Genomic DNA, 72,089 nt, shown 5'->3' on the forward strand with positions numbered 1-72,089 from the left:
TAGTTCATAAGGCTTTAAGGAAATGTGTCCTTTCTTCAGGTTACAAATGGCAGTTGTTGCGTGCTTTTAATTGACCGATAAACCTGAACAATGCTTAATGAGATCAACTATGATGAATGACTTATGAAGAACATTGTGTTTAAAGATGAGGCCACGTTCCATGTACATGGTCCTGTTCATTGCTATAACTTCAGACTATGGGTTTCTGAAAATCCTTCTGCCTGCAATGAGTACATCTAAAAATAAGGCGAAAGTGTGGTGTGGCCTGCTGCATTATATAGTTATAGGTCCATGTTCTTTTTGGAGCAGACTATGATGTCAAACAACTACCTTCACATGTTGCAGTTGTATGCAGTGCCGCAGTTCCTGGATGGGAAGGGGTGGTTTTAAGTCATGGCCACCACAATCCCCATCCCTAATGCCATTAGATTTTTACTTTTGGGTTTATTTGAAACAATGTGTGTACAGAGAACATATCAAGATATAAATCATTTAAAATGGAGAATCACAGACTCTGTTACATCAAATATCCTAATACTTACGTGGGAAGAACTGGAATTCATTTACATCTGTGTAGGGCAACAAATGAAAGCCACATTGAACTATGCTGAACAGGTATGCACACTTGGAGAGTATCTCTTTCATTACCAACTTTTTTTAACATTTCTGTATTCTTTCATTGCTTTCCTGTGACCAATTAAAACTGCACCTTGACTTCATGGACACACTGTAGCATATAAAAACTTCTGTCAGAAACAAAATATTGAAGATCTGCATTATAGTTGTCACCCATGATTGATAACACCAGCAGGTGATCACTACCAACTAATTATGGGTTCAGCATACCACAAGGAGAATACAACAGAACTGCATGGCACCTTTTTGGGAGTTGAGAGGGTTGTGTCAATCTGGACAAAATGCAACCATCTCCTCAAGAACAATGTGGCCTCCAAGTATCCATTATGAACAACAGGCAAATATCCTAGCATCATAGTGTGCAAAGAAGGTGGACAAGAAAGCAACTGGTATGGAACTGGGATTAATGGCTTTGGGTTCTCTTCACTGGTAGGTGCAGGATTTGTACAATGCCTGATGATGATCATCATGGAAGAGAGTGAAGGCAGCTAGGTATCATTGCCTCAGGCATTGGGGAAGTGGGTCAGTCATGTTTTGGGCTAGTATCATATCAATGTCAGACTCTTCTCAGCACTACTGATGCTAATATAAGAGTTTTTTATTATTGGGACAGAATTCTCCAGCCTATTGTCCAGCTCTACAGCCAACGCTTTGTGGATGGTCTGGTCATCCAAGAGGAGCATGTTGTGCCATAATTGTGAATACTTCCCTCCAGGAAGCAGAAATAGCCAGCAGTATCTGCAGACATGAATTTGATTTTGGGAATGCTCAGGACCAGTTGAAACTTGTAGTGGGTTGTCAGAGGAACCCTCTTTGCACACCTGAACACCATAGAAAGAATGAGACAAACCTGAACAGCAACATCTTGCCCACTTTGTAGACAGTATGCAACAAGAAGATCCAACCTTGTTACAATACATGGGATGCAGCACCGGAGTATTGAATATTGCCCAGCTGCAGAATCTGATTTTTCAGATTTGCCCTTTCAAACAACCTACCTTTGTTTGGTATGATGTTTTGTTTTTAAATCAATGTAAATCAACATTTTCCTAAAGTTTCATAATTTCTTTAAGCTTGACAGCTTCTTTATTCCTTAATTTTCTTGAATATAATTCCACCACATTTGCAGTCATCAGATGGTGCAGATCATTTGTGAGCAGTTTATTTTTATTTGTATGATTGGATGAATGCAGCTGTGTACAGAGGAGAGGTCAATGCACAAGGAACATTGCTAACCTATAATATGCACATGGATATCATCATAAAGAATTGCAGAGATGCACTATGACAAGCTATCTGGTATGTACTCCTCAGAGTACAACAGTGAATTGAAACAGATGACAGACTCATTGATTTTTTAGGTGTTAAAGTTTATAATTTACTGTTGTAAATTTATTTTGGATAGCTGAAAATATATTGTGGACTAGTAAATTTAGTTTGGATTGCTGTAGCCAGACAAACAAATAACAATAGCTGTCATACAAAAATAAAATAAATCTATTTTATAATAACAACAAACTTTTGTAAACTTTTTTTTGGGAACAAATAGAAATAAAGGAAGTATTTGCATGAACTTGCCTATCGCACCAGCTGGAAGACTGAGCTTTCATCCTGAGACTACCTGTACTGAAATTAATGATGATTTCTGTTACATTAACGTATTCGAGAACTTACAGCTTGTTTCTTTGTATTGCACTTACTTCAGATCAAGATATTTCTTGTTTTGTGGATTATGATCAGTAATTGCAGTGATTTGTAGATGATTAACAGTCTGCTCAACAAAAGCCCTGTTTGCATTCATGTGACTGAATGAACTTCTATCACCCTCACTCATATTATATCTGCTTGCAGCATCTGGAACACACAAATTAAATATCACAAGACAGTAAAAATTGTGTATGGGTAGATTGGCATCAAACTAAAATTATTACAACTTACATAAAATAATTGTGGGGTTTGAAAAAATGAGACAGAGAGGAAAAGAGAGAAGGAGAATGAGAAGGGTGGGGAACTGGAAAGTGAGGGGAGTGACAAGAGATGAAAGGGAGCAGGAAAGGGATGAGGTTTCAAATGGCACTGTTTCTGATCTGCTAGAGAAATCTCACAGTTTTAATAGACAAATGTCAGAAAATCTATTTCCATAAGTGTTACACAATAAACAGCAGTACAATAATACCCAAAAGATTCAGTTATCTCAAAATTTTTTTTAAAAAAATGTGGAATTTATTCAGAAAGTTTTGGAATCCCATCTTCAACCATGAATTATATTTTTATCTGCAGGGTGCAGGTGATTCCTTCATAGGCAGCTGATTTAGAAATTAAGGTACTGAACTGAACATCAGAACTCCAGAAGCAATTCAATTATCAACAACCATCTCAATGGTGAAGGTCTTACACCTAACAAGAAAGAATTAGTAGTTCAGATATGTCATAATTTGAATTGTGATTTAATATGCACTCAGGAAACTCACAGAACATTATTAACAGACATTAAGTTTGGGCTGTCGATGACTATAGCCTAACTTCTAGGTTACGGATTATTAGTAATATTCTGTCATCAGTCATAAATTTTATTTTGAAATTGCTGTAGTTCATGTGCTCCTTCCATGTAAGATGTTCACCTACTATAATACCCCTCTGGTTCTGTATCCACTTGTCTTGATTTATAATTTAGCAGGAACTCCATCAAAATTGTCTTGTCCTTATTTTGTGCCAATTTGTTTTTAGTGAGATATGCTGTGATGAGGCTAATGTTCTCTGCATATGGAAGATGGCAGCTAGTGTAAAAATTCGATATGTGTCTCCAAGAAAAAGTGAATTTTACTGTGAAAAAGAAAAATTGTGATAGTTGTAAGGATGAAATTACAAAGTTCAACGAACATGTGTCTAGTTTACAATTTATTATCAGTTCTTTGAAGATGGATATCAAGAAACTTCAAGAAGAAAAAAGTGAATGGAACATGACAAAATCTCGCCATGAAACTATGAATATGTCAGAGAATTGGACAGAAGTGAACTACAAAAGACGCAAACAAATAATACAAGATACAGAAAATGGTGAAAGAAACATAAATGTAGTGAATGAAAATTACTTTCAAGCTCTTTCGACTACGGATTGTGACAGTGTTGTTAACAGTTTGAGTGTACCATTTGGAAAACCAAATGACTTTGTGAATGAGGTAAAACATGGAATATTTCAGCAGCAGATAGTAAAAGACCATATGCGAATGTACTCTCAAAAAATCTTCCACCGTTAAGCTGTTCTACTGAGACAATATCAACGTGTGTTAACAAAAAAAAGACATAATAAATAGTGCCAAACAAAACTTCGCTTACCGCAAATGTAGGCAGAAAACAAGTAATCTCGGAAACGCAAGTACCTGTTAAATTGATCTGTATGCTGACAGCCAAGGACGAAATATAACCACTGAATTTTGGTGTACAAGCAGGCAGAATTTTAATTTTAATTGTACAATAAAACCAGGAGCAAAATGCAGTGCTGCTACGTCAGTGAGTCAAGAAAAAATTTCCTTATTGAGCAAAAAGGACTTTTACAACTTCCTGGCAGGGTCAAATGATGTCATTAGGAATGAAAAAACAATCTCTTAATCTCGCTAAAAAAAAAACTGTATGAGCCTAGATGAACAAATGTTATTGTTTTATCAGTGCCACACCATTATGACTTGATAGAATGGTCATTTGTAAATAAAGAAATTGAAACTGCAAATAAAGAGATGCAAAAGAGACATAACATTTGTGAACATCAGCAATTTAGGGAAAATATTTCACACAACACACGTTTCTCATCTAAATGTACTTGGAAAAAACATAATAGTGACAAAAATTTTAGAACTAGTAAATAAAATCTCAAATGTGCAGTGTGATGATAGAAAAGTCATACCTCCCATGGATAGGAAGTGTGTGTTACCTGGAGACTCAAATGTGAAATCTGCTGTCAGTGAAGCTACACCTCTCCAAGACAAATGTGAACTTTTATTAATGCAAGTGAACACCTCAAATGTTAACAATTCACAGAAAGGCACGGTAGTTGTGGAACAACACACACCAGAAATAAGTGAAACAGCAGCAGCACCATCAGAAGCAGCAACAACAGTAGCAGAACCAACAACAACTGGAGCAGCAACACAGCAATGCTGAAGGAGGAGCCAAAGGAAAAATACATCAGTGTCATTCAGTGATAACTTTTTATGGTTTCAAGCCAAGAAGAAAATAAAAATGTGAAAAACCAGCCTGCTAACTCACAGATAAGTCACAGCAACATCTTATTTTTGAACATTCAGGGTCTTGAAAGTAAAGTTGAAATTCTGGAGGAGTCATTGCCACAGAATAAGTGTTCTTTCTTATGTCTATCTGAACATTGGCTTAAACCAGAACAAATACAATACTATGTACCAGAAGGTTATAAAAAAGGAAACTGTTTTTGCAGATCTCAGTAGCGTAATGGTTGTAATATTATCTATGTTTCAAATGAAATAGAGTGTAGAGCACTAGATCTTAGTTGAACATGTGTGGAGAAACACTTTGAAATTACTGGGATCATATGTGATATAGTGAACTTATCATAGTTTGTATATACCATTCCCCTGACTCAGATGATAAAACGTTTTTAGATAATTTAGATAGTGTACTCTGCTACATAAGGAAGTGGAAACAATATGTAACTGTAATTGGGGGGAGACTTTAATTCAAGCTTTGATGTAACACGCAACAAACCCAGCATAAATAAATTACTGAATATGTTAAGGCAGCACAACTTCCATCATGTAAGTTCAGAACTAATAAGACTAAAAGTGTGCTTGGATAATGCTTTTGACAACTGTGCTTACAATATGTCCTCCACCAAGGTAAAGGAATTTGTTTTCTCAGACCACTCCATGTTAACAGCAGAGTTAAGACATTTTATAACAGGGGATGAGAGAAGGCTGCACAAAAGTTAACAAAATCTAATACCTTAACATTAACAAAAAACTATCTCAGAAAACTAACACACCAACTGAGCATAACTAACTGGTACAAATTATTTCAAAACTGTGATTCCAGTGCCCAAACAGTTTATGAAACATTCCACAATTACTTAATAGGTACTTTAAAAGCCCATCTTGTTCAAAAGAAATATCATAAAACAAGAAAGGGTACATTGTGGTACACCAAAGAAATGGAGAATATAATAAATAAGCTACTGCTGTTGAAGCACCTTGGCAAAGTAAATAATTCTAATGAAATTAAGGATCTTGATAAAACCACTAAGAAACTGTATAAGAAAGAGGTACAATTGGTGAAACAAAGATACAATACAAATCTCATAAAAAGTAGTGAAAACCAATGCAAAACAGCCTGTTTAGTAATTAATACTGTCAAAGGTGAAGTCACAAACTTTGACAAGACAGTCCCAAGACCAGAAGATACACTCAACAAATATTTTGTAAGCTGTGCTGATGATATCAAAAAGGAGATCAGTAAACCCAATGTAACATATATAGATTATCTCAAGAGTGCAAAACTAAATCATAATAGGGCCAGATCATCATTGAAACATTTTAAAGAGGTACGCCAACATGAAGTTCTTAAAATAGTCAAAGAAATGAAAAATTCATACAGTACAGATATTTTTAATATGTCAAATAATCTATTGAAAGAAATCATACATTACATTGCAGCACCATTATCATATTCTATAAACCTGTATCTCATAGAAGAGGTTTCTCCTGATCCTCTCAAACTATCCAAAGTGACTCCAGTCTTTAAGAAGGGTATCAAATCAGATCCTGCAAACTACAGACCAATTTCACTAATTCCAGTACTAGGTAAAGTCTTTGAAGTCATAATATATCATCAGATGTATGAGTACCTAGCACTAAATGATATGTTAAGTGCATCACAGTTTGCTTACAGAAAAGTAAGGTCAGCTATACATGCCATAAAGCTCTTAGTCAGAGACATTTTAGCAGCATTCGAGGACCATGCTCAAACACAGATAACCTTACGTGATCTGAGCAAAGCCTTTGACTGTGTTGACCTCTCACTTTTGCTCTCTAAACTTGAGTAATATGGAATATGTGATAAGAGTTTAAAACTCATCAAATCATACCTCAATAAAAGGAAATAGGTGGTGAGTTCAGGAAGTCATCTGTCAAACACGCTCGAGGTTCAACACGGAGTGCCACAGGGATCTAAATTGGGACCATTTCTCTTCATTGCACACATAAATGACTTACCAGGAAATATAGATGTAAAGACGCATATGTATGTGGATGATACAACTTTTCTATCTGTAAACATTGTATTGATAACCTTGTAAGTGGTATGAAAATGGCAAAAGAAAATGCAACATCATGGTTTAATAGAAATGGTCTGCTATTAAATGAGGAAAAGGCCCAGAATATGTAGTTCAGTCTATCAAAGACTACAAAAATAGAAAAACAAAAGGAAAAGGTTTTAGGTATCATACTTGACAGCAATCTAACATGGAACTCTCTTGTTGATCACATAGTGGTTAGATTGTCAAGAGTTATATATTTGTTGAAGAAACTGATGTGTGACATTTGAGTATGTATGGACAGCATACTTCGCCTTTTTTCAATCTGTTTTAAGGTATGGCTTACTACTCAGGGGAAACAGCAGAAAAATAAATGAAATTATGGTAATCCAGAAGAAAGCAATCAGAGTAATGGCTATGGTAGATAATAAGGCACATTGTAAACCATTGTTCATTAAATATAGATTTTAACAGTTATTAATTTATATATTCTTGACAGCATTAACTACATACTTGCTGAACAACCTAATTTAAGTGTAACAAATCAAAGGCATGACTACTACAAGAACCTGTACTTCTCTGCTATTGTCACAAAAGAGATTAGCTAAAACTAACATTAGTCATAAGTATATGGCAATTAAAATATATAACAAATTGTCTAAGAATGCGTCAATCTAGCCTGACAAATTATTTAAAGAAAATGTATATAACTTCTTGTTAACTAATCCATTCTATTCATTAAAAGAATTTTTAGAAATGCCCAATATCAACTTAAATATGTAAAAATTTATTTTGTAAAATTAATAGGTTAAGTGAACTGATGAAGTCTATTGCATGTAATAATGCTGAATGAACAATGATGGATCTGAATCTGAATCAATATATTTGAGATCTATAATTCCGTTTTCAAGGACTATATAGATATGCTAGTGGCTACATCTGCTTCAGTTTTTCCTCTATGTTTACTTACATAACTTTCAACTTCTGAATTGTTTATTTTTATTTTACCAAATTGAGGAGAAAATCTCAGAGTTCATGTAACATGCCATTACATGAAATTACAGTTTGTTCGTATGGTAAAAATGGCAGCATTAAGTCTTTCAACAAGATCCTGAATGTGGGCTTCCCACAACTGTTTACTATCTATCCGAATGCCACAAAATTTGAACTGTTCAGTTTCACTGATCATATGCCCATTCTGTGAAATTAAAACGTTGGGTTTTATTGAACTGTGTGTTACAAAATGTGAAAACTGACTCTTACTGTGATTTAGTTATAACTGATTTTCCACTAGCCATGAACTTATGTCAAGAACTTCACAATTTGAAACAATGCTAATGTTGCACACAACATCCTTTACTACCAAGGTAGTATCATCAGCAGACAGAAATATTGTAGAATCACCTGTAATACTAGAGGGCATATCATTTACATAAATAAGGAACAGGACTGGTTCCAGTACTGATCCCTGGGGTAGCCCCAGCACTGATGGGAGGTAATGGTGAAAAACTTCCACATTTTGAAACTGTTTCAAAATTTTGATTACAGCACTACATTAGTATTCAGTACTAAACTGTATTAAACATATTGAAATGTAAGTAAAAAGGTGAAGTTTTTAACCAGTGCTGAAAATAAAAGCCTTGTGATTCAATGCAGGTGAAAAGTTGAAGTGGATGTAGCCCCCATCATATCTATCCAGTCTTCAAAAATGCAGTTGCAGCACCAGAATACCTTGGGCAGCAATTATGAAATAAATTTTTTTACCAATAACATGTAATAGGACACCCTCCTCTAATATTACCTTTTTTTGTATAGAAATAGCCAATATCATGTCTACTTTAAATTCTTGTATAGGTGACAATTGTCTCAGCTGTTTAACTAAATGAATTTCATTTGATTTTGCATATGATGTGTTATAATTCAAACTCAAATGTATAAAAAGATATTAATTTGTTAAAATTAGCTAAAATTACTTTTATTTTAGAAATATCTGAAATTAAGAATTATCTAGCACACTTAAAATTCACATCATTAATTGCACAACCTAATGCTAGGTATTATATTTTTTTCTGGATTCATTTGCAAATAATGATATAACTTCGTGATGATTCTTCTTTTGTCAAAAAAATTTGTAAACTCTTTTGTTTTGTAAACTGTTTGTGAATATAGTTAGTTACACACAATGTAAGTAGTAGTGGGCATACTTCTGATGGAAACAGACATGTTTTTAAATTTGTCAATAAAATATAATTTTTGGTTTTATGGAAATGGAGATTGTGAAGTCACTGTGACACAGAAGAATGGATAAAATAAAAAAGTCATAGCAACAGAAAGTACTTAATCAATTATTCAGAAAACTGGATCCCACTAAGCTAGAAAAAAAAAAAAAAATTACGTCCTCAAGAATCCACCCCCAGATGTGAGAATTGCAGCTCACAACAAGAGAAAATGAAGATAAGTAAAAAGTTTTTCTTTTGTATATCTTACACCTCTCGAAGCTTTTGAAAACAATGAAGAGACTAAGAAGAAACTTAATGGTGATGTGTGGGAGGATAAGATTACAAACAGAGTATTAATAGTTCATAATCCCTAAACTCCAGTGATCTGAATCTTTGTCATCCTAAAATCAAAGGGATGAGTCTAGTGATTTAACATCCACACTGACAATAGGGCAGTGCCATCTTCATCAGGTTCTCTCCATGGGAACCTCAGTAGAAGACGACTATAAATTTTCACAGTAGAGCTCAATTATTGTTCTATAAAATCAGTTTGTAAGTTTCTTGGTACTGAATTTAGAATAGTGAAACATAGTAAACATAGTAACATGTCAAGTTTGTGGTTGGTCACTTCAATAGACATAATTCTATGTGGCACTACTGAAATACTGGCAAAACTGGAGAAGCTGTGGAAGAATGGGCAGATTCTTATGACAGCCTACAACATGATAAAAATCTTCCATTGTCATTCAACAGTGCAAGATGGAGGCTTGGTCCTAACCTAGATTTCATCTCTGTGAGTGAACAAATACGTCAATTATAAATGAAAACAGTGAGACAGTCAATATTTCATATACAAGACCTTTCTGTTGCATGACAGGTGTATTCTGAAATCGAACCACTGACAGTTCCTTTTTGAAGAAGGTATAATATTAAGAAAGCCAACTGGGAGAAATGCACCTCCATGCTGGATGAGAGCTTCTTTAGTACTGATTCTTTCCAGAATAATAAGATGACTCATTAAACACGATAACGCACTCTTTCTGTATATCAATGGCATGAGGTTACAGATTACTACACAAAGGGGTGATTTCAGAAACTCAAGATCATTTGAGAAACTATCTTGATCTCTTTGACAATGATCCTTTTAGAGAAGAGATTTGCTTTCCAGAGAAGATCTGTTAATAGTGTTATCAAAGAACAACAAACATGCTTTGAGTAAACCAGTGGACGAGGTAGATCTGAACAAGAGTAGCCACAAAGCATCTGAGTTTCTTAAGTGTCTGAGTTGTGATTCAACAACTATGTAGGTACATGCAAATGCATCGAAAGAGGCAACAATGGTTCAACTACAGAAGAGGAATGCAGTAACTCCAGCTCACTTAAGTGATTTTTTTCTGATGGGTGCCATGAAAAGGACAAAATGTTAAGTACAGGAGGAGTAAATACCTCAGTCAATACATTAATAATTACACTTCAGAACATTCAATCAATCAAAAACAAACTCTTAAACTTACAAGCAGCTATAGAAAGTAGTGGTATAAGACCTACTGTTCACTGTGTAACTGAACATCAGCTAAAAAACAGTGAAATAATGTGTATAAACTTAGACAATTATAAGTTAGTACAGTATCATACTTTTGCAGAAAGAATTTAAAAAATGGTGGTAGCTGCATATTTGTTAGAGATTGCATCTCCTGCCCTGTAACTGCAATTCCATTGGAAAGGTATGCAACTGAAAAACATTTTGAGTGTAGAGGTATAAGAATTGAACTGCAAAATGTAACCTATGTAACCTATGCAATAATGTCTTTATACAGAGCTCCCAGTGGTGATTTCAGAGGGTTCATAAAAAAAACCCTTGATAAGCTGCTATCACAATTTTGGAAGAGCAAGTTAATTTTATGTCGAGACTTGAATATTGACTCCCTATCTGAATCAAAATATAAAACGTAACTAGAGAGCTTACTTATAATGCATGGTTTACATAACACAATTCAAAACTATATGAGAATAGGTATGAACACTCAAACTGCCATTGATTACATAATTACAAATGTTCAGTCTGGCAGATATAATTGCCTTATAGAAGACATGAATTCATCTGATCACAACTCACACACAGTACCGGTAATAATGAAAGAAGTAGGCAAAATAGATCCACTCAGCTTTATCCCTTACAGAGCTATGAGAAGTTCTAACATAAAGACCTAAAGATAAAACTACAAAAAGTGGCCATAAATGTACATATCTTAGTGTTAATGACAAATATAACAGTTTCCTAGATATCTATTTAAAAATCATTGAAGAGTGTTTGCCAACCAAAACTAAACGAACAAAGAAAATGCAAGGAAATCTGCCATGGCTATCAAAAAGTCTATTAGTATCCTGTAAAAAAGTTGAAACTTCTTCATGCAATTTGGAAAGCTCCAGATAGGTCTATTCATTTTGTTGAATATTATAGAGCCTAGAAAAAGATTTACAATAAAACTTTAATAGCTGCAAAAAAAACTGTATAATGGAAATGTTATTACACAAGATCCAAACAAAGTCAGAATCACTTGGAAGATAATAAACAGAGAAACAGGAAAGTCATCAGGAAATAACAATAAAAGCTTAAGCCTAAGAATCAATAATGTTGTAACAGAAGATCCAATAATCATTAGCAACACTTTCAACTAATATTTTACCAGCATCCACCAACAACTTACACAGGGTAACAATGGTGGTTCTCTGCAAGCCCAAAAACTAATTGAGAATAAGTCACCCAGTAACTCATGTTACCTGTATCTGGCAACTGAACAAGAGATAAGAAAAATAATAGAAAATAAAAAAAAGCATCCACAGATATAAATGGCAAGTCAAATAAAATTTTGAAGCTAACTACTAGGGAAATTGCTAAACCCCTCTGTCACTTAGTCAATTCATATCTCGAAAAAGGAATCTTCCCAGATAGAATGAAGACTGCCAGAGTACTACCACTATTCAAAAAAAGGTCATCACATGTGCCCAGATAATTACAGACCAGTTAGCCTCCTTCCCATTTTGTCAAAGATCCTAGGAAGAATAATATTTGTTAGGTGAATGGCATTTTTTGATAAAACTATCACAAATGGTAGACAGTTTGGGTTCCAGAAGGAAAAATCTACAGTGTCAGCTGCATTTGAACTTATGTATATAATCTCTGTAGGCCTAGATCAAGGCCAAATCCCAGTTGGTGTCTTTTGTGACTTATCTAAAGCTTTTGATCTTGTCAATCACCACATATTAATAATGAAGCTACACCACTATGGAACTAGAGGAACTGCTCTTGATATCATAAAGTAATTTCTCTAGAACAGAAAACAAGCAGTGGAAGTGTCACACAATCAAGGGAAACAGCTATCAGAACTGCAAGATATAAAACATGGGGTGCCACAGGGTAGTATTCTAGGAACCATTCTTTTCCTCATATATGTAAATGATTTACCTTGTAATGTAAACAGTGAATTGATACTCTTTGCAGATGACATGACAAGCATAACTGTGAGACCAAGCTTACAGGAGGCCATAAGTAAAAGTAGTCAAACAGTTGAAATGATCACCCACTTTGATGTGAATAGGTTAATTCACTGTTATGAGAAAACTAAAGCAATCCTATTTAGGAACAACAAAAGAAAAACAAGTGAACTAACAAATTGGCAAGAGCTAGATGTAAGAGTAGTTGAAAGCGCTAAATTTTTAGGGATCACCGTGGACAGTTGTTTAGGATGGAAACATCATATTTCCAATATAAGCAACAAACTTAGCAGTGCTGTTTTTGCTCTGAGACAAATTAAGTGACTAATAACTGAAGATGATTTGCGCATGGTGTATTTTTCATACTTCAATGCTATAATGAGCTGTGGTATAAAAATCTGGACCCATTTGATTGAGGCAATTAAAATATTTAAATTACACAAGAGAGCAATGACAATAATATGAAACAAAAGAACTCTTTAAAAAAAATATAAGATTCTAACCTACTACAGCTTGTATATATATATATATATATATATATATATATATATATATATATATATATATATATATATGTGTGGATGGATATGTGTGTGTGTGCGAGTGTATACCTGTCCTTTTTTCCCCCTAAGGTAAGTCTTTCCGCTCCCGGGATTGGAATGACTCCTTACCCTCTCCCTTAAAACCCACATCCTTTCGTCTTTCCCTCTCCTTCCCTCTTTCCTGATGAGGCAACAGTTTGTTGCGAAAGCTTGAATTTTGTGTGTATATTTGTGTTTGTTTGTGTGTCTATCGACCTGCCAGCGCTTTTGTTTGGTAAGTCTCATCATCTTTCTTTTTATATATATATATATATATATATATATATATATATATATATATATATATATATATATATATATATAAAATTCTGCTCCTTCCTTGGGATCATAAAGATAAATTCAACCAAAATGAAGATGTACACCACCACCACCACACTAGAAACACAAAGAAATTAAGAATTCAGCAGCGTAACACAACTAAATATGAGAGAAGCAGTGGTTACATGGCAGTAAAGTTGTACAACTCTTGACCACCTCACATCACTAATGCCAAATCAAAGGATAAGTTTAAGGAGTCGGTCAAACAACTGCTATTAGAAACCCTTTTATAATCAATCATAGAATTTGTTTCAAATGAAAATAACTGAAGCAAACAGGCATAGTACACTAAAAGAAAAATGTACACAGGTATAGAGAAAAAGAAAAAATAAAATGTGTTAGCTTCTTAAGAGCATTGTTTTGTGTACAGATTTTATTTTTCTACAGTATTATTGCTGTTAATTTTTTTTTATAAATGTAACAAAACGGGATCTAGAATATTTACGTGCTATGTGACTGTGTTATACCATAAATATAAAATGATGGACCCATAGCATAGAATTATGCAATTAAATGTTCTGTAATTTAGGTACATAGATTATGTATGCCTCATAAAATCTGTTCAATTTACAGTATCTAAAATTTTATAACTATGATGTTAATTTTCGGAAATGTTGTGGCTAAAATTTAGTAGTTATCTTAGCAAAACTATAATTAGGATCAGTAAAAGTAATGTACTTTATTGGAAAACTGACAACGCAAATATGTACTTTGACTTACTCCATAGATGTATATAACCAGCTCCTAAATAATTAAACAAATAACAGTGGTAAGGCTGGTAAGGTAGCAGATCAAATGCTCTGGTGACCAAGAAAGACTGTGAATTTTTGTGCTTTTCTAAAACAATTTAAAAGCCTGTAATTTCCCAAAACCCTGGAAGAAATCACGTTTGATTTCTATCATAAAACCACAAAATACGACATCTGAGCCAGAAAACTATTGGCCAATACCTTGTTATCCTGCTCAAACTCATGAAGCAAATTTTACAGAATCTTTTGATTCATGTTAGAGAGCCAGTAAAAAAAAAAATAATAAAAAAATAAAAAAATAAAAAATAAAACAGGTTTCAGCCAAGGAAAATGCTTCACATCTCAGGTCCTCAGTCTCACAAAATAATTCACTGAGGGCGGCTTTGAGGTCCAGAAAATTACTAAAGCATTTAATGAAAAGAAGTCTGCTTATGAGATTGTCAGTCATCATGCATTGTCACAGAAGCTCTGGGGGATAGTAAAATATTATGCTTTGACCATACCTGTTCAAAGTTTATTAAAAACAGGAGATACTGTGTGAACTTCTAGAGTCAATGTAGTCATTGGAGATCTTAAAGAAATGCTTTACCATAAGAATGTGTTTTGTCACCAACATTATTTAACATCCATAATGATGGAAGCTGAAGAAATGAATTAAAATTTGTGTCTAGTAAGCAATGAGGCCCAGTTTCAAGTCCTGACCATGGCACAAATTTTAATTCATTTCTTCAGCCTCCATCGTTATCATATTGCAAGATTTCATTCGGCATTAGTGTAGCTTGATAGTTCAAGGTAGTACGATTTCTACTAAAAGTGACAGTGTTGCTCTCACAACAGGTTCAAACAATGTTTACTGCAATGATGCCAGTGAATTTCTAAAAAAATGGTCATTATTTTGCAGTTGCTGTCAACTACAAATGTTATAGTGGCTAATCTACCTATGAGGTTCAATCTGGTGGACTGGTCTTTCGTAAATAGTGAAATTCAGTGAACAAATGAAAAATTAAAATACTTCTGTTTGAAGTTTAAAAATGTAACACTTCTTGACATCAACAATTATGAAAAAGCTAGCTTCACAACACATGGACAACACTTGAATCAATCTGTTAAGAAGAGAGATGCATCAAATATAATCAAGGCTGTTGACAAAATAATGCACAAAAACAGATGAAAAAGCAAACAAGCCATCAACTTAAATGACACATGCAGGGAAACTAGTAAAAGGGGCAACATCCATCATATTTGGCCTAACTTAAGAGAGACTGCTTCACGATACATGGGATGCATCTGAACAAAAAGGGCAAGAAACTTTTGTGTGGGAAAATCAGTGAAATGTTAGAGAGACTGAACAAACATAGTGACAGCATGTCATTACCATTAGCTCCAACAGTTTTAAAGCAAGCATCAGCAGAAGTATTTCCACAAAAAATTCGAAAAGCATCAGAAACAATCACAGCAACAACAACAACAAAAGCAGCAACAGCAGCTACATCAACAGCAGAGCCACCTCTGCTACCAGCAACAGCAACGGAATCACTGATAGCTGGACCAACTCCGCCAAAAGTAGTAAAAGCATCAAGAACAGTTACACTAACAACAACAAATGTAGTAACAGCTCCATCAACTGCAGAGCCAGCCCTAATACCAGCAGGAAAATCAACAGCAAAAGCAACAGAACCATCATTAGCAACAGCAGAACCATCCACAACAGCAGCAGAATCAACTCCAACATTAGCAGAACCAGTACTGTCAACTAAAAAAACTTCAGACAGCAGACGGAAGCCAGTGCCTCCACCCCATCTAAATGATTTTTTAGTGGAAACCAGAAAGAGGAGGAAGCCCACAAGAGAAACAGAGATTTGACCTTATTTAAGTCAGTAAAGCAGAAAAATCTACAACAAGGTATTTACAACTTCAAAATAATCCAGCAGAATGTACAGGGCTTGAGCAAGAAATATGAACAATTAGACGCATTTGTAAATGAAACTATGCCTGATGTGCTTGGTATTAGTGAACACTGGCTATCTGATGCCAAATTAGAAATTTTTAAACCTCTAAACATGGTACTAGCTAATGAGTTTTGCAGATCTACTATCAGAGGTGGGGGTGTATCAATGTATGTAAAGAGCACATTTGATTTTAATTCTGTAAATGTAAGTAAATATTCATTAGAAGGAACAATTGAATTACGTGCAGCACGTATAAAGATACCAAATGATGAAATTTATGTTATATGTTTATATAGACTGCCAGGTGGAAACTTCAAAGTTTTCTTAACAAAGTTTTGTGACATGATAAAGAATGTTTTTATATCACACCAGAACAAGTTAGTAATTATAGGAGATTTCAACATAAATGTATTAGCAGATAAGTTACACACTAGACTATTCAAGAATACTCTGCTTGAATATAATGTAAGATACCTGATAAACACTGCAACCAGGGAGACTGAAACATGCCAGTCTGCGATAGATAACATAATCACTGGTATTCATCTTTACTATCTTACATCTTCTGTTATTATAAGTGCTTTGTCAGACCACCATGCAGTAGAACTAAGTGTGCACATAAAAAAGGTTCCTACAAACAGTTGCTATAGATATATTAGGATGAATACAGACCAAAATATAACTCAGTTGAATAATATGCTAAGGAATGTGGATTGTAACAGTGTTCTAATGACACGTCATAGTTATGGAAAATTCTCAAGTGAACTATTCTACATTCTTAACCAAGCCTGTCCATTAATAAAAAAGAGAATTCAGTCACATGCTGTAACCTGAAACTGGATATCAAGTTCAGTCACTGAGGCTAGAGAAAAACTAAGATGGTATGAGTATGCTATGTTAAATGACTTGAGCAATAAAAAATTAAAAGAAGAGTTCAAAAAGTATCAGAAATACTATGTAGACCTCCTAAATTCTGAAAAACAGAAATATTTTGAAAGTGTCATTCAGAACTCAAATAATATCTCCAAAACATCATGGTCACTAGTAAATAGAGAAATTGGTAAATCTGGGAACCATTCAACTGAAAATCGTTTGCTGATAAACGGCACAATAGAAACTGATCAGAATAAGATAGCAAATCTATTTAACAATTACTTTGCTTCTGTTGGCTCCAGCATAAACAATCAGCTTAAAAATCATAAATACAAATTCAGACGAACACCAGTGTGAGGAAGTATATTTTTGACAACAACTAAAGAAGAAATAATGAAAATAGTGAGTAGCTTAAGGAATTCCCATGCAGCAGGATATGATGGTCTTCGTCTGGACACTGTTAAGAAATATATACACAAAATTGCATCACCTTTATCAACAGTTATCAATTCTCATATGGAAGATGGTCCTTTTCCAGATGAGTTGAAAATTGCCCGAGTTGTGCCTATTTTTAAAAAAGGAAACAGGAATTTAGTAGAAAACTTTCAACCCATTTCTGTTCTTCTAATAATATCCTAAATCTTTGAGAAAGTAATATACATAAGAATCTGGAACTTCTTGGTATGCAAAAAAGTTATTTTTAAGGGGCAGTATGGGTTTGTCAAGGGGTCATCCACCATTACAGCAGCATCCAACTTAATCGAAGGTGTCACTCAAGCAATAGATAATAAAGAACATGTATGTAGCATCTTTCTAGACTTACAAAATGCATTTGACTGTGTTGATACGACCATACTGCTGGACAAACTGTGGAACTATGGCATTCGAGGCACAGCCCCTAATCTGATGAGGTCCTACGTGACAAATAGGAAGCATTTTGTGTCTATTAGCACTACAGAGGGAGCATACAAATCAAACACCACTGACATAAATTTTGGTATTCCACAGGGGTCAATATTAGGACCACTTCTTTTTATTATCTTTGTAAATGATATTCAGTCCATAACAAACCATGCAACAGCTATCTTATATGGAGATGATATCTCGTTAATATGGAGCAATCCAAGCTATTCACAGCTCGAAGTGGAATCCAATACTGCAGCACACTTAATTCTGCAGTATTTTAATGAAAACAAACTAAAATTATACACAAATAAATCTGTCTATATTGAATTTGATCTTGGGAGGCAAAAACCTCATGAAAACCAAATCTTAATGGGTGACGAATACATTAAAAAACAATACTCGACCAAATTTCTTGGCCTGACACTAGATGCAGAGTTAAACTGGTCTGATCATGTGAATGATATCTGCAAAAAGCTATGTACTACCATATATGTCCTAAGAAAACTGACACCTTTTTGTAACGTCACCACTCTGAGGCAAATATATTTTGCACTATTTGAATCCCATCTAAGTTATGGGATAGAGGTATGGGGATCCAGCAGAAAAGGTAATATGAAAAGTGTACTTACCTTACAAAAGAAGGCACTTAGAATTATGGGAAAGAAATGTCCCAGGGAGTCCTGCAGAAATTTGTTTAAAGAATTTAAAATACTAACTGTTCATAACCTGTATGTGCTGAAGATAATCATTATGGTGGTAAACAGTAACAAAATGCCTAATAAAGAAATACACGATCACAACACTAGAGGTAGAGAGAGACCCCACATCATCTCTCATAGACCAACACTTTATGAGAAAAGCCCTCACTATGCAGGCATAAAACTACTGAATTGCTTCCATCCTAATATCTCCAAATTGCCCATTACAAAACTAAAAATGAAATTAAAATTATGGCTCCCAAACAGTCCTGTATATTCAATAGATGAGTTTCTAGATTTAGTACACTTGTATGATGGAAGACCATCTATCTAAAAATATATGTAATCTCAGATCTTAGACTGTGTCACAAACTGTAAATATTTGACTGTCAGATATGAATACTGTGTTACAAACTGTAGATTCCTTAATCTAAATATGGCAATAACAATTTTTTTATGTATAGTCCATATATGTAACTCTGTTCTCTCAACTAAATTTAGAAAAAGTTGTGTAGATAAAAGTGCCAGCCAATAATATGTAACCCTAGTAAGTAAGGCTCTGTCTTATCCAGAAGACTGGAACAAAAAGAAACCTTTTTGTGTAATAGTTGATGTTGGATCAAAATAAATAAATAAATAAACTCTAACAATACAGTAGAAATACTCAGTACACAGGTGGAAGTTCTTTTACAATGTAAACAAATGAGTTTTAAATATGCTTTACCTGATAATGTATTCATCAGTAATTACATTATGCATTTGACCAGTGGAGATCTGTCTGAAGGAATGATCAGGAAGCTTTATGATATGCAAATTATGTTAGAAAGTATAAACAGTCAATAAAGGTAATATGTCCAAATGAACATTAGCTTAAAACTGAAAATATCAGTCTTCTCAACAAACTTTCAGGCTACAAACTGGTCACTAAATTTTGTAGAAGTAATGAGTATGGAGGCTCCTGCATATTAGTCCATTCCTGAGTAAACTATGAATCAGACAGACTTTTAGCCATCTTAATGAAGAACTTACTTTTGAAAGTTGTTGTACAGAACTTAAAGAACATCACATGTTACTCATCAGTATACACCACATCCCTGGATACTGCATAAGTAAACGCAAGTTTTCTGCACGAAAACACATTTCAAGTACTTTCGATCGCCGATAGTGAAAATGCAACATACAGTTCGCATGAACGATGGGAAAAGCAAAAAGGCACTTTGAGGAATAAGGTAAGAGAAGAAAATTTACTGACGCAAACAACTGTGAAGGAGGTCAATATAAATGTGCCGCCCAAAAATTGTGTCAAAGTGTGTAGTAAAACAATACAAAATGATTCACAAATTGTGAACTCCAATAACAGGAAACTGTTTGTGTTTTCAGACAGCCATGGTCGTGGATTTCCGAGTAAACTAAAAGAAACAACTAAAACATTTTCGTGTGGTGTAGTGAAACCGGGTGCCCCACTTAGCGAAATTAAAAAAATGACCGAATCCGCAGAGGCAAAAAATCTGCATGATGAAGACTTCGTTGTACTTATGGGAGGCGCAAAAGATGTCTACAAAAATGAAACAGCGAGTGCAACGCGCGATCTTAAACAGTGTCCGAGGAACCTCACTCACACTAACGTAATACTTGTCAATATTCCGCATCGCTATGATCTTGTAAGATGGTCATGTGTTAACAGGGAAATAGAAAAGCCAACAGTCAGTTTGCAAAAATCTGCAGACATTTTAAAAACGTGAAATGCATTGTTATAAGCAGTATTGGACGTAGATTCCACACGCAACACGGACTTCACCTGAATGGCTTGGGGAAAGAATATCTGACAAGCCTGATAACCAGGGTAATAAAAAACCATCAAAATAAATTCAAAACCAAAATGATAATTGCATTGCCATCGCCTGACTCCATAACGAAAACGCTTCAAAAAAATTCATTAGAAACTTCATCAGCAGCAGCAAAACATGTAAAAATAGACCAAATTTTAACAGAAAGAACAGTGGACATCGATTTCAACAACAAAAGAACTACTGTTCCTCATCAGCCAAGTATTATTTTAGACGTAAATAACAAAAACGAGAAGACTCCAAGTTCACAAGGAAACACAGCAGTAGTGGTAGAACCAACATTTGAAGTGTCAGAAACAGCACCACCATCAACAACAACAATTAGAAGGCTGTTGGACAGAAGAAATGCTGAGCCTCCTTCTCATCTCAACGATTTTTTATGTGTGGGCCCGAAGAAAAAGAAGGGACAACAGTAGGTAGTGTCAGGTGTCTCCTCTCTCCTGTCTCAAGGCAGACTCCAATGGATTCTCAGTCAGGTCACAGCACTAATAGAATAAAAAAGCAAGAGGAAGGCATCTCTTTCTTTCATCAAAACATAAAGGGCCTCTTAAACAAAACCGATCAACTCCTTATTAACATTAGTGAAAAGGACAGTATAAATAATGCTCAGATTTTGTGCTTAACTGAGCACCATGTTACTGATAAATGTGCCTTGCCATCTATAGTAAGTTATACTTTAGTAACATACTACTGCAGGGAAAATAAAGATAAAGGTGGAGTAGCAATTTAAGTTAAGGACAGTGTAGCATACAAAACTATAGATATTAAGAAATATTGTGTGGAACAACAATTTGAGGCATGTGCCACAGAAATAACAACTAAATTCTACCCAATAATAGTGTTGCCTGTCTACAGGGCTCCTTCAGGTGTCATAAAAACTTTTCTGCATTCAATGGAACTCCTTCTGTCATGGTTACTTTCAAAAGCGAAGGATATTGTATTATTAGGTGATTTCAATATAAACTTTTTGACAGAAAATAAGAATAAAATAGACTTTGAGATTGTGATGACCTTACACAATCCGACATCAGTAATCATCTTCCCAACAAGAATTACATCCGAGTGCCAAACTATGATAGACAACATTTTTTTAGATGTAAATAGACATCTGAATTATATTGTCAGGCAGGTTATAAGTGGGCTTTCAGATCATGATGGACAAATTCTCACTATTTATGACGTTAATCTGTTGAAAAAAGAATTTCCTCAATGTAAATTCATAAGAGTAATTAATGAAGAGGCGAAAGGAACTTTCAACCACAGGTTGCAGCAAATGGATTGGTCTTTAGTATATAGCCATGATGATGGTGATACTAAATTTAACTGTTTTATAAATGAATTCTGTGCTCTTTTTGAAGAAATATTTCCCAAAAATTGGGTCATAAACAGTGCTTCCAATTCTGTAAGCAAGCCTTGGATTGCAAAAGGTATAAAACAGTCATGTAAAACCAAAAGGGAAACTTATGCTGCAATACGATTCTGTAAAGATGTAGAAAAATGGGAACACTATAGAATATCCTGTAAAATTTTGAGAAACTAATACAGAAATCAAAAGCCCTTTATTATGAGAAGAAAATAGATAATTCTAATAATAAAATAAAAGCAATTTGGAGCATTGTAAAAAAAGAAACAGGAAGAGATACAACAAGTAAAGAAGATATAAATAATATGAGATATGAAGGTATCCTAGTAGATAACCCCAAAACGGTGGCTGAGATTTTTAATAAACACTTCCTATCAGTAACTCAACAGATTGGTTGCAAGCCCGATGTTGAAATATTTTTGTGTGTGGATAAGGGACATTCTCTGTCATATTTTCAATGCTTCCCTTCAGAAAGGTGTTGTTCCCAGTAGACTTAAGATTGCCATTGTGAAGCCCCTGTACAAAAAGGGTGATAAAGCTGAACTAACTAACTATCGACCTATCTCTTTGCCGACAGCTTTCTCCAAAATTCTAGAAAAGCTAATACATGTAAGAATTACTGATCATCTCATGTAGAACGAAGTTCTCAGCAAGAGCCAGTTTGGCTTTCAAAAGGGCCGTTAAACAGAAGACGCAGTCTACGCACTTGCAAATGAAGTCTTAGAAACTCTTAATGAAAAAATGCTAGCACTTGGTGTCTTCTGTGATTTATCCAAAGCGTTTGACTGTGTTGATCACCAGATTCTCTTGCAAAAAGCAAAATTAGTAGGAATAAGTGGTGTTGCAGGCAATTGGCTACAGTCGTACCTCCAAGACAGAAAACAAAAAGTTGTGTTGAATAGCTTGGGTGGAGTATGTGACACTTCCTCAGATTCTGAATGGAGTTCCATTACATGTGGAGTGCCCCAGGGCTCAATTCTTGGGCCACTATTATTCCTGATTTTTATAAATGATCTACCATCATGTACAAGCCTGCCGTGTAAATTTACATTATTTGCTGATGATACCACAATTTTTATGAGCAGTAGAACAGACAACAATCTTGAGGAACTCATTAATCACATACTCTCAGATATGGTTAATTGGTTCAAGGTGAATGGTCTCTCATTAAATTCCAGTAAGACCAGCTTTATTCAATTCTGTACAAAAACAGAAAAAGAGAGAGAGATAAGTGTGACATGTGGTAATCAACCAATAGTTAGAATGGAAACAACAAAATTTCTTGGAGTGCACATTGACAAGAAAATGAACTGTCTTCACATATTATTGATCTCTGTAAGAGGCTTAGCTCAGCTACCTATGCTTTACGGGTTGTCACTACATGTGTTGAACCTAACACTGCAAAAGTGGCATATTATGGCTATTTTCATTGTCTCATTGAGTACGGAATTATTTTTTGGGGCAACCAGCCATTAGCAAGGAAAGTGTTCATTGCACAGAAGCGAGCTTTAAGAATTATATGTGGATTGCGCCCAAGAGACTCTTGTAGAAATAGTTTTCGTAATCTTAAAATATACACAACTACATGCCAATATATTTTTTCTCTCATGTGTTTTGTTTGTAAAAATATAGATATATTTCAACCAAACAGTAATTATCATGAGCATGACACACGGAGGAAGAATGACATACACAGTGAACACAGAAATTTGAGCTTGGCACAAAAGGGTGTCCACTACACTGGAGCAAAACTCTTCAATGCTCTTCCTCCCAAAATAAAGACAAAGATTCATAACAATAGTGAGTTTGAGAAAACACTAAAAATATTTCTGCTAGAAAAAGATTTTTACAGTCTAGAAAAATTTTTAACTAAATAAATTGTAATATTTTAATATTATATAACACAAGTTGACATAAAGCCACTATGAATTTTATTTAGCCTGAGCTCTGTATCTGTGTGTGCTCCGTATCTGTTTTCTGTAGTGTTTTAATGATTCTAAGAAAATATGTATTTTCTTTTTCTGTATTGCTGCCCAAAGAATTTACTGTATAAATTTTTATATAATTATGTACTCAAATTGCTGTATATGCTATAAGATTATCAGATTGTATTTGTAAAAAACTGACTCGTTCCACGTCCTTGTGTATCCAACACAGTTGGACCTATGGAACACGTAATAAATCAAATCAAATCAAATCACAATAAGGTCTGTGTTCTTACATAAATTTGAAACTCTCTTCCATAACTTAATAGGTAAAAAACTGTGTAAGAAACTAGTTATGTGTGCTGATTTCAACATTGATGTATGAACTAATGACAAATTTGCTTCACAGAATCTGATAGCCATAAATGGACAAAATCTAAATTTTGAGTAATGCACAAGAGTTACAGCAACTACTTCAACATGTATTGATAATATTGTAGGAAGTTATGATTACAATGTCAAAGAAAAATGTATTTTAGATTTAGGAGTGTCAGACTAAGCAGCTCTATTTGTATCATTATTAAAATTAAATTTAGGCAGCACAACAAACAGATATAGGAACTTCACTCAAGAAAATGTGGAAGCATTATTAAAAAACTAAGTCTCATCATATGGTCAGTTAGCAAACACACTTCAACAGATGACAACTACAACAACTTTTCAACAAAATTCATGAGCATATTCAATGAATTCCTCTCTTTTGCAACTGTATGGATTGAGTCTCATAAAAGTAGATCATGTGCAACAAAAGGAATTGGAGTGTCTAGCACTAAGAAGAGGAAACTGCATATTGATGCAAAAGTTAATCAAAATTCAGAATTTCTTATATATGTAAGCACATACAAAAAAAATTGACAAAGTAGTTAAACTAGCAAAGCATACTTCAAACAATACATTTATTTTAAATCCAAAAACCAAATCCAAAACTATATCATCTGTATTAAGAAGTGAAGTTGGCAATGAAATGGAGACAAAATGTCTCTTTACACTAATTATAAATGATGGGACAGTTGCAGATCCCAGTGTCATCTGTGATTCCTTCAACAATCATTAGTTGTAACAAAATTGGCAACTGCTCAACACAAAGTACAATTCCTAGTATGACAGAGAGAAATTCCTAAGTTTTTAAATTTTCACCTGTTAGCATGTTGATGTCACTAAAATCATAATGCCCCTAAAAAATTTAAGCTCAGTAGTTGGGATGAGTTTCCCACTGGAATAATAAAATCAGTACATCATAGAATAGTGTATCCACTCTCCCTCATAATTAATCATCCTTTCCAAGAGGGATGTTTTCCAGATTCATTAAAATATGCTGAAGTTTTGCCAATTCACAAAAATGGTAAACAAGATGATATGAGAAACCATAGGCCTATCTCATTGTTGCCAATTTTTTCAAAAATATTTGAAAGAGCTGCATGTGACCAGATAGAAATTTATAATTCATCTCACAATATCATATTACATTTTCAGTAAGGTTTCAGGAAAGGCTCCAGCACAACCCATGCAATAAATGAATTGGTCACAAAAGTTAGCAGTTGTCTCGATAATAGAATCTGTGTCTCAGGCATCTTTTGTGATCTTATCAAAGCCTTTTGACACTGTAAACAATGAGTGGCTTGTTCAAAAATTGTCTAGCTATGGTTTCAAGGAAACTCTCTTAGGTGGATGTCATCATACATGGCAAACAGCAAACAAAGAGTACTGTACTTGTTAGTAACAGTGGCAAGAAATTACTTTCTGGCTGGAAACATACAATTAAGTGTCCAGCAAGGCTCAATATTAGGGCCACTAGTATTTTTGTATTACACTAATGATATGCCATACCAGGTTGAGTCACATACCATCCTTTGTGCAGATGATTCAACAGCAATAATAGTCTGCTGTAAAATCGATGAAGACTTAATCCACCGTGCTGAGTGGACACTTGAGGAAGTGGAGGCATGGGTAAAAAATATTAATTTGAAATTAAACTTTGCAAAAACAGAAACTGTTCATTTCACAACAAAACAATCAGCACAATGTATGTTAATAAAAAAAATGTGTTGTGGAGTGATAATGTAGAGAGCATTCGTAATCAGCTGATCAGTCTTCTGAATGTCATGAATGTCTTATCCAGTATCACCGATTTAGCAGTTAAAAACCTGTGTATTATCCATATTTTGTTTCATTAGTTAACTATAGCATAATTTTCTGGGGGTCTGAGAAAACTAATCTGCTAAAAACCTTTACACTACAGAAAAGCTCATCTGAGCCATAGTGGGAGCTAAAAGAATAAATACCATAAACTTATCTTTGAAACACTAGATCTAATATCCATTCCAAATATCTATATATATGAGATTCTCATTTTCACAAAGAGAAATCCACAACTTTTTGAGGGCAAAAGCTTCCTGGATCAGTATGATACTAGACGTAGGGCAAGACTCAAACTATATGAAAACCACTACACACTACATGTGGATGGAATTTGTAAATAAAATATGTAAGGAGAAAAGTGACCAAGATCTAAAAAATACTAAAGGAGACCCAGAAAAATATTCTAAAATTAAATTCTACTATAGTGTAGAAGATTTGTTAAATGATGATCTTGTAATTTAGAATCTCTCTAAAAGTAACACTTTATATATCATAATCAGACATTTTTTAAAGAAATGTTAACCATGTAAAGTGATACATATGTATTGTCATCTTAAATTAGTTTATTAGTCTGTATGTTAGTCTTAAAATTGATGAGTCATGTATTGTTTTTGTATGACACATGTTATGTGATAATAAAAATTTGATTTGATTTGATTTGATTTAAGACTGAGAAGAATATATGGCTCCATGTACTTAATCTCATGGAGTGGGCAGTGAGTAGTAGGTGAGAGGGTCACTGGAGCAAACAGAAGTGCTACAACAGGAGAGTCACACACACTGTGGACAAAAGGTGGGTGGGTAACCAATCCAGGTAGTTAACATAATCATGTAGGCTGTATTTGGGAAACTGAGGGCAGGCTGTTACTTTCTCTTTGACACTGGGTCAGACATTAGCACATTGCCAGCCACTAATAAAAAGAAATCAATGACCAGTCTCGCCCAACTCATGGTGACCAACTATTCATCAGCAGTGGCTTATGGAGAGAACAAGTAGAAGTAGATCTCAAATTTAGTAGAAAATGCCAATGGAAGTTTCTGCTAATGGATACAACAAATTCTATATTACGCATGGTTTTAATAAGTCACCATTGGCTCAAGATAGACCTCAGTGCAGTGCAAATTAAGATAGACAAGGAGATCATGACAGGTTCATTAGGATGGACAACTGTAAGCACAATGGGACCAAGTTGAAATTCAGATATACAGGAAGAAGGCCAAATGAGTGAGAGTCAAGTAAAGAATGTGAGACATACTATAGTGCTCCATATTAATACTGTGTCTGGCCAACCAGTATTGCAGCAACTGAAAAGGTTAGCACACAAACTGTTTTGCCATGGCAAAGATGGAATCTGAAATTATGCTGATTTCAGGGGTTACGTGCAGGCCAGAGTGTCCATGGGAGTTGCTGTTGAATCGTGTAATGAAGAAGGATGTCACCAGGAGGCCCTGTAGAGGTTACCGCAAATTAGAGTTATGCACACTTCTGGACTGGAATCCAGTGCTGACTATTAGATATTTCACCAATGTGCTAGTGGAGGCCACAATATTCAGCTTCATAAAGTGCAAAAACGATTATAATCAAATACCTGTGGTGTCAGAAGAAGACATTCCAAAGACCATTGTAATAACTTCATTCAGGTTATTCAAATATTTATGAAAGCTGTTCAGATGAAGAAACACCACACAGAGATGGCAACATTTCATAGATGACATACTGTGGAGGCTAGACTGCTGTTTTGCATATATCTATGATATTTTGGTATTTTCTAGTTATGCATTGGTACATGAGGAACATCTCATAATGGTATTTGAATGGATCAGCAGATATGGCATAATTCTCAACAAGGTAAAATGTAATCTACATTTACATCCATACTCCACAAGCCATCTGATGGTGGCTTCTGCAACAGAAGCAAGTAATGTGTCTTGACCACTCAGTGTCAGCGACCAGCATTTATCCTATGAAAGAGAAGATCAATGCCATAGGAGATGAATCTCACCCAATGGATTATCAGCAGTTAAGAAGGATCCTAGGAGTAATAAACTTCTATCTTCAACATACACAGGCAGCAATCAAGGTGCAAGCACCTCTGACAGCTTACTGGAAGATACATCAGGACAATGATAACTGCTGTGGATGACAGACATCAACAGTCTTCGCTAACAATGGTGGTAGACTCCAGCCAAAAGACAATTGAAGCAGCATTCCATCACTTGGCACAAAACCAGTGGTAGCCATTGCGAAGTTTTCCCTCACAAGCTCACAGAAGTACAGGTCAAATGGAGTACTTATAACTGCAAGCTGCTAGCCATATGAAGCAATAAACATTTCAATTGTATGTGGAAGCAAATCTGTTCATTGGATATATGGATCATAAATCAAAAACTTTTCCATTTAGTATAAACAATGGCACCTGACGATGTTTTTCATGCACTAGTGCCAGGCCACATACTTTGGATTGTGAGCAGCTCAACAAACCACAGTCTACTGATTATTTGCAGAACTCCTCTACATAACTGCAAATGAAGCACGTATGACCAGCCAGGTCAGAGGTTCTGATTTGGTGTCATATCTCTCAAGCCAGAGCCAGATGTTTCATACCTGAGGGGTTTGCAAGATGTTGCATATTATGAATAGCTTGGCCCACACTGGAATGAACATGAATGTAAAACTGATGACTCATAGGTTCAAATGGTCTGCCATTGAGAATGATTGGCACTGGCTGGTGAGGGAGTGTATATCATGCCAGTGATGCAGGATCAGCAGATATGTCCACAACAGGTCAGAGAGTTTCTAAAGACAACAGACCAATTATCAAACATACATTTAGATATCACAGAGCCACTACCCCCTCTGAAAGCTATTCCTACTTACTGACTGCCACTGATGGGCATGCTTGATGGGCCAAAGCAGCACTGATCACAGACATATCAGTGGAAATGTAAGAAAGGACATTTTTATCAACATGGCTAGCACTATTCAGCTGCCAATCACATATAGCCACAGATTGAGATATGCAGTTTGACTCAGCCCTGTTTTATCAGCTATATAATCTGTGAAGATCTTGGATCATTGTACCACCAATTGTAAACTAGCCAGTTAGCTTACTCCCCTTCAGTGCTCCACATTCAGTGTGCACTTGATCATGCTGTTGAATTACCAAGCCCAGATTTTTAAGCACAAGATATTTATCATTATCCTTTAACACAGATCGATACACCAAATTACAAAAAAATTACAGCAACTGTGAAAAACACTATTTTTCAATATGCTTTTGCTGTCTACACACCTCACCTCCATTCCACTACTAAAATATCATCCAAGTGCAGGAAGAGTCAGAAGTTAAAGACCATAAGTAGAGGCTGATACTGGGGGGCAGCTGCTTCCAGTGTTTCACTACCTTCCACTTACTTTTACTTTGGACTATTGCAAATAGGACAGAGTAATTACAATGGAAAGAAACTAAGTCTCCACAGAGTACATGTCTTACTAATGAAAACAAACACTTGTCCTGCCAATGATAACAAAATAATAAAATAATATAAAATTTCCCGCCAATATTTGAAATTTTCTATATACATTAGTCTCTTTCTTATGATTCACCTAATTAATAATTGCACATACCATAAGTGCAGAATATACACATTCACACCCAAATAAGTTAGTCATTAAATGATAATAATGTAACATTTAATAAACATGTTGAAAGTGGTAAATTAAGTCCATTGATAATAGCGCTCTTCTCCCTTAAAAACAATGAAATGGTCTGTCTGGCACCACAAGTCCTTGGTTGCCTCCTCCATGTAACTAGTATTGTGGTGCTTACTTTGTCACCACTGAACTCTAGCCTCATACTCCCTCTATCATTTTAAGAACATGAAGTACAACCAGTGAGAACAAACACTGTCATTAGTATCTGACCTACATACCAGTCCACTGACACAGATGAATGGAAACCTCCCTTGCCCTAACCAGACATTTCTTACACAATATTACTAGTACAAGGTACACATTTTATGCAATAAACTAAACACTTAATAATAATAAACTAAACACTTTATAACCACACAGAGTGTAAAGCCCTGCAAATTAACAAGTAAATAAGTCTCACCAAATGTGTAATACATATAGGCCTAGCCATGTAATCCCTCTCCCAAAATAATTCATGTACAACTTTAATCCCTCCCAATTTAGCAAGAATAAATGTGAACAGCTAATGATTTTCATAACAGGAGAAACAAAATATCTTACAATTTACTAAAGAATATCATTCAGTGGGTTACACAAATGCTATTCTCACTTATCCTACTACAAAGCTTCCTCTTAGATACATATGCATAAAATTATCACACATACCAAAAAATATTTGTTTCATCGCTTTGTAAGTGAAACGTTCTGCTATGGTACACCAACATTCACGAAAATTCTCCAACTTGGACACTTAAGAAAATGGAGTTCTCCACTAACTTGATAACTGATAAAATCTCATAGCCTAACTCTAAATCTCATTGAGCTACATATACTGAAATCATCACCCACTCTGTTAGACAATAAAACATCATCACACAGTTCCAATAAATGTTACCAAATTAAATAACAGAAATATTCTATGTAATCTCCTTTGGCCTTACCACATCAGTACATATTCCATGTGACATACTTACATATATTTCACTTATTAGTTCATTTTATTATATAATTTACTATAAAGTGTGTAGGCATTATTATTGTAATTCTGTAATCTTTCCAAAATATTCCATTGTCAGAAGGATTTTTCAATATTCACTCAAAATAAACCTTCATTATGCAGCATGTTCTATTCAGTCAAATTTGTACTGTGCAAAATTCCTCCTACATAATGAATAACAGTTCACCAGAATATTATTTCCTTTTTCTGCTGAGTCACTTACCAATGAACATTTCCTTCTTTTATCTTATATAAATCTTTTTCAGCACTGAGACACACCTCATCCATACACCAGTTTTTTTAAACTCCAGGATAGACAGATAGTAGAGGAATTACATTGAAAGATGCACAGAATAGGTGTGTAGATGCAATGCAGAAAACTAAAAAAGGAGATAACATTGCAACAGCTTGGGGCCTTGTATTTGCCAGATTAATATACATGAAAGAGCAGAGGACCCCTGAGGTCACTGAATTACCAACTCTTAGTTTTTGTGGCAGCAATACTAATTTCACTTTTCTCTGTAATGTGATTGTAATAATCGTCTGGCACTGCATTAATTCTACCCCTGGGTCTAGTAAAGTCTTCAGGGGTTCATTTCCTATTCCAAATTGAATGACCAGGTGGTCTTCTTTCACTTCATCCATCAAGAACTGACACCCACCTAGCAACTTGGTACTGTCCTCATGCCTCCTACCACAGTCAATGTCCTCCTGCTTATCTTCGCCTTCAATTTCAGACATCATTTGCAGACATTCCAAATTCTCCCTCAAAGTCAGATTACAATGCTGTTTTAGTTGTTCTGTCACTAATAATGATTCACCATCAACATATTCTGTCACTAATTAACACACTGTTCTCATCAAAAACAAATTCCTGTCTAATATTTTCAGCTTTCTCTTCACCCTCACTTCTCTTTACTCTACATCTTCTCCTGATCTTTCTCACAACCTTGTCTCAAATATTCTTACACTCCATCTTCATAGGAAAACAATTTCTACCAACTAGTGTCTTTACACTTCCTGTGTTGCCTTGCATGTCTTGTGCTATCTTTAAAACCCTGATGGTACCCCCTCTCTGCACAGCTTTCACTCATCTGTTCTATTTCATTCGCCTGTATCTCCAAAGACCCCTTCCTTAGAGGAACAATGTTTTCTTTCATCTAAAACTACACCTTTAGTCACCTGATTATCCATATTCTCTGATGACTCTGATTCCTCTTCCTCTGTAGCAACTAAAAGAATTCTCTGTTTCATCTCCACCCCCTTCCAACCAATGTCCTATCCCCCATATGCCTCCCGTCCCCCCTCCCCATTTCCATTCTCTTGTGGTTCTTTCTCCAATCTTGCTCCTGCCTGAGCCCCGGCAGGAGCTAATCCCACTTTCTCAGGCCTGCTTTCCCAAGGTGAGGCTGCCCTTCACTCCTATCTAGGGGTTCAACATTTCTATCCATTCTATTTGGTGACCAGCCCTACCATGATTGTTATCCCATCATTTTGACATATTTTGTCCACCATTTCTAGAATCCACTCCTATTTCATTTACTCCACATTGCCCTCCATCACCTGGTCCATTGAATCTATCAGCCTTTCTTGGCCAATTATTAGGGTAAATTCTCTTAATTATTTCCAGTAAATTAAGAAATTCCTCAACATAATCCCTAGCTGCAGCAACTACCATTTGCCTAACCTGGGCAGGCAATTTATTTTCAAGACATAATATAATCATCTCAGCCTCCAGTTTGTTGTCTAGATATTTAATTTTATTAATACACTGTTGGCAAAAGGTCTTAAAGCCACCCCTCTGATGATTATACATCTCCCCTCCACAGAAATCCCTCGATAAAAATTGCTGCTTTTCTTTCAACCAAAATTCAAACAGTAACTTGGACTGAAATTCTGACACTGAACCACAAAAATTACCCATTTCTGCCACCCATCTGCATATCTCACCATTCAAATGACACTTTCTGTCTGACCAACACCTGGGTAACATTACAAAATCTCCCAAAAATCTACAGGCTTCTGATTTCTCACAGAAACAAATCTACAAAACTATCATGCTTCACAAGCAAGCCCTCTGCATGCAACACTTGCACTACTATTAATTTCCCTATTACCATAAATCTTTAATATACTTTTCAACATTTGTGCACTTATTCTCTGCCTCTGGGACAATTTGTTTATCTCTAGCTTAACCATTTCATGGTTCTCATCACAATAATTCTGTGCAATTGTAACTTGTTCTGTGTAAATTACTTCTCCTTTCCCTTGCTTGGCTAACTCTTCTGTCTTATTATAACAATCATAAGCAATATCATCTCATCTATCTGCTTGGTTACTCTAGCCTCCAGATCACTATTTCTGTTGTCACATTCAGTTCTGATACCCTCAATATCTTTCTTGAGCTTGTCTCTAAGAGAATTCATCTCCATCTTTCTTGAGCTTGTCTCTAAGAGAATTCAACTTCATCTTTATAGACACCTTGAATTTAACTGAATACACAAAGGTTTTCATTTCAGATTTAACTGAGCTTATTTGATGTTTAACTGAGCTTACATCAGTTTTAACTGAGCCTACCTGATTCGTGATATTCTCAAACATATGTGATAACATCTCCCATCTGGGAATCATTTGTATCCCCCCAGCATTTTGAATGTAATCTTGCTGCATTACATCCTGTTGTTCTCTATTGGATACCTGTACACATCCTCTGGCAGTACCATCTCCCTGATACACAAAACTATCATAGTTACCAATATCCTCTACTATCAGTTCTTGTTTAATAACATTCTGTCTTTTGTCTGTCTCATCCAAACAAAGATTTTCGTCTTTCACATTTAAACTGACCAATCTTCACATTCCAGGACTAACTATGTACAGCTACACTGCACTGTTCCTCACCTGTTGTTTACTTTCCACCAACACATAACCCTGCATGTCCCCTCCTGTTTTCCCACCTGCCTCCTTAAAATTCATGTTGTTCTTAACTAATTACCATTAACATCCATGAGTATGATCTGCATTTTCATAAAAGAGAAAGGTTGTCCCTCAGTTTTAAAGAACATAGCACCAGATATAATTTTGTGCTTAGTTTTAGGTATGTAATTGATTTTCTAATTTATTTTGGTTATTCCTAGGTAATACTTGGTGAAATCAGTAATTGTTTTGTAACTTAAATTTTATTGTTGACATATAAACAAATATAAATTCTGTACTAATTATAAACATTTGGAGCAACAAATATGAGTAATCTTGAAGTATTTATTTGTCTCTATTCGAAAACGTGTTAGCAAAGCCAGGCCTTAATTAATTCCAAAGTAATTAACAGTTTTGTTGAAAGTATTGTTTGCATAACAATATATGTTAATTTCACCATTTAAGCAAATAATTTGGCCTAAACCTTGTAGTAGAAGAAACTGTTAAAAGGAAGAAATTTTTTTGATGTATTCAGTTAATTTAATGAGTTAAGTTTTAATTGTTATTTCTGTAAATTTAACTTCAAACAATGTGTCATTTCAGTACCTATTATTGTGAGGACATATAAGGGCTTGATTTTTGGTCAAGTGACAATCAGTCCATGACTGAGTTTGAGACAAGAAATCTGTGTTGGTTAGAACAACAACAATGCATCAATATAACTGTGGAATAAGTGTAACACAATGAGGCTGTGTGTTAAAACAATGACTGTGTCTGTTCCATACATACCTGATTATTTCAAAAGAATTGTGAATTCTGTGGTTATGTTTTTACTGTTCATAGATATTCAACAGTAAACTATTGTAACAGTATGTGGATGTTCACCTTAAAACTATTTATGAGGCTTATCAAAAGTTAAACATTAGTGCACTGGCCATATTAAATTTGTATTTGTGGGTTGTGAAAATTAAAATTAAACAGGTGTGAAATGCAAATGTGCACCTGTTTGTTACATCATTTACAGTAGACAGTACTGCACTTCCGTCCCTTATTTTTTCAGCCAGTACGTTAACACCAAGGACAACAAATGAAATAAAAGCAGGGAAGTCATCACATGTGTTGCCCCAACGTGAGGACTATTGTATGTAGCCGCAATAAACTAGAACAGTGAACTTTACAGCGGTTTACAATGCAGTGGTGCAACAGCCAATCAGCTTGTGGGTTTCATGGCCACAGTATAACAGCAACCAGTCAGCGAGTAGGTTCTATGGAAGCATCCACTGAGTACAGGAGCAGCCAGTCAGCATGCAGTGGACACAGGTGACAGAAATAAACAAGACCCCTCATCGAGAGACGTACAACTTGCAACAACTGTGCGGATGACAAGTCGAAATGGCTAGAGCATCAGAAGAAGAGTAATTGAGAATAAGTATAATTTCATAGCAACAACTGTCCTGTATTAAGTGATGCATAACGGGTGGCCTTAACAAACAAGACAGTGTGGTTGAGGACAAAGCTGTAGATGGTAAGTTTTTAAGTGAACAGAAGGACATAAGTAGGACTGATTCTGTGGATGGTAGTAGCAATAAATCAGACATGAATGTAACTTTGTAGGATGGGGATGAAAGTCCTATTGTGGAGAGCGAAATGGATGAAAACAGAACTGAAGTGGATGAGGCCATTGAGGTTAAGGAGGAGGAATCTAGAAGTGACAGTCAGCAAGAGCAAAAGTGTATGGCAGACATAAAATTGGAAGTGATGTTAATGCAAATTATGAGTAGTTTGAGTAGTATGGAAATTAGTATGAAAGAAGACATTAGTAGTATTAAAACTGACATGACTAGCTTAAAAGATGAACAGAAGAAAGAAATTAAAAAGGTAATTATGGTAGTTAGCTCTAGTCTTTCAGAATTAAATAAGAAGATTAAGGCAGTAGGGAAAGATTGAGATGAAAAGATAAAGAAAGTAGTACGTAACACTAAGGAGAAATTAACATTGATGAGTAGTAAATGTGTAGAAGAGAGAAAGAAACTTTATGATGACTATAGTAGGAGGGTGGAGGCTTCTGAAAAACAGTGTAAAGATGACGCCAAAGCTGTCAGGAAATTTTGTGCTGAAAACATGGTTAAACTTGAGAACCAAATTGATCAGATTAAAAATGATTAGAAATGGAGGTAGAAACCAAGTGTGCAGTAATGATAGAGGAAAAACTGGTAAAAGTAAATAAAAATGTAGATTACAAATTGGCTGAAAGGCAGAAAAATATGGAAGAGGCACAAAATCAGAAGCATAGAGTATGTAGTGTCCCAGATACTACTACATTTGTTAGTTGTAAGAGATTTAATCATTTTGAACCATATGGGGAAGTGCATCCACTGGATTTCATTGGGGGAATTTAATGATTTGCCTGAAATATGGAGTGACAAAGAGAAAATGTCATTTGTGAAATGTTTTTAGAAAGGGAATGCTTATGGATGGGCAGCTCAGGTAGCTGATAATTGTACTTCATGGTAAAGCTTTGAGAAAGCATTTTTATATGAATATTGGTCCAAAGAGAAGCAGCAGAGGATTTTGAGTGAATTTTGGGGAGGAGAGAGATTTGACTCTAGGAAGGGAACTGTGAAAGGTTTCTGTCAGCTTTAGATAAACAAACTGAAATATTTGGACATAGATCAAGGTAGTGAATCAATAATTAGGGGTTTAGAAACTAAGTTGCCCCAGAAAGTTAGAGAATTGCATGTACCTGCCTCTAGGGGTAATATTAGTGATTTCTTGAATTATGTTGATAAAGTGGAGGGAGTGAAGCCCTCGGTGGAAGATTGTAGGAGGAATTTTGATGACATTAATCAATCAGGGAGAGAATTTCAGGTAAATAGAATGAACAGGACTAATCACAATAGAAATTCAAGGAATGGTTGGGTGGAGAACAGCCAGAATGGACATGGAAATGATAGGAGAAATTCAAGTAAAAGAAATAGAGGAGATGACTTTAATTCTGGAAGAAAATGAATTGGTACCATGGTTAAATAATTTCTGTCAGACAAAGAGGTAAGGTAAACTGAAAATGAAAGGTGTCAGCATATGTGGAGGATAATTAACATCTGAAGTAATCAGCTCATTGTGAAATTAGTAGAATTTGATGCAGCAGCAGAGGCAATATGCAGTAAGAACCTTCTTGAACATTAGGTCTTTCTATTAATTGTTGTGTAATACAAGTGTTTGCGTTCAGTGCAATCAGTATATGGAGATAACTGTCTACCTATAGATGTGTCTCGTGGTACATCCTTTTCCTAAAATTAAGGAATTACAACATTAAACATAGTTGCCTATAGTAATGTGCAGAAATAATAAGCAAGATTTGTACGTATATTGCTCTTCAGGCTAAAATATTAAGCAATTTGATGGAATACAGTGAAATAATAGTTTGTCTGAGTGATAATGTTGTCTGATTGGTAGTGAAATTTAAGTTTGCCTCAGCATATGGCTCTGTTACTGTAAAGTGTTGTTTCTGTAGAATCAATTTTGCCTTAGATAAGCAGAGCAGGTGTTTATTTATTAGATAAGGAAATATAAATGAAATAATAAAATAATGAATAATGTTAGGGTCTTAATGGTTAGGGAGCCTGTGTCTGCACTAGGGATATTTTTCAAAAAATGCACTCCACAAGGTAACAAAGGTAAGTAAAATAATGGAGCTGACAGACAGACTTGAGTAATGAAAAAGATAACTGTATACAAACAAATGTGGTGTAACTATATTGATGATATAATTGTGAACTAGGTAACATTGGGTACTGAGTATATTGTGCAGTTCATGACACAGCAGCTGGGAATGAAAGTTTAACAGAAAGAGCAATATTTTAGTGAGGTACAAGTAATATAATCATCATTGGATCTATAGGTTATTTGAAAACTTCTATTCATGTTCTGAGAAATTATGATCTTAAAGTGGTAATACTGGGATGAAGAAACGTAATGTTGCTGATTAACTGATAACTGTGGTGTTAGACTGATGTGAATATTCTGACAAGTCAACTATTTCGTAACATTTTGTGATTGAATGAGAGTAGGGCTCAGAGTGGAGTAAACAGTGGGGCTATAATTTGGTACAACTTCCGTCCCCTTAATTTTGATCTGAATAGTAATTAATTATGTAATGGTGACTCTATTCTTCTTTCATAATGTAATGATTAGTAAATCTATGCTACTGCACATCTTGAGTTTTTACTAGAAGTGATGCACATCTTCAGTTTTTGCTATTTTGCAGAAGGAAAAGAAACCCAAATCTTTAAAATTTAATGAGATTCAGGTAGTTATGACTAAGAATAATGTTTTGTAGTGTAATGTTCACTTGATTTAAATTTTTTTCTAGTCCACACCTTTCGTACTATAGTCAAATCTAGTGCTAATTGTTGTAATGTTATGAGAACTATGTGATGTATCTCTTTATGAAGTGATGACTAATGATTTTAAAGTGAAACACTTTTTCTTAGACTTACGTTAGAAGTAAAAACGTAAGTGCACTAAAGTACGGTGTTTTTTCTTAATTTTTCATGTACTGTGGTGGAAGAGAACCACCTCCACGGGAACTGATAACAATGCATTTCCTTACTAACTGCCACTTGGACCTGCTGAAGGTGTGGACAACTTGGTGAGATGCCCATTGAAAAAAAGGAAAGTGCTTGTGAAAAATACTAAACATTGAGCAAGTGAGATTTTCTGTCTGTAAGTGAACTGAAATGCACACTATAATTTAATTTTTTACAACCCATGAGAATTTATTTTGTTTAGCAAGACAGGACTTGTAGAAAGTGATGTGTATCTCAAAATGTAATCTTTGCTTACCAAAAAAAGGACATCACTTATGATGAAGGTGCCTAATTTTTTGTTAAAAGTATAACTTGTCTATATTTTGTGCAAATGTACATTACACTATATGTAAATATTCTGTATGGGAATTTTCATAAGGCCAGTTCATATAAGTATAAATTTGAAAAACATGTGTACTGTAGTTTCTGATAAGATTTCTTATATAATATTTTTGTGTGTGTAGATTTTAAACCCAATTTCTGGGGTCACTTTCAGGTCTATGAATGGCCCAATTAGCTATTTGCAATATCTATCTGGTCAAGCCAATGAGGGGGTGTTGTCACAAAGCAAGCTTGGATATTTTTACTTCCCCACTTATTTTGCCATCTACCTTCCTTAAAATTAATTTTGTTCTTAACTAATTACCATTAACATACATGAGTATGATCTGCATTTTCATAAAAGAGAAAGGTTGGCCCTCAGTTTTATAGAATATAACACTAGATATAATTTTGTGCTTAATTTTGATTGATTTTCTAACTTATTTTGAATATTCCTAGTTAATATTTTCATTATAGGGTGAAATTAGTAATTGTTTCATTACTTAAATTCTATTGTTGACATATAAACAAATATAAACTCTTTACTAATTAAATAAACATTTGGAGGAACAACTACTAGTAATCTTAAAGTATTTATTTGTCTCTATTCGAAAATGTGTTAGCAAAGCCAGGCCTCAATGAATTCCAAAGTTATTAACAGTTTTGTTTGCATAACAATATATGTTAATTTAATCATTTAAACAAATAATTCGGCCTAAACCTTGTGGCAGAAGAAACTGTTAAAAGGAACAAATTTTTTTGATGTATTCAGTTAATTTAATGAGTTAAGTTTTAATTGTTATTTCTGTAAATTTAACTTCAAACAATGTGTCATTTCAGTACGTATTATTGTGAGGATATATAAGGGCCTGATTTTTGGTCAAGAGATAGTCAGTCCACAACAGAGTTTCAGATGAGAAACCTATGTTGGTTAGAACAACAATAATGCATCAACATAACTGTGAAATAAATGTAACACAATGAGGCCATGTGTTACAACAATGGCAGTGTCTGTTCCATACGTACCTGATTATTCCGAAAGAACTGTGAATTGTGTGGTTATGTTTTTACTGTTCATAGATATTCAACAGTAAACTATTGTAACAGTATGTGGATGTTTGACTGAAAACTATTTATGAGGAATATTGAAAGATAATAGTGCTCTGGCCATATTAAATGTGTATACAGGGGGTTGTGAAAAGTGAAAGTAAAAAGCTGTGAAATGTAAATGTGCACCTGTTGGCTCCATCATTTACAGTAGACTGTACTGCACTTCTGTCCCTTATTTTTTCAGCCTGTACATTGGCACCGAGGACAGCAAATGAAGAAATAAAACAAGCGAACATTGTCACAATGCGCATTAGGCACTCCACAATTGTTGTCAGCATGTGCAGTGACACTCATGACGCTACACAATTGCATCATCATTCACTCATCACTATTTGCATATCTGGGCTGAGTTTCTTATGTTTAAATTCCACAGTTTATTAAACCAAACTTCTTTAATACTGGTTGTGGAACTTACTGTAAACCAGCCAGTTAGTATTGAAGTTAGCTTACTCCCTTGTTGTTGTTGTTGTTGTCTTCAGTCCTGAGACTGGTTTGATGCAGCTCTCCATGCTACTCTATCCTGTGCAAGCTTCTTCATCTCCCAGTACTTACTGCAACCTACATCCTTCTGAATCTGCTTAGTGTATTCATCTCTTAGTCTCCCTCTACGATTTTTACCCTCCACGCTGCTCTCCAGTACTAAATTGGTGATCCCTTGATGCCTCAGATCATGTCCTACCAACCAGTCCATTACTCCCCTTCAAATATAGTTTCACTACTACACATTCACTCCACACTCAATCCTGATATTGAAATATCATGTCCAGATTTTTAATTTGAACTCAGAAATTTATTGATCACTATTCTTTACACATAATTATGCACGAAGCTATACAAACAACAGAGCAACTTTGAAAACCATTACTTTTCAATTGTCCTTACTGTCTACACAACTCAGCTTTATTCTTTCTCTGTTAGAACCTCCATACAACTACTGCCACAAAGTCTAAGTGCAGGAAGCATGGGAAATCAAAGATCATCTTTAAACTTATTGACTACTCACACAGACTTTACAAAACACATAGTATAGTTATTGTAAGCAAAAATCAACATTGAGGGGGCAGCTGCTTGCAGTGTTTCACAGATACCATCCATTGAGTAATGGGGAGGTGACACTGGAGACACCATCAAATCATACCAGGGCATGATGATGAATGCATTTCAAATGTCTGCTCATTATGCAAGCTCTGCCAGAGTTTGGGAGGTCTGTGTGGGAAGTGCCACTAGAAAAGAGATCTGGAAAGTGATTTTCCTATGTTTTGGGGCATGGACCACTTTTATTTTATGTTTTATTTTATGTTTGCTCTTTGGAATTTTGATTGCTCCTTGGTTCTTACTACTTACATTTGTAATTTATTTTCGAGATATAATAAAAAGACATTGTAGAGCAGTAGTGTCTTCTCTCAATCACAGATATTTATACTTACGTATATATACAATTACCTGCATTTATACTGGATTACCTACACAATTATAAAAATTTAGCAATTTTAACATATGTTCACATTTTTTTCATCAAAAAATTCTGTTATATTATAAAATGATTTTCAGCCAATCAGCTGTACAATTTTCTTTGAAATAATTTAAAAGACATGGACCACATTGAGGGTGGTAATTTGTTAAGGATTTTTAGGGAGCTAACTGTGAGTGAGTGAGCTGTTTCTACTAGTCTGTATCTTGGAATATCAATTTTGATTTTTCCTCTGGTATTGTGCTGGTGTACTGTATATTTCCTGTTATATGTTCTTTGATATTTGTTTTAGTGCATATTGATGAGACATATATATATACAGATTTACAATTGTGAGTATTGAGTTTTCTTAACAGAGATTGGCAGTAATGTGTTGGTCTAGCCCTACACCTACACATTTCTCTTATGGCTTCTTTTTATCTTCAATATATCACCTATATGTGTATAGCTTAACTGCTACACTAAGCATCATGATATTGAAATGATATTGGATAAATCAGTAATCTGTTTCGCCAGCACACCCTTAATAATCAGATGGAGTTAAGACATTACAACATACTATCTAACTTTGACACTATCTATCTAATGTCATAATTTTTCAACTGCTGGGTTATTGATTCTGGGCATGTTGTTATATGCTCTTGTGTCTGCTCTATTTGATTTTGTCTGTTTTTATGCTGAAGTATGTTACAGTTTTTATGGTTTTGTTGTGTAACCGGTCTAAGTCATCCCACAAAATTTACTTGTGTGAGAAAATTTTTGTAACTTTGAAACTTTCCCTGATATGTGTGAGGTGGTGCCAGTGCCCTCTATGACACACATGAGCATGTTGACTAGCAGTGTGGTGCTGACAGCAAAGCACTTGTAGGGTTGTTGTCTGCTGCTTTCTGATCTGAAGTGAGTTGTCTTAACCACCAGGGACTTTATACCTCTTTTTGTCTTCTTATTTTTATCTTTTCATTTTAAGTTAATATACTTTTAACTTGTGAGTTTTTCAACTGATCAGTTTGATCTATGTATATGATGGCCTGCTTATTGTGGGTAACAGTATTTTATTTTGAGAAGGTTGAGTCCTCTTTCTTTACTGATGTGTGAGTATTTCATATTGGCTGTCATAGAGCTTAGATTATTAGGGTGAGTATACAGTTTTTATATCATAACTGATATGTTTCTTAACTTGTAGATGTAAACCTGTAGATGTGATTTGATATCACGAAAATGGTTGTGCTGCTATAAATAAAATTTCATATACAGCTGAAAGTCATTTAATTCTAAAACATGAAATAAATGAAAGTAAAACAGTAAGTCTGGAGTTAAAAAGATATTGTGTTAAACAGTACTCACTTACAAAACAAGGCTGTTGACTGTAAAGATTTTTACTACACAGAAAGATGGCATATTATGATATTCACCGAGGAGAGAGCCGGTGGACTTTTACTCATAGGCTCTTTCATCCCAGAATAGTCGAAATCCTTTCAAGTATGGACGCAGTAATCAATCTCAACAGAATCTACAGGTCTGTTATAATGGTGACTTTTTCTAAAACACGCAAATGAACATAAGTAGGGACTGTTAGGTTTGAGAAGAGATATGAATTCAAGAGAAAGGGTTTTTGGGTGGAAACAAGCATTGTATAAATTATGATAGATCACACAGAGCCTCTGATAGATCATAGTAATATTTATGAATTGAGAAACTGAAACGCTGATTGTGGCTTTGTATCGGAGAATCACAGTAGTTCATAATCACACTTGTAGAATGATAGCAGTCCCATCCATCTCAAATATAACAAAAATAATTATATGAGCAGACATGCATATACATGGAGCATAACTTTTTCATTAAGGTTAGTCCTTGAATGCAAAGAGTAATATCTTCTCCTTATCACTAGTTTCAGTCAAGAATGATAAAATTTTATTAAAAGACCTGATGCACTCACAAACCATTCTTACAACAGTGATGCTACATTTATCTAATAGTATGACATGTGCATTATGTCAGATATAATCATTACTTTTTTCATAATTGCAAAAAATGGACACTAGTGTTATTTACCTGATGTTGAATTTTTGAGTGGATATTGAGAGTATGATTCTAAGAAAACTGATTTATGTGGCACCATTAAATTATTCTTGCTGGGTGGATACAGGATATGAACTGGTTTAAATTCACCACTACCTTTTCCACTAGAGTTACTGTTCTGAAAAAATAAAATATCATCTGATAAACTTAACACATATTATAACATAAATAATATATATTATCAATACTCTTATAATGTTATTAATAGTAATACAGAGCAGTTAAAATGTCAGGGAGGGATTTATTTGTCTGATACTTATCTTTAAAAGATATAGTAAACAATAATACAAGTTGTTTAAAACATGTCTTACTTACAATCAAAAGACAAATATTGGAAAAAAAGATGCAGTCACTTTATATCATTTCATATTTATTCTTTTCAGGTCTTAAATATGTAACATGCACCAGATGTGTGCAAGAATAATCTGATACTAACAGGTTCTTTCTACTGCTTATGTACACCACCAAGTATTTGTCCACATTTCAGCAGAGATACAAAATGGTACATAATACAGCAGTGCAGTCATAAGCTGTTCCTTACAATCATTCAGTGACCTTACTTTACTGTAGATGAGATCATTATCAGTTACTAGACTGCAACTGATGTTGACATTTCTGATTAATACTTAACCTATGAGGTGTGGGCCCTTAGACTGTCAGAGAATTTTTTAACATGCCATCCAAGATCAATTATGGCAGAATTCTTCTATACCTCCCATCCTCTCTTTCCTCTCTTCAAATTGCAAACCCAACAATGTTTTGTTGGTGTAGAAACATTTTAATGCATCCTCATGATGTACATACCTGTTTTCTTCAGTATAATGCAAAATGTGTTTACAGGAATGTATCCGACGCACAGGAATGTATCCTACGTCTGATGAAATTTTTATTCAGTGGATGAAGATGTCAGTGATATGGATCAAGAAATTTAGAGGATGAATTTAGAGGAGAGTGATGACAGGGACCTTTCTGTTTCTTCTGACTTACATGAGGCATGATCGGCCATGCAAAAAGAATATTACTATGGTAAGTATGGTTAATTTTCAAAGACACTGAGGCAGAATATTCGCTTGCAGCTTCCTATATTTGTCATGCAGCTATAGCTCACCAGTATCATGTGGGGACTGAAGAAATCAGGAATTTATTAATTGAGGACACAGTGTTGGCACGAATGCTATGTTTCACAGCCCTCAAACTAGAATGTGAATCTGATATGGGAGATGTGGATGTAATTTAACTCAAAGCATTCCTTGGTCTTCTCATCTATACATCAGTATTTAAACAGAACCACGAGGGCACTTCTGCTATTTGGACAACAGATGACTATCAAGATAGAGCTGAATGAGTGGTAGTTGCACTTGATAATAATGATTTGTTTTTAAATCCTACATGGATACAGTTACTTACACAATTTACATGTGGCATATACATAAACATTTCAAAATGTTATCTATGCTGAATGTCACCTGCACTCATTTTTTGTGTTGTTATTTTTAATGTGCTGATTCTTCTGAGATATTTAGTTTTCATGAAAGTGCTGCTAATCAAAAGATATGGATAACTGAACTTTATACTGCAATATGACTTAACAATATCATGTGAGATGCTGCTCATTTATAGACTTAGTGACACCACAAATTATAAATACTGGTGTTCCAATGTTCTAGTAACAAAGTTCAAATGATGTGAAATTAACTAATTTACAAGACAAAAATAAGTCCAGAAGTAGTTACTGTTCCACTACAGATCTTGCACTTATGCTTGTTAGACTCAGCCTTTGTCATTATGTTTTTGTTGACCTAATTTTTACGCACAAGATGGTTACTTAATTAATTAATTAAGCTATTAAATAAAATTTTTAAATAATTTGCCATAATTTTCAGTGTGGCACTTGGTCCTGTAAATATGGTTTTCCCAAGGTTGACACATAAAGTGGTTTCATAATCTTTTCTAATTTCCTAGAGCACCACATATTTCATAAACAAATTATTGGTTAATACTTACAGTCCATTTTGAGCTGCAAAACCTAATTTACCAAACAATGCAAAATCCAGGATGCAATAATGACAGTATCATGGAAAGTATAGATTGCTACTCACCATATAGAGGAGATGTTGAGCTATAGTCTACCTACAACCTCCCACATACCCAACATCTGGCGAAAAAGGAGCAACTGAATCATATTCTCCACCTAGGTTTTGACTACCTCTCGTCATACCCTGAAATTAGGAAATTCATACCCACTATTCTTCCCTACCCTTCCACATGGGTATTCCATCATCTACCAGACCTATATAATATCCTTGTCCATCCTTAGTCCACCCCGCTCCCAACACCTTGTCTCGCTGCTCATATCTCTGCAATAGACCTAGATGAAAGACCTGTCCTGTATTTCTCTCACCACCACCTACTCTAGCCTGGTCACAAGTATCTCCTGTCCCATCAAAGGCTGGGTCTACTGTGAAAGTAGCCATTTGATCTACAAACAGAGCTGCAACCACTGTGCTTTCTACATAGACACGAAAACCAACAATATGTCTTTCCATTATTTTCGATCGCCGATAGTGAAAATGCAACTTACAGTTCGCATGAACGATGGGAAACACAAAAAGGCACTTTGGGGAATAAGGTAAGAGAAGAAAATTTACTGATGCAAACAACTGTGAAGGAGGTCAATATAAATGTGCTGACCAAAAATTGTGTCGAAGTGTGTAGTAAAACAATACAAAACGATTCGCAAATTGTGAACTCCAATGACAGGAAACTGTTTGTGTTTTCAGACAGCCATGGTCGTGGACTTCCAAGTAAACTAAAAGAAACAACTAAAACATTTTCGTGTGGTATAGTGAAACCGGGAGCCCCACTTAGCGAAATTAAAAAAATGACCGAATCCGCAGAGGCAAAAAATCTGCATGATAAAGACTTCGTTGTACTTATGGGAGGCGCAAACGATGTCTACAAAAATGAAACAGCGAGTGCAACGCGCGATCTTAAACAGTGTCTGAGGAACCTCACTCACACTAACGTAATACTTGTCAATATTCCGCATCGCTATGATCTTGTAAGATGGTTGTGTGTTAACAGGGAAATAGAAAGTGCCAACAGTCAGTTGTACCGGTGTGTACAGTAATCTGGACCACCACCTCTGAAGGTCTCGCAGTGTGGTGGTACAACATGCAATGTGTGGTTTTCATGAGCAACAAAAAGAGCAGAAATGATGATTATGTTGCTCTCTATTCCAATTTTCTGTACAGGGGAGCAATTCTTGGAACCGAGGTGATGCAAAACTTTTACGTCAGCCCCCATATAATGCCATCCCAAAACAGCAGGGAACCTCCACCTTGCTGCGCTCACCAGACAGTGTGTCTAAGGCTTTCAGCCTGACTAGGTTGCCTCCAAACATGCCTCCAATGATTGTCTGGTTGTGAGTTACAATATAGGTTAAGATGATGAAGGAAAAACTAGAATAAAGAGTGAATTTTTAAATACATCCTCTTTTAGAAGAAGGAATGGGAGAATGAAAGATTTTTGCAGGAAAAAGTTAAAGAAATAAGTACACTTAGATAAACCCTTTGATGAAATGACTCAGATAAATGCACCCCAAAAAAAGAGTGCCATAAAGGTTGGCACTCAAAAGAAGGTTGCTGGAAAGATGATGATGGGGTCTAGTTTATATGACAAATAATTCTCCCCATCACTTTCTTAAGTATATATAAAAATTAGATACGGCTATAGAGAGTATGCTTTCACATAACTTTGTCAATGAAAATTATCACATTGGATGTTGGAATTCTGGTGTCAATGGGGATGATTTTAAAATAACAGGTAATGGGACCTTAAGCCATAAAAATCAGAATACTATGGCAAGAGACTATAATGGTAATGGCTGGGAAAGGAAACAGTGATAACAGTAATGGAAAACAGGATGGCGGAAAGACATTGAAAACAAATTGGAGGCAGGTCACTACAATGAAGATTATAGTGTAAAGTGCAAGTCTACAGAATAACATGTTCCACTTTTATCCTCTTAGGCTAACAAAAGGTGTTTGTGGAAACTGAAAACATAGTTTACATAATTGTTAAGAGAACACGAGCCCATTATGCACACCCTCACTTTACAGATATGTAGATAGATGAAAAAGGGAGTTATCTCAGAATGTAGGCAAGGTGTGACAATGAATGGGTATCTCTACATCCTGCAGAGGCTTGCTTATGTTTTGGCATCATGGGTTGGTCATCCCCTTGCAAAGAGGTGCTGACAAGAATGTAAATGATGGGACAAATGAAGTTTCATGATGAGAACTGTCAGTCAGCTATGTGCTACCCAGTAATATGAAAGGGGTACATGAATATAAGTTGTAATCTGTTATGAGCTACAAAATAAGAAAGATCTATCCATCCATCATTGTAATTCTTCAATTGACTTGAGAAGCATTGCTGGTATAATACAGAAGGGTTTTTGAAAACCAGTTTGGTTTGTGTCACTTATTAGCTTGGACACATTGAAGGTCTCTTCCAGCATCTGCCCCCACTGAAAAAGGTAAAGTCACATGTCATGGTCTGATGGCACTGCATAATCATGACCAGAAATTATTGAAAAGGTAAAGGTATCAGATTGTTCATGGAGTGCACCACACCGTAACTAACCAACCATTGCAGTTACACTCCAGGGTCTTCTGTTTTGGGGCAAACAGATTGTACTGGAATTTCAATAGGCATGATTGTAACAGAGTCAAACCATGCATAGCGAGCTTTAGATGACTCATATAAGTTTTGAATAATAATTTTTGACATACTATATTTTAAGACAAAAACAGAAGAATGATGCACCGTCAGGGAGTACCTGAATGGGATGGAAATCAGTAATCCTGAGATTGTTGTAGGGTCCTGTCAACAATGCTCCAAATGTTCTCAACTATAGAGAGACCCAGTAACCTTGCTGACAAATGGAGGATTTGGCAAAAATAAAAAAAATAAATAAAATAAATAAATAAAAAAATTAATAAAACAAACAGTGGATATTCTCACCATCTGCAGGCAGGCATTGTCTTGCTGAAATGAAAGCGTAGGATGCAAAAAAAACAAGAAGTAGAATATCATCAACCAACCTCGTGCTGTAAGGATGCTGTGGATAACAACCCAAGAGGTCTTTCTATGAAAAGAAATGGCACCCCAAATAATCACTGCTAGCTGTCAGGTTGTATGGCAGGTGACAGTGCCAACACTGTCTAGGAAACCTCCAGACATGTATTCACTGATAACTGGAGCTAAGTTCAAAGTGTGATTCATCACTAAAGATAATTATGCTCCAGTCAATGACTTTCTAGGCCATACACATGTTGAAGATGGACAGTGGTGGGATACAAATCTGGCTGTCACCCGCCGTACAGCCAGACAAACAAGAGTGATGGCATAAGGTGTCATTTCTTTTCGTAGCAAAAACCCTTTGGTTGTCTTCTGTGGCACCATTCCAGCACAATCATATGTTGACAGTATTCTATGCCCCATTTAGTCTCACTTCATGGTAAGGCATACTAGACTTATATTTCTCAAAACAATGCCCACTTGCACACAACCCAGAGTTTCCACTGCTTGTCTTTGTGTTTGCCAAACCCTGCCTTTGCCAGAAAGGCCACTGGATCTCTCCACAGTTGAGAACATTATCGACAGAGCCCTCCAACAATCTCAAGATTCTGATGATCTAATATAGCAATTGGAAAAATGTGAGTCAATATCGCTCAGGGGGCATCCATCAACGCTGTCAATCAGTGCATGCTCAATGCTTGCTTAAGGGATAGAGGTGGACCGACACATTATTGATGTGCACAATTTGTGAAACCCTTTTATGTGAATAAATCATCGAATTTTACCTGCAATTGCAATCACTTGTTTGTCTGTGTATGTACATCACATCTAATGATTTCTGTCCCATTCAGATAATTATTTTGTGGTGCATTGTTCCTTTATTTTGAGTGTATAAGGAACAGTGATCAGTTAAGGAATAAGTATGTCCAAAAGCAAGTAGAAAATCCAGCTTTGGGTGTGAGGCTCTTAGGAAATTTTACAACTTGGCTAGAAGTGAAGTTAAAAATAATAATGAGGAGAGTGATGACTGTATTGGTTCCCAAGGGAGGTATTATTTGGAAAAGAAGAGAATTATACCTTATTGAAGATAGTGTTAGGCTACAAGAAGCTATAAGGATGATATAAGGTGATTGGGACATGGTGAAATTAATTATGTGGAAAGGAACATTTGTGAAAGTGATGGTGTTGTAAGTGCTATTCTAGAAGAAAATGGTGTTGAGGATTCTGAAGATGAGGCCAAAATGTATGCTGAAATAAATGACAGTAAAATTTTGAAGCTTGTTAATACTAAGTGTTTAGAAAATTGTTATTAATGAAATTAAGAAAATGTAATAGCTGATGATGTCACACCTGAAAAATAGTCATTGCCTGTCCATACCATTCAGTCCATCATGATTAGATAATGTAGAAATAAAAAACATAAATAACATGTCATTTAACTATGTGTGTAAGTTTAGTAAGTAAAGGGGAGAATTTTTCCAATTTATATGGGATCAATTAAGGAATAATATTGATAAGGAATTATTTTGGAGCCAATTAACAAATATCTGGAGAGCCTTTTACCCAAATTACTGGAAGAAAGTGGAAAAGGAACTGCACAAAAAATATACAACTAATAGTGAATTTTGCTACTCTCCATAGAACGAAGATGCTGAGTCGCAGAAAGGCACAACAAAAAGACTATCAGAAAGTTTGCTTTCGGCCAACAAGTCTTTTGTAAAAAATACACACAAGTGCGCAAGCACACAAATGCAATTGCCTCCAGCTGCCAGATTCTGTGGTCACATGTGTGTTAGTTGCATTTGCCTCTCTGTGTGTGTTTTTGTCTAGTTGAGAAGATGTCATAAATTAATACTAGCAATGAAGATCCTGATACCCCAGCTAATTTAGTAAAAACTGAAAAGGATGAAACTGGGGGAAATTTTAAAGATGTTGGAAATGATTTATTATATGAAGTTTATGAAGGGAAGGAAGTTAGTAAGGAGTTAGACTGATCTTACATTAAAGTTAGTATAGATCAGTGAGAAAGTAAGTACTTAATTGACAGAGCAAGTACTATATTAAGAATATCAGAAAAAAATTATGGAAAAAATTCAATTGTGGGAAGAGAAATTTATAAGTGACTTCAGGAAATAATGTGTTTCTATGTTTAAGAGACAGATAGTGCAAAAAACATTACAGAAAATAAAAAGTGGGATGTAGTAAATATTCCAGATCTAGATATTTAAGGTATACTAAGGTATGTATACTGTGTACTTTTTTATAACTATTCAGAAAACAAGGAAAAATTTTCTGTTTTTGAAAATCATGCTTCTTTGATTAAAATTAAAAACTTGTTAAAATATATTTTGAATTCTATGCCTATAACATTATATATTCATGTACAGAGAACATCCTTTTAAGCTGCACTGTGGTATTCAAAAAGTTGCAATTATTCTCATATGAAGTTTCCAACTGTCAGTTGTTAGTATTCTTGGAAAAAAATGTAAAACAATCATTTAGAAGTACATTGAGACAAGAATGTCTGTGTGAAAGTTAAATAATTTTTGTTACTGTAATTCAAAAACCTCAAGTTACATTGGTCAGTATTCCTGGGAGAGAACTGTCAAACAAATGTCCCAATGATAGGTGTAAGAGAGGAAAAAAAGGGTTAATGATATACTTTTTAACCATTGTTTCAAAGAACTTCCTGAGTCATTGGTTAGTAAACAGGAAGTCAATGGTAGGTGAAAGTGATGATGTACCCTATGGGAATGGAATCACAAGTAAAAGAATTATGTAAACATGTTATCGATTTTTCTTATGTCTTTCATATGTTCTCCTTTTGTTAGTTGGAGGCATGCATTAAGTAAAAATAAGTCACTGCTTTGCAACCCCACCATGGGCTATCACAATATATAATTACATAATGTAATTGTATAGATGAAATCTACTCACCAAATGGCAGCAGGAGGACACTTTCATAACAAAAGGTTTTACTTATGCAACCTTTTGGATCCAGTGGCTCCTTCTTTTGGCAGAAGGGTTGAAGGTGAATAAAGTGGGGTCAAGAAAAGTAACGAGAAAGGTTTATGAAAGGGGTAGAGTTTGAGAAAGTCACCCAGAGCCCTGGATTAGGGGAGACTTACTGGACGGAATGAGAAGGAAATGTTGTCAAAAATTAATTATTTCCTTTGTTGTGATATATGTTTAATAATATTTTATTTTTTGGGCCCTTTTTTATTTATGTGTATCATCTGCTGTTCTGTGCTTGTGGAGTCTTGAGAAAACTGTACAAACTGTACAATAGTGTACATCACTCTGGTTGTTGTGGTTGGGGCAAAACTTATAAATATTTTACTTTTATTAAAAGTTATATCAATATCAATTTCAAACATAAGTATTGTCCATTTCCAAAAATAAAACAAAATGATTATGGTTCAGCCTGTATGAGTTAAAGCAAATTTAATTCATCATGTACAATGTGTATTTTATAGTTATTGGAATTTTTTTATTCTTCTGAAATATAAGCATGGCCTATGTTATGTAAAAGATTTGAGAATTTACCATTTGTATGTATTTGTTGTAGTAATTTCTGGAATTCATTACTATTTTTTAACTCTTACATTCATGGACAATTTTGTCTTTTAATAAGTCATGCCAGTTTACTATGTAGTACAGTGATGAAAACATTTCAGAAACTTGTGTCTGATACTGCTTAAAAGATGAAGCTAGAGGAAGTAGCATGTTATGGACATCAGCACTGGTACAAGGATTGAACACAAAGTAGGAACTAAATGATGACAATGAAAAGGGCATCACTACTGTGGATAAATGTGTATGAAAGTGGATGAATAAATAAAGAGAATTTTTTTGTGAACCAAATGATACGTGAACCGATACGGAACTGTGGTCAAATAGAGAAGGAAAGCTGTGGAGAAAGGAACTCATTTAAGTTTGTGTAATTTCCTATATTATTTGTATTTTCTTTTGTTGATCAAAGGGTTCACTAATTACGTGAACATTATTTAAAAAATGAAAAAAACACAATAATATCAATATCTGTAATGTTGTAAATTGTTTGTAAAATGTCTTTTTTTCTTTTCTTGTGTTTGAGCTGAAGAAAATCGTGATTTATTTTATTATTTTATTTTATTTATTTTATTTTATTTATCCATCCGTTGACAATAAATATTGTATGGATGTTGTCAAGCCATTTCAAATAAATGGACACAAACAATATATATGAGGTGCATTCAAATTCTAAGGCCTCCAATTTTTTTTCTCCAGATTGGAAAGAGATAGAAACATGCGCATTATTTTAAAATGAGGTTCATTTTCAATACGCCCCAGAGATGGCAGCACCGTATGGCAGATGGAATTTTACCGCCAGCAGCGAGAATGAGAACTGTTTTAAATACTTAAAATGGCGACGTTTTCCTTACTTGAACAGCGTGCAATCATTTGTTTTCTGAATTTGCGTGGTGTGAATCCAATTGAAATTCATCGACAGTTGAAGGAGACATGTGGTGATGGAGTTATGGATGTGTCGAAAGTGCGTTCGTGGGTGTGACAGTTTAATGAAGGCAGAACATCATGTGACAACAAACCAAAACAACCTCGGGCTCGCACAAACCGGTGTGACGACATGATCGAGAAAGTGGAGAGAATTGTTTTGGGGGATCGCTGAATGACTGTTGAACAGATAGCCTCCAGAGTTGGCATTTCTGTGGGTTCTGTGCACACAATCCTGCATGACGACCTGAAAATGCGAAAAGTGTCATCCAGGTGGGTGCCACGAATGCTGACGGACGACCACATGGCTGCCCGTGTGGCATGTTGCCAAGCAATGTTGAAGCGCAACGACAGCATGAATGGGACTTTCTTTTCGTCGGTTGTGACAATGGATGAGACGTGGATGCCATTTTTCAATCCAGAAACAAAGCACCAGTCAGCTCAATGGAAGCACACAGATTCACCGCCACCAAAAAATTTCTGGTAACCGCCAGTGCTGAAAAAATGATCGTGTCCATGTTCTGGGACAGCGAGGGTGCAATCCTTACCCTTTGCGTTCCAAAGGGCACTACAGTAACAGGTGCATCCTACGAAAATGTTTTGAAGAACAAATTCCTTCCCGCACTGCAACAAAAACGTCCAGGAAGGGCTGCGCGTGTGCTGTTTCACCAAGATGATGCACCCGCACATCGAGCTAACGTTACGCAACAGTTTCTTCGTGATAACAACACTGAAGTGATTCCTCATGCTCCCTACTCACCTGACCTGGCTCCTAGTGACTTTTGGCTTTTTCCAACAATGAAAGACACTCTCTGTGGCCGCACATTCACCAGCCGTGCTGCTATTGCCTCAGCGATTTTCCAGTGGTCAAAACAGGCTCCTAAAGAAGCCCTCGCCGCTGCCATGGAATCATGGAATTAGCGTTGTGAAAAATGTGTACATCTGCAAGGCGATTACATTGAGAAGTAACGCCAGTTTCATCGATTTCGGGTGAGTAGTTAATTAGAAAAAAAATCGGAGGCCTTAGAACTAGAATGCACCTCGTATGTAAAAAAGTACAAAACAAAATAATACAAATAGGTTAATAATAGTACAATGAAAGTAATATAGCTTATATACATTCCTACTTGTTATTTTAAATGCATAGTCCTACGTAGATATGATTTGCTGAATTACAAAATGTCTGTCAAAATGTCACTGTGAAACTTATTTCAATATATCACTGAGTTACTTTCAAAAGAGAAAAGTATGAAAATTAGTGTATGCATTAGTTGTACCAAAACTTTGTTGCTCACAAGATATTATACAATTTTTCAATACAAAACCAAATCTCACTTGAAATTCAGATTAGTGTTGACACAACTGAAATTAAAGAACATAATTAATGTTATAATAAGTACCTGTGTTCCATAGCACTGTTGTGTGTGTGTGTGTGTGTGTGTGTGTGTGTGTGTGTGTAGAAGGAGAGGCAGGGGTGGGGGGTAGGAATGAGTGAGATGAAACTGCATCTTTGGTTCACTGCAATAATAGCAGTTCATGTTACATCTTTATTTAAAGAATTGTGTGGGAGCATTCATATTTTGAAGATATGTCTATGAAAACTGCATATCTTATTTTCATTGAGGGAGTTTTCAGAAGCATTATGTTGTCTGGTGACTAATATTTGAATTGTCATCTATCCTTTTATGTTGTCTCCATTATAGTTTGAAAATCTATTCTGTTCACTTTCATGTTACTTCTAAAAATGTTAATTATGCTATGAAACTGCATCTCTTTCTTTTGTCAGTACCTGGCATATATTCGGTAGAAGAATATTTCAGTAGAGTTAACTATAATTGATTGTTTCATTTACTAATTTGATGTGTTATTGTGCATTACGATAATCACAATCACTGTTAACATTACTGTGTCTTTCATTTAGCTATTAAGATCTACCATATTTTAATGTAATTTTTTCTATACATATTAATGTGTATTTTATCCTATACCAGATATCCTCTTGCAAGAGGTACTTTTATGTATTCCTTTTGTATTATTTGCAATAATTCTGACATGTCCTACATCCATGCGAATGCCTTGCAGTATTGGATTTATAGGATATAAATAAATAAAATAAATAAATAAATTTGAACATTATACATTATTTACATAGCAAAAAGTATGTTACAAAAATTTCACCCAAGATTATTTAATTGAAATATTACTATAAAATTTATTTACATTTTGAATATTATTATTCTTTTGGTAAAGATGGCCTTAAAATTTCTATACATACTCATCACTAACTCATAGTGTCAAATATGTGTAAAATTGATCAACTGTGTTCAGGTTGTTAAATTATAATAATAAGAAATATACAAAAATTTGTTCTTCAACAACTTAGAATCTTCACAGAACTTTGTCAAACGTGGGTCTCTTATAAATAATCCCCCAGCAGAATACTGTGCATGAAGCTGAGTCACTGTTTCAGTGAGAAAAATCGACTATCTGCATTATTTTATACCTCATATAACATCCATATTCAAGTGAATCTCTACAGTGTCATCATTGATTAAATGCTATCATACATTTATATGTCATGTTATACTGACAGAACAACGTTAGAGAACTTGAACTTCAATTCAATTCAATTTACTATCATCCATTTTATCATATACACGATATAGGAATTGTCATATAGAAAGGAAGAAAGAGAGAGCATGATTTATATGTTTAACAATTAAGGGAAATAACATTTTGTTAGTTACACTTTAAATATTTAGTCTTCTTTTTACATGAAAGATAAGAAAAAAATTACAAGGTTTATACAAAGAAAAATCCATTAAGGGTAATAACATTTTCTTAATTACACTTTAATATTTTTCTTAATTAAACTTCACATATTTTGTCTTCTATTTACATGTAAGTTGGAAAAAAACGAAGGATTATGCAGAAAAATCAAAAGATGAACACTGTCTGTTTAGATAGCAAAGAAATTCATCAACGTTATAGAAACTCTAACCTAATAGTAGTATTTTTTTTTTAAGGCATTGAACATTATTTTGGGTAGATACATCACACTATTTTGGTATAGGTATTTTGAATGTATGTTTCTATGGAAATTGTGCCTGTTTCTGGTCTGATGAGTCTTATTATCTAAGTGTTAGTTACGCAATGGGGATGGAGTATTTAGACCACACTTACTGCACACTACGGGAAAATGACCTTCATTAGTCATTAGTAAAGCAGTCAGACCATGATAAAAGTGTTCAATATGAAGCAACAAAATATTTTGATCATTTTCCCAATAACATAAAAGTCTGACAGGTAGCAACACAAGCTTTAAAACAATCTAAAAGCATTGTTTCTGCAAAACTCCTCCAATCCCTTTGATGAATTTATATGTTAAAAGTGGTAACCAGTAAAATAAAATAAAACCCTTACCATTTTATAAGTGTGGTTGCTAGCAGGTAGTAAAAATTATACAATAAGTGTTCATTAAGATTAACATTAAACATGTAAACACATCTTGTAGACTGATCACTGCAAATCATTTTTATAAAAGAATTATTATGTTCAAAGATTTTTACATCTAAATTGTGTTCACATAAGTAAATACCTCTGTACTTCAACAAAATTGTATTAAAATGATGCAGTCAGTTACAGGAACTACATAAAAGTGACTACAGGATGGAAGATATACAGTGTTTCAAATACATGAGATAAGGTTCTCTTGATTTGACCTCATTGATAAAGATACTTATGTTAAAAGGTATAATTTTAAAAAAATATGTACACACACACACACACACACACACAAACACACACACACACACACACACACACACACACTCTGTGGTAATAGGATCAAAATGACCTATGTCATAATTTTTTCATAGGTTTAAAATCACATTTTTTTATCTCATTAATGAAATCATATGACTTTTCTTACTTTTTGTCCTCTTTATGACGATGTATTAGTATTTACAAAATGATTATATTTTCTTGGCTACTTTATTCAATACACAGAGAATGGCAGAAGGATTCAGTTTGACACCACTGTAATTTCTCTCCTTAATGTGTGTCAATTATCCAGAGACACGTGAAGATGAATATGAAGACAAATGTGAAGGAGAAGGGATTAGTGCAGGAGGTTTCAGATGCTGATCTATATTAATTCTCGTCTCATCTATCACAGCAGGCAGAGTTGCAGGCCTCTCAGTAGCTGATAGCGGAACCTTGCCAGCTTTTTCATCTTCTGTGTGAAGATTGTCTTCGAACATTACAAATCAGAGAGGAGGTCCAAATATGTAGACTTACACTTGCCAATGAGCAAATGACTGTCCCCAGAGCTTTTTGTCTTATTTTTGAAGAAGCAGTGCTATGTCACATGAAAAATGCAGAATCAGATGCTCTAAAATAATAAATAACCATTACTGAACCGTGTCACTTGACTAACTGGAATAATTGATAGCGAGCATTCATGCTCTGGGTGTCATTTACACAAAAAGTATACCAGTGCATGATATTTGGCCACATTCTTTGTGACCTAAACCAAGGAACAGATTTCAGGAATTTCTCAGATTTCTCCATTTCAGTGAAAAATCAGTCTGGGAGCAGACTGTCTAACAGCCAACATATTTGCTTTTATATCTAAAATTTAGGGAAATTTTGTGAAATACATTATTCATTTCTACAACCCAAATGGATAATGGTCTATGATATAACAATAGATGAGCAACAATTATCAAGGAGAACAAGATGCAGGTTCTCAATCTGTGCCCAACAAACCCACCAGTTGTGATCTCATTCTGGATTTCTGCTGATGTGCCAGCTAAGTATACATTCAATGTTATTCAGTACCTTGGAAAAAAGGAAACACATAGAGAGAAGTGAACACTAAGAGTGTATGTCATTCTGTATCTCATTGAAACACTTTTAAATAAAGAAAAATATGAGGCAACAGATAACTTCTTCACATCCCTTCAGCCTGGAAGCTCAAAGTAAGAAACCTTCACTAGTTGGTATGATAAACAAGATCTGTCATGAAATCCCTGAAGAGATAAAGAAGCCAAACGGTGAAATACACTCCATCAACATCCAGCACCAGACTGGCAACACTCTATGCCATGGAAAGAAGAATAAAAATGCCTCCTTCCAAAGGAGGTAGCAACGAAGATCCAGAAATTACCAGCCAATAGCTATCACACCTGTCTAATCTAAAATAATAGAAATGCAATACTCTGAATGAAGCCAAGCATGTGTTTAGGAAGGGTAGATCCACCAATATAGCAATAGATGAAGTGATACTATGTGTAACAAAGGCACTAGACAATCAACAGAAAGTTTGTTCTATGTTTCTTGACATTTACAAAGTTTTTGATTGTGTATGCAACAACATATTATTAGAAAAGAAAAGTGTTATAATATATGGGGGAAAGCAGCTGACATAAAATCATTCATGGCAAGTAGAGAACAATGTGTAGAAATAAAACAAAATGTGAATAATACTATTACAAATGTCTACTTAAATTTTGATTTTGTTAAATACGGTGTGTCTCAAGGCTCAATTCTGGGCCCTATACTTTTTATTTTATGTGTAAATTATGTGCTAAAAATAGTAGGTGGTATGCTGTCATGTATGCAGATGATGCTTCATTCGTTATACGTAGTGTTTCAACAGACAACTTATAGAAGCAAGCTTTTCTAAATATGTAAAATGGAGAACAATTATTTCAGAGGGAATAATCTTTTTATAAACTTAAGTAAAACAACATATATGCAAACAATATTACCGTAGAGCTTGGAGACTTTGCTCTAATAGAAACGTAAACTTATAAATTCCTGGGCATAACAGTGGATAGATAGTTGACGTGATGGAAGCATATAAATATTATTTGTTGTAAAATTAGTTCAGTTATATTTCTAATGAGAAAAATGTTAGGAACAACAAATATGCAAATAGTGTTAACAATCTACTATGTCTAGTTCATTCACGAATTTCGTATGGTTTCACAGTCTGGGGAAATTCTGTAAATGTGCACATACAAAGACTACTACAGCAGCAAAAGAAGGATGTAAGATGCATAACAGATTTACCTCTTAGGGATACCTGCAGAGTTAAATTCAGAGAACTAAACATGTTACAGTAATATATATGAAACAATCATTTATGTATTTAGCAATTGATTAAATATTTATAAATCAGACCAGCACCGATGCCATCTCAAAATTTGAGCAAAACTGGGCACCCAACACTGATTTTGTATGGGCCTTATATACATTTTCCTAGAATGACATTACTGTTAAAAAAATTACAGAAATATAATGAATTTTGACAGGTATCAGAACAGTAAATGACATTGTATGAATTGTAAAATAAAATGATATTATGAAGTATATGAATACTGCTACAAATCAGTCTCATTCACAATGGAAATAGTTGAATATGCTAGTATAATGTTACATATTACATTTTTATAGATTTTCATAAAATATTGAATACAATTTCTTCCTAGGATGTTCCCTGGCTTTAATAACAATGTACTTCATTTCAGTAATAACAGTATTTCAAAAGTTAAGCCTGACAGACAAGATAATGCTTTTCTGTTAAATTGTAAGACATAATTTAATTTGATTCTCTTCTTTACTTTAAAATCACATAATATTTAAAATATATCTTATAGACAATGATCATAACTGTATTTTAGTGATTTTAAGAAAATAGTATGGTTTCCCACATTCCTACCTTATACTTCCTTGAAGTATAAGGAATACACTGTACAGGTTTATTTTATCATAACAGTTCCTGAAGTGAAGTATTACTTATATTGCCTGTACTGACTAATCTTAGGATTGTTGTTGACATGTTATTAGCTTTTCAGTTAATTAATGTGAATGAGAATCTGCTGGTAACAAACTTTAAAAAGTGGAAAGGTCCTAGTTGTTATATTTCAACATTGCCTTCCTAAACTCAGTTTGAATTATTTCCAGTCTTTAATCTGATATTCAGTGTGCTATGAGGTATTTTACAATTTTTGGAAGTCTATTTAATTGATAAAAGTCCATATAGTTTTTCAAGTATTCTGCAGTCCATTTTTCATCCATCTGAAACTAAAAAACGGATAATTTTGCAAGATGAGCACATGGTTTTATTAAACAATAAATAATCAGCTATGTGAGACACAGTAGAGCTCGCCTTCAAGTCCAGTTGATTTACACTTTGCACTAGCTTCCCATAATACAAGATTTAATACAACACATACCTCCCTATAGGCCTGGAGATAGTGGTTGAAAATGTACTTGCAAGCAGCAGCTGTGAATGACAGATGATGTTATCAGCATTTGTGAGATTCACTTGCACATTAAACAGCAGTCATTAAATAATTTTTTGCCACAAAATTGTGGTCACTCACAGCACAAGCATGCAGAGTTCCTTGAATATACTTACCTGTTTCATGTTGCTTGGAAGGAATGAAGCAAGACTGGCTCTAATATCTCATCATCATCGAGGTCATTAGGGACGGAGTACAAGATAAGATTGTGTGAAGGATGAGGAAGGAAACTGGCCATGCCCTTTCAGAGGAACCATCCCAGAATTTGCCTGGAGCAATTTATGAAAATCACAAAAAACCGAAATCTGGATTACTGGACATGAAGTTGAACTGTAGGCCTCCCAAATCGTTCACACAAGATAAGGAATTTCATGACTGTACATACACACACATTTTTCCTGCAGATTCATCAAGAATTCACACATGAGGTAAGAAGTTCTGAGGAAATCTCTCCTGATCACATGTTTAAAAGGAGAGAGGTTGAGTAGCTATCAACATCATTTTTCTTTGAAGAATATGAGTACAGCACAAGTATGACAAATATATATTTTACTTTTAACAGTCATACACCGTGATTCATGGTGTGGATTCCTGTAGTCATGTCCTAGTTCATGAACCACGCGCAACGTATGAGTGGCCAAATAAGTGGTCTCGACACTCGGGATACCAGTTACTTTGGAATAAGGCTGGGCATCTCAGACATATTCTGAGTCGTGGTCACCTTTGTGCTCATACGGCAAAGACTACCAAATCCACCTGTTAGTCCCTCAGCCGTTAGGGGTAAAACCCAATGGGACTCGGGGCAAGTAAGGCTAGCAACCTGCTTCCCTGGTACTTTAAATATGATGCTGGCAACAATCAGAGCAAAATGCCTTGGACCTTTGGAGATGAGGGAGTCCCACCTCTAACTGACAAACCAGGGACTCCTAAGATACGACTTGGCAAACAAATGGTAATGAGATGGTGAGCTATTAATATCAATGGGGGCTACTCTGAGAAGAAGGTAGACCTGGCAGAGGCTGCAAGTAAGATGGGGCTGGACGTTTTAGCTGTTAGTGACATTCGGGTAAGGGGTGAGAAAGAAGAGGAAGTGCGAGAATACAAGGTCTACCTGTCAGGAGTCAAAGCAGGAATAGCACAATGGGGTGTAGGGCTTCACATCAGGAAAGAAATGGAACCCAGCGTAGTTGCAATAAGGTGTGTAAACGAACGACTGATGTGGATAGATTTGATAGTGTCTAGCAAGAAAATTAGGATTGTGTCAGTATATTCGCATTGTGAAGGGACAGATCAAGATAAGATGGATAGTTTTTATGAGGCACTCAGTGATGTAGTTGTTAGAGTAAAGGACAAGGACAGTGTTCTGCTCATGGGTGATTTTAATGCCAGGATTGGAAATCGAACAGAAGGGTATGAAAAGGTTATGGGTAAATTTGGAGAGGATATGGAGGCCAACAGAAACGGGAAACAACTCTTGGATTTCTGTGCCAGTATGGGCTTAGTAATCACAAACTCTTTTTTTAAAAATAAGAACATTCACTGGTATACTTGGGAAGGCAGGGGAACCAGATCTGTCATTGACTATATAATAACAGATCAGGAATTCAAGAAGGCTGTGAGGGACACACGTGTTTTCAGGGGATTCTTTGATGACACTGATCATAATTTAATCTGCAGTGAAATTGGGATTGTGAGGCCGAAAGTGCAAGAGGTCAGGTCCATATGTAGGAGGATAAGAGTGGAGAAACTTCAGGCTAAGGAAATCAGGCACAAGTACATAACAGCGATCTCAGAAAGGTACCAGTTAGTTGAATGTAGTCAATTACAGTCATTGGAAAAGGAATGGACAAGGTACAGGGACACGGTACTAGAAGTGGCTAAAAAATGTCTTGGAACAGTAGTGTGTAAAAGTAGGATGGAGCAAACAGCTTGGTGGAATGACACAGTCAAGGCAGCCTTGTTTGTTGTTGTGGTCTTCAGTCCTGAGACTGGTTTGATGCAGCTCTCCATGCTACTCTATCCTGTGCAAGCTTCTTCATCTCCCAGTACCTACTGCAACCTACATCCTTCTGAATCTGCTTAGTGTATTCATCTCTTGGTCTCCCTCTACGATTTTTACCCTCCACGCTGCCCTCCAATGCTAAATTTGTGATTCCTTGATGCCTCAAAACATGTCCTACCAACCGATCCCTTCTACTAGTCAAGTTGTGCCACAAACTTCTCTTCTCCCCAATCCTATTCAATACCTCCTCATTAGTTACGTGATCACCCACCTTATCTTCAGCATTCTTCTGTAGCACCACATTTCAAAAGCTTCTATTCTCTTCTTGTCCATACTAGTTATCGTCCATGTTTCACTTCCATACATGGCTACACTCCATACAAATACTTTCAGAAACGACTTCCTGACACTTAAATCTATACTCGATGTTAACAAATTTCTCTTCTTGAGAAATGCTTTCCTTGCCACTGCCAGTCTACATTTTATATCCTCTCTACTTCGACCATCATCAGTTATTTTACTCCCTAAATAGCAAAACTCCTTTACTACTTTAAGTGTCTCATTTCCTAATCTAATTCCCTCAGCATCACCCGATTTAATTCGACTACATTCCATTATCCTCGATTTGCTTTTGTTGATGTTCATCTTATATCCTCCTTTCAAGACATTGTCCATTCCGTTCAACTGCTCTTCCAAGTCCTTTGCTGTCTCTGACAGAGTTACAATGTCATCAGCGAACCTCAAAGTTTTTACTTCTTCTCCATAAATTTTAATACCTACTCCGAATTTTTCTTTTGTTTCCTTTACTGCTTGCTCAATATACAGATTGAATAACATCGGGAAGAGGCTACAAACCTGTCTCACTCCTTTCCTTTCATGCCCCTCGACTCTTATAACTGCCATCTGGTTTCTGTACAAATTGTAAATAGCCTTTCGCTCCCTGTATTTTACCCCTGCCACCTTTAGAATGTGAAAGAGAGTATTCCAGTCAACATTGTCAAAAGCTTTCTCTAAGTCTACAAATGCTTGAAACGTAGGTTTGCCTTTTCTTAATCTTTCTTCTAAGATAAGTCGTAAGGTTAGTATTGGCTCACGTGTTCCAACATTTCTACGGAATCCAAACTGATCTTCCCCGAGGTCCGCTTCTACCAGTTTTTCCATTCGTCTGTAAAGAATTCGCATTAGTATTTTGCAGCTGTGACTTATTAAACTGATAGTTCGGTAATTTTCACATCTGTCAACACCTGCTTTCTTTGGGATTGGAATTATTATATTCTTCTTGAAGTCTGAGGGTATTTCACCTGTCTCATACATCTTGCTCACCAGATGGTAGAGTTTTGTCAGGACTGGCTCTCCCAAGGCCGTCAGTAGTTCTAATGGAATGTTGTCTACTCCCGGGGCCTTGTTTCGACTCAGGTCTTTCAGTGCTCTGTCAAACTCTTCACGCAGTATCGTATCTCCCATTTCATCTTCATCTACATTCTCTTCCATTTCCATAATATTGTCCTCAAGTAAATCGCCCTTGTATAAACCCTCTATTTACTCCTTCCACCTTTCTGCCTTCCCTTCTTTGCTTAGAACTGGGTTGCCATCTGAGCTCTTGATATTCATACAAGTGATTCTCTTCTCTCCAAAGGTCTCTTTAATTTTCCTGTAGGCAGTATCTATCTTACCCCTAGTGAGACAAGCCTCTACATCCTTACATTTGTCCTCTAGCCATCCCTGCTTAGCCATTTTGCACCTCCTGTCGATCTCATTTTTGAGACGTTTGTATTCCTTTTTGCCTGCTTCATTTACTGCATTTTTATATTTTCTCCTTTCATCAATTAAATTCAATATTTCTTCTGTTACCCAAGTATTTCTATTAGTCCTCGTCTTTTTACCTACTTGATCGTCTGCTGCTTTCACTACTTCTTCCCTCAGAGCTACCCATTCTTCTTCTACTGTATTTCTTTCCCCCATTCCTGTCAATTGTTCCCTTATGCTCTCCCTGAAACTCTGTACAACCTCTGGTTCTTTCAGTTTATCCAGGTCCCATCTCCTTAAATTCCCACCTTTTTGCAGTTTCTTCAGTTTCAATCTGCAGTTCATAACCAAGAGATTGTGGTCAGAATCCATATCTGCTCCTGGAAATGTCTTACAATTTAAAACCTGGTTCCTAAATCTCTGTCAAGGCAGCCTGTAAAAGGAAAAAGAAGGCGTATCATAAATGGCTACATACTAGAACTCAGGTAGACAGAGAAAGTTATGTTGAAGAAAGAAACAAAGCCAAACAGATAATTGCAGAATCCAAGAACAAATCTTGGGAAGACTTTGGAAACAGGTTGGAGACTATGGGTCAAGCTGCTGGAAAACCATTCTGGAGTGTAATTAGCACTCTTCGAAAGGGAGGTAAGAAGGAAATGACAAGTATTTTGGACAGGTCAGGAAAACTGCTGGTGAATCCTGTGGATGCCTTGGGCGCTTGGAGGGAATATTTTGAAGAGTTGCTCCATGTAGGTGAAAATACGATCAGTAATGTTTCAGATTTCGAGGTAGAATGGGATAGGAATGATGATGGAAATAGGATCACATTTGAGGAAGTGGAGAAAATGGCCAATAGATTGCAGTGAATAGATTGCAGTGCAATAAAGCAGCTGGGGTGGATGACATTAAGTCGGAACTCATCAAATACAGTGGAATGTCAGGTCTTAAATGGCTACACAGGATAATTGAATTGGCCTGGGAGTCAGGACAGGTTCCATCAAACTGGACAAAAGCAGTAATCCCACCAATCTTTAAACATAGAAACAGAAAAGATTGTAACAACTACAGAGGTATCTCTTTAATCAGCTTTGTGGGTAAAATCTTCTCAGGTATTGTTGACACGAAAGTGCGAGTATTAGTTGAGGACCAATTGGATGAAAATCAGTGTGGGTTTAGGCCTCTTAGAGGCTGTCAGGAACAGATCTTTAGCTTACGGCAAATAATGGAGAAGTGTTAGGACTGGAACAGGGAATTGTATCTATGCTTTATAGATCTAGAAAAGGCATATGACCGGGTTCCTAGGAGGAAGTTATTGTCTGTTCTACGAGATTATGGAATAGGAGGCAATCTTTTGCAAGTAATTAACGGTCTTTACATGGACTGTCAGGCAGAAATTAGAGTTGACGGTAAATTGAGTTCATGGTTCAGAGTAGTGTCAGGGGTAAGACAAGGCTGCAACCTGTCTCCGCTGTTGTTCATATTATTTATGGATCATATGTTGAAAACAATAGACTGGCTGGGTGAGATTAAGATATGTGAACACAAAATAAGCAGTCTTGCATATGCGGATGACTTAGTTGTGATGGCAGATTTGATTGAAAGTTTGCAAAGTAATATTTCAGAGCTAGATCAGAAATGTAAGGACTATGGTATGAAGATTAGCATCTCCAAAACGAAAGTAATGTCAGCAGGAAAGAAATATAAACGGACTGAGTGCCAAATAGGAGGAACAAAGTTAGAACAGGTGGACGGTTTCATGTACTTAGGATGCATATTCTCACAGGATGGCAACATAGTGAAAGAACTGGAAGCGAGGTGCAGCAAAGCTAATGCAGTGAGTGCTCAGCTACGATCTACTCTCTTCTGCAAGAAGGAAGTCAGTACCAAGACTAAGTTATCTGTGCACCGTTCAATCTTGCGACCAACTTTGTTGTATGGGAGCGAAAGCTGGGTGGATTCAGGTTACATTATCAACAAGGTTGAGGTTACGGATATGAAAGTAGCTAGGATGATTGCAGGTACTAGTAGATGGTAACAATGGCAGGAGGGTGTCCACAATGAGGAAATCAAAGAAAAACTGGGAATGAACTCTATAGATGTAGCAGCCAGGGCGAACAGGCTTAGATGGTGGGGTCATGTTACACACATGGGAGAAGCAAGGTTACCCAAGAGACTCATGGGTTCAGCAGTAGAGGGTAGGAGTAGTCAGGGCAGACCAAGGAGAAGGTACCTGGATTCGGTTAAGAATGATTTTGAAGTAATAGGTTTAACATCAGAAGAGGCACCAATGTTAGCACTGAATAGGAGATCATGGAGGAATTTTATAAGGGGGGCTATGCTCCAGACTGAACGCTGAAATGCATAATCAGTCTTAAATGATGATGATGATGATGATGATGATGATGAGTCATACACCTTTTGCAAATTGATAACTTATTGTAACTTTACATAACTTTTTTCCTAAATTAACGTTGCAGTTTCTACAAGCAGCAGGAAAGAGAGCAATCACTGTCAATTGTCTGCCACCAAAATACACTGAAATTCACCAACATGACAACTCTGGAAAGAAAGGTAAATCTTCTGCTTATTCAATCTATTGCTCAGACATTTTTACAGTCTTTTGTCGTATCTACAAACGCAACTCAGTCTTGTTCAAAATTACAGATTCAGTGCGCAGTACTTTATCAGGCAGCAAAGTATCTGCAAGCAATTGTGGTCTAGTGCTCCTGATTAACCAGCTGAGAATCTGCAGCAGTCGAAGAAGAGGAAAATATAACTCTCTCAGTGTACCTAACTCCATCAACTTTAATTTTTTTTATTTAATTTGCTCATAACACAATTTTTACATGCATGTGCCTTTTTTAACAAAGTATATAAATAATAAAAGTGAAATTTTTACAATTAGAGTTTTCATTTTACATTATTTCTTATTACATTATAAATGTGTATAAAGTATATAAAACCATAAACATTAATTTCTTATTATATCATAAATGTATATAATGTATATAAAAAATAAAATTAATTTTTTCAATTAGAGTTTGTTTATACATTATTTCTTATTACATCTGCTTTCTTATTACATGATAATTCATTTAGGTCCTGATTATAGGGGCATTTTTTAATAAGCCACTGCTTGACACACTTTTTTAAAAGTATGGCCCGTCACTGTTTTGATTTCATCCAGTAATGAACTGTGAAAGACAACTCCGTGGATATAAGGACTTTTTGCTTTTAGAGTTAATCTTCTGGTAACCATATGAAAGTCATTTTTATGTCTTGTTTCATAGTGGTGGATGTCCATATTTCTTTTTGTGATCTTACTGTCTTCTTTCACTTTCACTATGGTTTCTAGTATATACATGGCATAAACTGCAAGAATATTGTGTCTAGTGAACAGTGTTTTACAAGAGGTTCTTTGTTTTACTTTTGCTACAATCCTTAAGGCTCGCTTTTGCAGTATGAAGACTTTTCATATTTGTTTGGCATGTGCTGCCTCACAGTACTATCCCATATGACAAGAAAGGGTATACTAACCCATAATATACAGTCCTTCGAGTTTCTGAATTGAGAAATGGTGATAATCTTCTTAGTACATATAGACTGGATATTATTTTTTTGCAGACATGGTCAACTTGCTGCTTCCATGAGAGTCTGTCGTCTATGTATAGTCCCAAGAATTTACAATCTGAATAGCTATTTCACAGAGATTCCTTAGTCTCAGTATTGTGCCTGTTTATACCACTGTGTTTAAAATGAATAATATTAGTTTTTCCATGTTTACTTTCAAGTGTGCTCTTGCCTTTTCAATAAAGCTACGAATTTCTTCAACTATGACGGTCTCACTGTCTGCACAACAGACACCAGATGTATCATTGTATACATAGTGACCAATTGCTAACTGTCTAGAGAACTTGTGAAATTATTTACGTAACATATAAACAGGACTGGGCCTAAAATGGAGCCCTGGGGAACCCCAAAATGTATTTTTCTTATACTTGACCTTTTCCGTTCTAGAATTTCTCTGTTGTAATATAGGATTTCTGTGCACTGATGCCTGCCTTTTAAATATGTTTCATGAAATATGTTGCATGAGTTTTCCAGTGACACCACTCTTCGCAATTTTTGACAAGAGTACATCATGATGTACTCTGTCAAAAACTTTTGAGAGGTAGAAGAATACTCCTGCCATTTGAGACTTTTCGTTTATGTTTTAAGTACACGGTGAACAAATTGTACAGCTGCTGACATGGTACTTCGACCCTTCCTGAAACACTGTTGTAAATCCCCTAGTACATCAGCGTTATTGTAGTGTTCGAGGATTCTTTTTAATATTATTTTTTCCTATCAGTTTGCTGAATGTTGAGATAAGGGCTATGGGCCTGTAGTTATGTACATGCATCTTTCCCCTTTTTTGTGTAATGCTTTAATTACAGCCAGTTTCAACCCGTCAGGGAACAAACCTTGTTTGAGTGTACAGTTTATAAGATGAAGTAGTGATTTCAACAGTTCATGTTTGCGTGTCTTCATTAGATATGGAGAAATTTCATCTACTCCTACTGATTTTTTGTTTTTGAGACTATCAATGTGCTGCAAAATATCAAAAGCACTTACTTCGGGTAGTGTACTACTGCAGTTCTGTTTGCCACTAGTCGTGAATATGTGCTGTTTATCCTGTTTCACACAGACATCATTTTCGACAATGTCTATGAAGTAATTATTGAAAATATTGCTGACCAGAGAGAGATCGGAAATGACATTATTGTTCGTGGTTAATTCTATATTATTAATTTTGGTGTCTGTTTCCTTATTTTATTTACAAGTGACCAGCAAGACTTTTTGACATTATCTGAGTTTCGTATCTCTTGGCTGATTCTTTCTGCTTTTAATTTTCTGGCTTCTTTGCAGTACTTGTATTTGTACTGCTTGTAGGTTTCTTTATGTACCTCTGAGTCAGTTAGTCTGTGTAAGCGGTACATGTTTTCAATTTTTTCTTTTAGATCTTTTGTTTTACAGTCTAATGGCACAGGTTTTGATGTTAAAGGTTGGTTTTTTTTAATATTTACTGTTGTTATTGGCATGGTCCTATTTAGGTGCCCAGTCAGGATTTCTATAAATTCGTTCCATTCATTGTTTACTCCATTGGCAGCAATAACTGATTCCCATGATTCCTGACTTAAAGTAAGTCTTAGCTTGGCAGTGTTGTTTGCCGATAGTATTCGCTTGTGGTCATACATTTTTCTTGGTTTGAACGTGGTATTGCATTTCAGTACTAGTGTTTGGCCTAAATGATCTGAAAGGTGACCTTTTATTGTGTCTGCTGAGATGATATGGTCATAATTTGTAATGATATGATGAATTGATGTGGGTGTGTTACACATTCTAGTGGGTACTAGTCCAAGAATGTCTTTAGCGCCATAGCAGAGGATACAATCAGCAAAACACTTGCTTTCCTGGTTGTCAAGTAAGTTGTTTATTTTCAGATCTCCAAGTATGACAACACTTACATTTGTGCAACCTGAAATTGATTTACTTAGAACTCTATCAAGTGATTCCAGGAAAGTGTCAAAGTTTCCACTCGGGGATCTATATATACCTATAACAATGAATGAAGCAGTACAAAATGTGCGTTTAAGAGCTGTAATTTCGAAATCGTTGTCAGCATTGAATTTTTTTGACCATAACACTTTTTCTGTGGCTGTTATTAACTTACATTTTCTCACGTAAATGGCGACACCACCGCCTTTATTTTGTGTTCTATAGTAGGATGTTGCTAGATTATAGTCTTCTAATTTGAAATGATGAATGTTGTCTACTGTGTTCTGGTGTTCTGTGACTATTACTACATATGGAGCTAGCTCTGTGATAAATTATTCAAATGCTCTATTTTGTTTTCAAACCCTGTACATTATAATGCAGAAACGATAAACTGCACTCGTTTGACCTGAGGTCTGCTTGAGGTGTACAGGGTGGCGCACTAAATGTGTTACCAATTGTTTCTTTCGCAGTTTACGACGCACATTAGATAGCCCGCTGGGATATATACAGCAGTACCAGCAGAGCTTGGAAAAACAAATGAGTTACGAAATGACGTGTAATTCACCATACTGCCGCTAGGAGACTAGAAAGCAGCAATGGCTGACAATGGAAGACCGACGACACAGCAACGATTGGCATTTGTGTTACTTTTTCATGAAACGAAAAGCCTTGTTGTCACTCAGAGGCGTTTTCGACAACAGTTTAACACACGATGGGTCCCTTTCAGGAAGGCCATCCACAGATTGTACGATAAATTTGTACAGGAAGGAACAGTATTGGAAGCGGAGTGACCTCGGCCTAAACCTGTTTGTTTGCTGGAGAATACTGAAGCGGTACGAGATGCTGTACAGAGAAGTCCCGGGAAATCGTGTAGAAAGGCAGCAGTGCAACTGGGAATATCCAGACGCTCCGTTCAACGCATTCTTAAAAGTGACTTCCTTATGTACACATACAAGATGACCTGTGCACAGAAGCTCACTGAAGAACACAAGCAGCAGAGACTACTGTTTGCTCAGTGGGCGGAGGATAGGGAAGAAACTCTCAACAACGTTTGGTTTCCAGATGAGGCGCCTTTTCATTTAGACAGTGTGGCTAACAAACAAAATGTACGCTTTTGGGCCACTGAAAACCCACAAATGCTTCATGAAAGACAACATTATGCTCCGAGGATTACAATGTGGGCAGCAATTTTCAGTCACGGACTTATTGGACCCTTTTTCTTTGAAGAAACTGTGAACAGCAAGCATTATTTGAGCATGCTTTGTAATAGCTTCATTCCACAGCTTTTTGCTACTGCCTTGCCCTTCAACACGCAATGGTTCATGCAAGATGAAGCAAGGCCACATACTGCAAACACTGTGCTAGAGTTTTTACACAAGCATTTCGACATGTGGATCATTTCACTCAGGTTTCCAGGTCGCTTCAATGACGGACAAAATTGACCCCCCAATAGTCCAGACCGCAATGCATGTGACTTTTTTCTTTGGAGGTACCTAAAGGAAAAAATTTTCCCGAAACGTCCACGTGATTTAATGGAGCCCAGAACACTTATTCTTCAAGCTTGCAGTGAAATTACAGAGATATGTGCCGTAGGGTAATCACTAACTTCAGTGTTCGTTTGAAGGAAGTTAGGAAACTAAATGGTGGACATATTGAGCATGTGCTAAGTTAGAACAAATCTCCATGGACGGCTCTTCATTGTAGTATATGTTCCTTTCAGATTTTATTGACAATAAAGTTTATATTCAAAAACAAATTGGTAACACATTTCGTGCGCCATCCTGTATGTGGATCACACTTGCATCTGATTGATGTTGCACTGCTGGAAAGTTTTATTGTCCTGAAAAACGTCACTTTTGTCCTGCCGATGTTTTGTATCACTGACCTGGTATTTCGTGGTTGATTCATCTGTGAATTCGTGATTTTTGTCCTTGAGAGGGATGGCCACTGTAGCATAACACTCCGTATGCAAAAAATGGCTCTGAGCACTATGGGACTTAACATCTATGGTCATCAGTCCCCTAGAACTTAGAACTACTTAAACCTAACTAACCTAAGGACAGCACACAACACCCAGTCATCACGAGGCAGAGAAAATCCCTGACCCCGCCGGGAATCGAACCCGGGAACCCGGGCGTGGGAAGCGAGAACGCTACCGCACGACCACGAGCTGCGGACACTCCGTATGCAGTTTGTTGTTTACTATTTCTTCGATCCATGTAATAACCAAGTCTTTTCCTACCTCGTTTGTTGAGGTGTAGACCATTGGTTGTGTGGAATCTTCTTCCTATGCTGTTTATGTCCTCAAATGTTACGTTATCGAATCTCGAGCATAGATTTTGTATTTCCTTATTTGCTCGCCGCACTTCTTCATTTACACATTTGGTAAGTCGTCTCGATTTGGAACCGAGAAGATGATAACGTTTGAGTTTCTAAGTTCATGTAGGTTCCTTTTGAGTGAGATCATTAGGCTTCTTGTTTCATTTCTTGCTATATCGTTCGTTCCCGCTAAGAACACGAAAAAGTCTTTGTTTGTTGATGCTGTTTTCTCAACATGAATTGTAGAAGTCATTGCTTGAAATGTTGCGCCACGTTTCACTGTACTAGTAATGCTGTGAATGCTTATCATTGAAATTCAGCTGCTATGTTCCTTCCCTGACTGTCCGCAAACAGGT

General features: G+C 35.6%; 1 protein-coding gene across 1 annotated transcript; it reads right to left on the minus strand.

The window, feature by feature from the left end:
- Positions 1-2,068: 2,068 nt before the first annotated feature.
- LOC126261121 (uncharacterized) lies at positions 2,069-44,232 on the minus strand. Its single transcript, XM_049958515.1, has 5 exons — positions 44,224-44,232; positions 43,210-43,354; positions 2,337-2,490; positions 2,156-2,262; positions 2,069-2,109 (listed from the first exon to the last, which is right to left on the minus strand). Exons 1-5 carry the CDS (start codon positions 44,230-44,232, stop codon positions 2,069-2,071), a joined length of 456 nt encoding a protein of 151 aa, XP_049814472.1.
- Between the last annotated feature and the right edge of the window lie 27,857 nt (positions 44,233-72,089).

This window comes from Schistocerca nitens, chromosome 1 (genome assembly GCF_023898315.1).
Source record: "Schistocerca nitens isolate TAMUIC-IGC-003100 chromosome 1, iqSchNite1.1, whole genome shotgun sequence".
Taxonomy (NCBI): Eukaryota; Metazoa; Arthropoda; class Insecta; order Orthoptera; family Acrididae; genus Schistocerca; species Schistocerca nitens.

Bases quoted from the DNA above. Each gene is read 5' to 3' on its own strand.
- LOC126261121 (XM_049958515.1), bottom strand. The intron at 2,491-43,209 runs GTAAATAACACT...TGTGTGTTCCAG, and splicing joins ACTCAAAAATTCAACATCAG to ATGCTGCAAGCAGATATAAT. The intron at 2,110-2,155 runs GTTTGTTGTTAT...TTTGTATGACAG, and splicing joins CCAAAAAAAAGTTTACAAAA to CTATTGTTATTTGTTTGTCT.